Genomic DNA, 71,151 nt, shown 5'->3' with positions numbered 1-71,151 from the left:
GGTGAACATCAGGATATCACCGCAGGCGACAGGAAGCTGGAACGACACGTCTCAACAGCCTGGTTTAAATGGACAGATGGATGAGAGAGATAGAGGGAGAGACCAATAGAAAGAAAAGCAGCTCAGCTGGGATTCAGAAAAAAAAACAGGCTTTTCTGGGTTTTGCCAGTCTAAGGGACTTTCTCATTAATTTGACCAATTAAAACCAAGGAAAATACCAGGGCAGAGCTGCAATACAAACAAACTATTAGTGACATTCAGATGATCTGATGAAATCATTTGCTTTATATAAGTAACAATTAAAGGCATTGTGTCATTATTATTCATTATGTTGCTCAAAACCCATGTTTTTTGTTGTTGTTTGTTTTATTCTGTTGTTGTTTTTTATGCTTGCATCATTCAGATCACATTCATGGTTATTGCGTTTTTCTCCTTTTTGGAGCTTGACAGTCATGGTTGTGAACTATGAACCGTGGCTGTATGGAAAAGAGCTTAATAACAAAAATAACAGCATTTCTTCACATATGAGAAATAAAATATGTAAGTTACATAAATAATTTGACTGAAATATATATATATATCATCAGTAGGATAGGCAAAGCATAGAGTGTATGTGTGTGTTGTTGAGTAAGCCTGTAGGAAAACAGCTGTTCTGGTTGGACGTGATCCTAAATACCCCTCGGTCTGTTTGGGGTGAGGCTGTGCAGGCTTGTGATGTTCATTCTTTGCAGGACAAGAGCTTAGAGCAGATGTTGTGATTCGTCACGCTTTTGTTATACTACATAGTCTGAATGTTTGTAGAGACTGTCTTCATTACAGGGTAGAACAGCGCCAAGCTGTGCTGATAACAGGGAATAGCAGGTCAAAGACATTGGGATTTTCTTCTGTTCTGCAGTTTCATGGCTGTTTTCACAAATGGAGTACTTGCATAACTCTTACCACACAGTTTTTGTTCTAATTTGTATATTGTTATTATAGAAATAATGGCTTCTATTTAAAAACAAAGTAAGTACACTTATTTCTACTACACAATTTCTTTGTAATTATATGTGATTTGTGTGTGATTTGTGTGTGTGTGTGTGTGTGTGAGAGAGAGAGTGTGTGGTCATCCGATGCCCATTTCCCACAAGTTGATATGATTCTTTAGGGTCTTAATGAAAAGTCTGTAACATAGTTTGGTTAAAATTTCTCAATAGTAGTGTAAAACAAGACCGTTTTTACCCTGTCAAAAACAGGTCTTTCTACAGCAAGCTGTTTTAATGCATGTTGCTTTAAATGCAAATGAGCTCTGCTCACCCCGCCCCTCTCTTCTGAGCCACTCTCTGTGAGACTGTAAACTTGCTAACTAGCACATTATTGGGAAAGGCAATTTGCAAAGATTCATTAAAAACCTTACGCTCACTTCTTCTGTAGGGGAAGCTGGATCATAAATGATTTGCACGAAGATAGACGCATTTAGGCAGATCAGGGATGCATTCCCTTCAGAAACAAATGTAATCCACTGCGTCTTCAGCAGCTCAGATTTTGGGAGTAAATGATGACTGCAATGTTCATTTTTACATCAACAACCTCAATTGCTTAGGAGCCATTCTTGTCTACATCTGTGCCAGCGGTGAAACAATGGCGGACTGAAGAAAGCTCACTGATGGTGGGTCTAAGATAAGACACCAGTCCAGTCTGTGCTGAAACGCTACTGTCAATCAACTATAGTGGGAGGGGCCAGAAAGGCATCTGAGATCAGCTCGATTTGAGAAAGGGGAAATGATTTAACAAGATTTAAAAAAAAAAAAAAAACACTGGGTGGATCTTTATCATTATAGGATGGTTGTGTACACACACTGCCAACACACATTCCAGTTAAAAACACATATCAGAACCAAAATGTAAAATAAATGAAAATAAATTGAAGTTATATATACGTAATAAAAATCATGAAATTAAAAAAAAAAATTATTTTCTTTTGCTAACAATTTTATTTTTTGCATTACATTCTTGTTGAATTCAGTAAATGGAATTATGTTACCATGTCAACAAAACAAAACAAAATAAAACAAACATCTGTTTTGCCGATCAAAAGATCAAGATCAAGTCAAGAAGAACATTTGATAAACTGTGATTGAAAATTTAAATACAAAAAAAAAATGAAATGGAAGGTCGAGTCAAGTTCATTGCATTGTGGGATATGAAATATTATGGAGAGTATTTGGGCAAAATTCTACCAAAAACCATATGTGCATTATGATAGCATAGCATGCAACTCTGATACATTCCGTGTCCAAGAAATAGAAAGGCACAGGTGCAGAAAACAGAATAATTAGGTATGAGAATAAAGAAACCGAACGCAACTGGTGCTGGACATTGGGGAACTGGAGAAAAAGAATGAATATTGGGAGAGAATATTCCGAGAAAGATAATGGAAGAAAAGAAAGAGCTAGACAGAAAGACACAATACTCATTAGTTTGTCTCTCAGTTCATTTGGGCCTGTCAGTTTGACAGTCATAACATGCTGTGTAATTATAACTGTCGGCTGCAGGACGCAATTAGAGCTGTGTCCACAGGTCTGAATTACACTCAGCACAGATAATAACCTGCACACTCTCTCTCTCTCTCTCTCTCTCACGCATACACACACACACACACACCAGTGTAAGTTTTGTAAAATAATAGAGGTAACAGTGACCAGCCTCTTTTCTAGAATTACTATTTTCCTGCTCAATTTCAAATATATATTTATAACGGTTATTAGGTTATTATGTTAACTAAGTCTAAACAATTAAAAAATACTTAAACTAATAATATTAAACCTAAAAAAGACAAAAAAGTCAACTTATTTTATTTCAGCTCTCAATTTTGTTTTTTGTGCATTAATAAAAATGACAAAACAAATAAATTACTAACTTTAAAATTAAATAAAACAGAAAATAGTATTAACAAAACCTATACTATTATGATTAAAATACTATATGATTAGTGATGCAAAATGTCACTGATTGTAATTTTATATAATATTGAAATATTATTTCTAAATTTATTTCACTTAATTAGAAATTTTTTAGAAATAATTATAAATCATTTAATGTTATATATTCTAAATACTTAAGAATATTTCATCTTATATAATGACATATTTTAATGACTATTCGTGCATTTTTTTGCGACATGCAGTTAAAAACAAATCACAGGACTATATTATCTGTCAACAACAAATTGCAGTAGCATGTTAAAGCAGGCATTAATGACAAGACGGGTGTGTTTGATTTGTCTTCTATAAGCATGCAATTTACAGGCCTTGCTGGCTCCAGGATACTCCAGAGCAGAGGGAGAATATAAAAATGTTTGGGTGTGATGTGTATGCATTTCAAACTGATGATAAATATACATCACACCCAGTCTCTGTCGTGTCTACACCTGTCACATACTTCACTCTGTGATGAGTGATAGCTAATACACCCCGTTACCATAGTTACACCACAATCCCCCCATCATGAGGCGGGAGTTAAGGTACCGTGACGGGATTGAACAAACTCATTGTTGTCATTTAGGGATTATGTTCAGTACAAAGCTATAGATTATGCCTGCTGCTAATATACAGGCAGCTGTTAACACGGCCATATGGCAGTACATCCCATCAGCCATCAGCAAACATGCAACTGCAATACAAAAATGAACTGACAATCAAGGAAAACATCAGAAAATAGAGGAAAGAGGGTGGCTTCTCTTTCTAATTTAATGTTTTTCACACGTTTTTATGTCTTTTTGAATTTCATATGCAATCTCTGAAAAAAAGGTACAAAAGCTATAACTGGGGAGGTATATTTTTTAAAAGGTACGAATATGCCCCATTTAGGTACTAATGTGTACCACGAAGGAAAATATCAGAAACAACCATGAAAAACATTAGAAAATAGAGGAAAGATATAGCCGACATGAGGGAGGCTACCTTTTCTAATTTTATATTTTTCACTAATTTTATGTCTTTTTGAATTTCATATGTACTCTGAGAAGAAAAAAAATGTACAAAAGCTGTCACCATGGAGATATACTTTATAAAGGTGCTAATATATGCACCATTTAGACACCAAAGTGTATTCTTTGTGTATTAATATGTACCTTTAAGGTACTAATATGCATCTTTTAAGGGTAAATAAGGTACAAAAGAGTACCATTTAAAACGGTACCGCCCCAGTGAAAGCTTTTGGACCTTTTTTTCTGAGAGTCTGAAGTAAAAATGTAGGCAAAATCTTTAAAAGAAAAATTATTTACTTACCCTCATGCCATTTAGAATGTGTAAGTGGTCTTTTTTGTCTGTGAAATGCAAAAGGAGTAATTTTTAAAGAATCATTATGCAGTTCTTTGAACAACTGTTTACAATGTATGACAAAACACACCATACGTGACAAAATAATAGATGTCATCAAATAAAAGTTGTGCACATGACTCATATACTATATTCTATGTCTTCTGGAGTCAGATGATAGCTTTACGCGAGGAACAAACGTCAATTCAAGTAAATTTAACCCTTAGATTTAGCATTACATTACTTGCTCACCATTGGATGCTCTGCAGTGAATGGGTGCCGTCAGAATGAGAGTCCAAACAGCTGATAGAAACATCACTATAATCCACAAGCAATCCACACGACTCTTCGGAAGCAAAAAAAAAAAATGAATTTTTGTAAGAAACAAATCCATCATTAACATTTTTTTTAACTTTAAACCATTGCTTCCAGTCCATAATTCATTATACTGCTTTCTGCAGTGGAAAAAGATTTGTTTCTTACAAACACGCAGCTTTTTATTTCACAAGACATTAATTAATGGACTGGAGTCATGTGGATCAGTTGTGGATCATTGTGATGTTTTCATCAGCTGTTTGGACTCTCATTCTGACGGCACCCATTCACTGCAGAGGATCCATTTGTGAGCAAGTGCTGTAATGCTAAATTTCTCCAAATCTGTTCTGAACTCATCTACAACTTGGATGGCCTTAATTATTAGTCCTATAAAGCATTTCCACCAAAAGAACATGTAACACTCAGAGTTAATGTAGTAAAACCACGTCTAAATGTTCATAAGCAGTGTTTTAACATTTTAGAAAGAACTGGAAAGGCCACTTTCATGTTACAACACAATAAACTTCCCATCTTCCCCTTATGTTCCACCCTTTTTGAAGTATTTACAGTAGGTCCAGGCCACAGTAAACTTTAAGTAAATGACAGATGTTTCTTGGCAACTGAAACATATTGTATGGTGTTGCACAAATACCTTTAGACTTCAGCACAAGTTACTATAGCAACTGCTGCTATTTCATTTGCAAGGTTTTGTGTTAGCATTCTCCTGTTGCTTTCAATATACTGAAGGTTAATTGTTTGATCCCAACAGGCTGTGTCGGTGCAAACGGATCAAACCAGCCCACTTTCCTCTGGTCCTCAGAACTGACACAGAATGCAAAACTAATATAAAATATGTCTGCAATGCACCACTGCCATCATACTTCTGGGAATATCTGGTGTGTTTGTGTTGATGCACTCGGGGCCTTTGCCGGGTGTGAAACTGTGTTTAATTAAATGTGACATTTGCATGGATCAGCATTTTCCATGGATCAGTTTTCCATCTAATTCTCAGTCATGGATGAGACAATATAACTAGGACCAAACCGACTTCATCAAGAGAATATGAAAATTAACGTGCAATACGTTTTTGAACCACTAAAAGGCGCTTTAGGACATCAATGAGTCAGTGGGGACTTGATGTAATTTCATCTTTCTGTGAAGTTTAGAAGCATATATGAATGGACAAATAATGCCATTAGTTACGAGAAAGTTTTGATCATATTAATTTATAAATGGATAGAGCAGTTCACATGAAACTTTTGAACAATATGACTAAAAACATACATATAGACCGACACACACACACACACACACACACACACACACACGTAATAATGAAATAATATATACATAACAGCAAAACACTATCATTTCATTTATTATTCTTATTACATCTTTTATTTATTTATTTATTTATTTATTATCTATTTAAATAAATACTCTATTACAGTAGTGGGAAAGAAACATCACTGAAAATATACTAAAATTAGATAAAAATGTTTGACATAAAAATGTCCAGAAAATATAATATATAATATAATATAATATATCTTATTTAAATATAGGGTTTACTTTTCTTAGTTCAAAGTATTAGACTAGTGAGAAAGAATAATCATTGAAAATATATTATAATTGGGTAAAAAAGTTTGTATAAAAATAATGTATAATATAATATAATACAACGTTTGACCTAAAAATGTCCAGAAAATATAATATAAATAATTTAAGATATTACAATATAATATAATATAATACATCTTATTTAAATAAAAGTTTCATTTTTGTTGTGCAAAGTATTAATATGTTTTATTAAAATAATACAAATAATTTATTTCTTATGATTTTGGGGCTAAATATGATATATAATTATATTTTCCTTAAACAAAATGAGGTCTATTTCAGGACCATTGAGACTTTTTTTTACCAGTTAAATATATTTTATTTAAAATAGCATAAATTAAAGGCAGTACAATAAATATTTTGATGATGTATTTATGTGTATGTATTTTTAGTTTTTAATATGTTGTCTCTTAGGCCCCAAACAGGACATGGACTAGCTGGAAAAACAGACTGCAATGATGTCAGATCAATGTAACATAACTGGCGGCACATTTATAGTTTGAATGAGCATCTGTACAGTAAAGAGCAACTGTACAACATTTAATGTTGCCATTCTTTATCACTCTTTCTGCTTTAATTAATCTCTGTATTGCTTCATCATCACGACTCCTTGCTCTTTCTCACTGTCTTTTCACACTCCCAGGCGAAACATCTGTGCTGTGAAAAATATTCTTTAATAACTTACAAAGCCAGCTTACATAACATTTAAAGATGTCCTGGCAAGAGCACACTTGAGAAGTGATAATTCATTTGGATGGCACCTCACAGCGTTATATGCATGTGTTATATGGCACTTGAATGGGCTGCAAGTGATGCACTGTAACTGAAAAGAGGCAAAAAACAAGATAGAACGATAGACAAAAACAACATAGACAAAAAGCAGATAATGACAAATTTGAAACCGTTTTAAACGGAGAACCAAAATATTGTACAAGCAGTACACATAATACTGCAGAAACAAGAAATTCAGTCTGAGAAGAGAGAGAAAAACAGGAAGAAAGAGAACAGCTGCAAATCAAGTGTTTCTCAAGCCCACTGGCTCCAGCTTTAGTGTCTGGAATCAACACAAGCATCGTATTCCATCTGAAGTTCCTTTATTATCCAATATGAGTATGATTAAACGATGAGAAACAATTGTAATCAACTTGCAGTGTCTCTAAAATAAACCGTGTTGCGTGTGAGCATGTTCTGCAGTGTAAAACATGGCACATGTTCCTGTGGACTGACTAGTTTGGATCAGTAAACAGACGGCAGGGTGGGATTACATCTGCTTTAGGACTGGATACAACACTCAGCTAAACCTCATCTTAAACCTGACTAAGCTGTGTTGCATTTCTCAATGTGGCGGTGTATAAAAAAAGCTTTAAAAAATTGTTACGGCCATTCAAATGTATATATATATATATATATATATATGTATTAAAATCTGTTACAAAACAATGTGTTCATGTTTTAAGTGTTTGTGAAGTCTGCTAATGATTATCTGTCAATACAAAAGCCTATAATAAACATTAACTACAGGGGACGCTACAGCCTTGCTCCATCTGACACTTTATCCTGTATAGAAATCCCTTATAGAAATGTATTAGTAGCAATCATATAGCTTCAGCCAAAATTACGTGATGTTAAATAACGATAAAATGATTTTTAAAATGTCTCTCTAATTGAAGGAGATCCCATTTATCATTATTTGACAGTAGTAACAAATACAGTCTAATATAGTGTCAATATAAGTCATATAGAAGCTCAGCGTTGTGATATGCTGCATGTAAATGTGATAACAGACTGGGGTGCTGATGATAATCCATGAGCAAACACACCTCATGTGCTCAGAGATTAGAGGGGTAAACGATCGCAGGACGGGGGGCTAGTGTTAGTACAGTGTCCTGCTGATGTGCTCACGGGTGGGGGATTCATCTAATACTGATCTGATCTGACAAAGGTTTTTAGGGCCTGTAAAGGAGCTACCAGTAATAATACTAGAACAGAAGATTTGGTTGTGTTGGGAAATGCATACTAGCATACTGCTCTTCCTTCCTTCCTTTTTTTTTTTTTTTGTATTAGGGCGATTAATTGACACAAAAAATTAAATAAAAAAGAAATAAAGACAAAAACACAACAAAATAACTCAAACTTTAACTAAAATTGAAACGAAAATGGAAAAATATAAAAATAAAACCTAATTCAAACTATTAATAAAAACTATCATAGTATCTCAAATAACACTGGTATGTGTGCAGAATGCAAATTTAATATGCATATATCTGGATTACCTGCTATATTTTCCAAATGTGCGCGCTGTGCAGAATACTATCACAAAATGCAATGCACTCAACTCAGCCTTCCATTTCCAGTCCCAATAAAGTTTACTATCCAATACTATACTGTATACTGGAAAAGCATGAGAAAAGGTACTCATTATGCAATTATTTCAAACTGTATATGCCACATTTTTGTCACATGATCTCAATACATGGCATATTTAAATTAGTAATGGTAATGTCTATTCCACATAAAAGTGCTATATATATAAATATATATATATATATATATATATATATATATATATATATATATATATGTATATACACACACATTAGGCAATTCGGTATACATACTATAGGATGTATAGAATGTATGTAAGCCTATGTAATATGTTGCATGCTATAGGAGTAATAAGAATAGTATGCTGGTATGTTATTCCAAACATAGTCTGAGTGTGTGTGTGTGTGTGTGTGTGTGTGTTTGCGCACTAGGGAATCCCAGTCACAGCGCATTAGTCTCACAGGTGCAGCTCATTAAATGTTCATTAACACACACACACACACATTTACAATTCAGATGGATGAAGATGGATGTGGATGTAGGTTTAAAGCAATAAATACGCAGCTTTGGTTCTTGAGTGTATTTGTATGTTAGTGTGTGTGAGAGTGAAAAAAGAAAGCCTTTGTGACAAAGCCCTAAAAATAGATGAGTAAGACTGCAGGAACTAAATAAATCCACTCCAACATCCATCCATACTGTTCCACATACATCCGTACTAAACACACACTCTGTCCTTCATGCTCTCTCTCTCAATAGTTCATTTAAAAGAATCGCTCGTCCCACTGGATTGAACTATTGATCTGATGAGAAGTTTGCAGCTCGAACACAATTTGAGAAGATTAACAGCTTAACGTACTTCAGCTACGGAACAAAGAAAGAAACAGAAAAGAACTAGGGACAAATGTTGGATTGATAAAGACTTACCTGCCAAGAGTTTTAAAACAATCTGATATTTAAAGAGATGAAAGCCTTGCTATGTAGTTGCTAGGTAGTTATACATTTACACACACACACACACACACACACACACACACACACACACACACACACACACATAAATATAAAAAGGACCTCACCTACAGACAGAGAGAAATTTGGTGGATGCAGGTTGAAAACATGAAAACAAAGCTTGTACAATAACAGTATGTTGTCAAGTCAACATAACAAATGGGTCTACTTGTTCATCCCTCGTATATGAAAAACAAGCTAGAATCTACAGAACTTCTCATCCTGATTACAGCCCAGAATGAATGCGGTGATCTATCAGACCAGCCAATTACCATCATTATCCTCAAGCTCTTCTTCAGTCGCACACTAAACATCGACCACTGCATCGATCAGAAGGACATTCTCGTTTGGAAAACGACTCTGAAAGATTTAGACTCCCTGCTCTGAGAATCTTAAACAAAAGAATATGAAGAGAAAGACCAAATCTAGTCGAATTTAATGTGAACCTCATGTCATGCATGAACAAAGTTGAGAAGTTATGAATGGAAGATAGATAGATAGATAGATAGATAGATAGATAGACAGACAGACAGACAGACAGACAGACAGACAGACAGACAGACAGACAGACAGACAGACAGACAGACAGACAGACAGATAGATAGATAGATAGATAGATAGATAGATAGATAGATAGATAGATAGATAGATAGATAGATAGATAGATAGATAGATAGATTTAACTGTAGCAGAGAGTTGAGGGCATCTCCTCCAGTCCATCAGTCCATCCGGGCGGATGAGGGTTAGGCAGGTGCATCAGACACAGTGCCTCTGTTGTGAGGTCTCTCACTGATCTGTCTATCCTCTCCTCTCAGTCACTATCTATCCTCTCCTCCGTCTTTCCTTCAGTCTCTTTAAACAGGTGCGTACAAATCCTCTCCCTGGCAGCCAAAACACACCGTGTGCCAAACATCCCAGACACTCAGACCAAAAAGAAAAGGAAAAAAAAACAAGAAATATCACATTTTCCAGTTCTTTCCCAAACTGCTGTTCAGATGTTTCTCAGCACACACACATTGCTGGAAACAATGTAGTAAACATCTATCTATCTATCTATCTATCTATCTATCTATCTATCTATCTATCTATCTATCTATCTATCTATCTATCTATCTATCTATCTATCTATCTATCTATCTATCTATCTATCTATCTATCTATCTATCTATCTATCCCTGACTGCAATGAGCCACTGCTTACTGCTTTTCTAATATTGTTCTCAACCACTGAAACAAGCTCCCATATTGAACAGTGTCACATAATAGACCTGTCATTTATTGACAGGAGGTCATCTTAACCAATCCCATTTCATCCCTCCTGTCACCTGACTCCAAGACTAACGATCACCCTGGAAGGAAGAAGCCATTGCCATGGCGTCTTCAGAGGTAATGCGTTTTGACTGCGGCAGTACGGCTCTATTAGAGAGTAATCAAACTGCCATTTTGAATGGGCATTGATGAATAGCTCATACTCCAGCATCTAATCAATCATTCCACACCACAGCGCCGTCTGAAGACTGCAGACAAATTGGATTATGTGCCTTAGCCTCAAAACTATTAATGAATTTCACAGCATTTCTTTGTTTTTTTATTTCTCATCAAGGCAGCTTCAGAGTCTCATCTTTTTCCTGCTCTGATCTTCACAGCGTCTTTGTTGTTGTGATGGGTCATTGTTGGCTGTGGTATTGACAAAGACACTACAAAAATCAAACAACTTTCTCATCTGCTCAGATAAATGAGACGACATACTGCCCTGCATGTTTATTAGGAGACTCTCTGACGTTAATGTTTTAAAGCGGTGAAAAATCCATACGCACAAATTCACCGCCTTCATGTTTTCACTGGTTTATAATGCAATGAAGTCAGAGCTCGTGTAAACAGAATACTGTGATTATGTTAATGCAATCATGCTTATAATCAGAATATCCTGAAAACAGTACTGCGGTATAACCATAGCAACGGAGGTCTTTTGTGAGTGCCTCTCCTTTTCTCCTGGGAAATGACAGAAAGGTCAAATCATTTTTCTCACCCTTCAATCAACTGAAAATACTCGGCAAGTGACAATATCACAAATACACAGTGGGATTCTCCACTGTCACAGTTTAATTTTAGTTTATAGCATATAGACAACACACTTACAGGCTATGTTCCAACACTTAGTGAGCAGTCTACAAAGGCAGCATTTTAGGGCGCACACCTAAATCAAAGTGTGAACATTTAGGCATTTAATTATGTTCCCTTCTCACACACTCTTTAAAGTAAAGGTTCCAAAAGCAATGCCATAGAAGAACCATTTTTGTTTCCGCAAAGAATCTTTCTTTTTCTTAATGTAAAGATCATTTTAATTTAAAGAGACTTTATTCACTATAAAGTTCAAGTTCAAGTTTATTTGTATAGCGCTTTTTACGATACAAATCGTTGCAAAGCAGCTCTACAGGAAATTAAGTTTCCACTATATATTGCAGAACCTTAATATATTTAATTTATGGCAAAATTTGGTAATTCTGTATGTTGTCTGAGCATTGGCATCCTCTGAGGTCCTCTGAGGGGTTGGCATCATCTTTTCTCAGGTGTTCGGTCATCTCAGATCATTTAAGGGTTGGATACAGACTGAAGCTTCTGTAATTCCTAGTTACCAGAAACAGAGAAACAAATAGAGACATAATTAGCGTAGCTGCTGTTCCATCTAAGCAAAAATAATTTGTTCAACCCAAGCTAAAGAATAATAATAATAATGTACATTTGATCAGATATAACTACAGTACAAGATTATAAGATGCATTATGTATTAGGGAAGTTGTGGCCTAATGGTTAGAGAGTCGGACTCGTAATCCAAAGGTTGCGGGTTCGAGTCTCGGGCCGGCAGGGATTGTAGGTGGGGGGAGTGAATGTACAGCGCTCTCTCCACCCTCAATACCACGACTGAGGTGCCCTTGAGCAAGGCACCGAACCCCCAACTGCTCCCCGGGCGCCGCAGCATAAATGGCTGCCCACTGCTCCGGGTGTGTGTTCACGGTGTGTGTGTGTGCATTTGTTCACTACTCACTGCTGTGTGTGTGCACTTGGATGGGTTAAACGCAGAGCACCAATTTCGAGAAGGCCAAAGGCACATTTGTTAGATAAAGGGCAAAATGGTTAGAATTTGGAGAAAGGAATTCGACATTTTTATTTAGAAAAAAAGAGGTGAATTAAAAAGAATTTCAGCCCTTGACATTAATGGTATTCTCACTTCTGATGAAGCCAAAATTTCATTGTAGCTGACTTTTATCAGCAACTGTATACTTCTTCTTTTCATTCTGAGTCATCTAATTAATTTTTCTTTGAGGTGGAACAATTTATTCCAAATATAAGTGAAGACAATTATGCTGTTTGTGAGAGTGAGGTAACTGTGGAAGAGATAGACAGTTTAATCACAATTTTATCAATCATATAAAAATTCTTATTTTAGTGGTGAATTATCTGAATCGATGAAGCAAGGCCTAATAACTTTAATACCTAAATCAAATAAAGATAAAAAGTTTTTAGATAATTGACGCCCTATAGCTCAAGTTTTTTTGTAAATAACTTAATGTTTTATGATTCACTGACTTTAATAACTAGAAACAAGAAATGTATAAAAACATCTCTCATGCTAAAACATGTTATCTGTAAAATTGAATGCTTTACCTTATATGATGTATATATATATTTTTTTTGTGTGTGAGCTGTTTGAAGTTAAGTATTTCTGTATAATTGATTTTGAAAGAGAAATAAATAAAAAAATAAAAATACTTGCCATGCGTTTCCCTGGAAATAGCATTCAACAGCCCCATAGTATATTTTAATAATCATTCAAATCAAAATTCTATGAAAACAGTCGTAACGATAACGACACAGAGGAACGATTTCGTTGGAATAACTTATAGATTGTTTTGTTTTTACTGAGGACAATGATAAAAACATTGCCAGCCAATCAGAATCCATATTTAAAGAGCTAGAGACTTTTAAAGCAGCAGAAACATGAAGAAACCCGAGGACCACTAGCTGTTTTGTGCTGCAGACAGATATGAACAGAATTGGCAAAAATATGTGATGTAGCACTGAGCTGTGCTGAAACCACATACAGAATATGTCCATGCTAAGAACGACCGTATCTTACTTGCAGGGATATTTCAGAGAACTTAGTGGAGCAACCTCATCTCAGGATGGAGGACATAAAATTGAACTTCTTCCTGACATTCAAACTCAACCACATATGAGCAATGAAAAATGAAGTCTAAAGCTGCAGCATCATTGAAGAAACTCAACCTAAATAAGTTACTATGGTAACAGGCCAGTTCAGTATTCTCAGCTGAGGTCGATAAAAACAATATTTGGCTTTCTGGCGTGCAGAGATGATTTGGCATTCATATTGAAATTCAGCCTGCTCGATCTCTGAAGAATGTTTTTTTACAGCAAAACAGAGTAAGAGATGGAAAACGGAAAACGCAGCAACAGCATGCAGCAATATTATGTTTTCTTCACAAGATGAAAATCAATCTCCTACTGCTTTCATTCTGGACATTCAATAAGAGGACTCAGTTTCTCTTGCTCCAAGGCCACATATAGTGATCATTTCAAATGCAATTCACAAACCCATTTTTGACACATTTCTGACATAAACAGGATGTTCAATGAGAAACTGTAGAATGAGACTGGATTTGATCAATTAGGAGCTGATATGGGAAAAAAATAAAAGGGGGAGTTGGCCTCTATATAGTGTAAATTATCTTTGATTTCATGTTAACTTCACCCGCCACCAAAGATAGAGGCAAAGGGAAACTGAAAATGGAATTGCTTTCAAGCATGTTGTCATGGAGGAAAGTTTATTGTCGATGTATGTTTCAGTTTGTTAAGCACACATCCTTGCACCGTGATCCGGTCTTGTGACATGCGTGTTGTGAAGTTGTGTAACCTGGGAATTTCCGAGATCTTTAAACGTGCAAACACTGGAAGCATCAGTTTGAGGTCCTGCATCCATCTGAGAACATTACAGATTTAATCAGTTCAATCATCATGATGTTATTCCACACAATTGCTACAAAACAAACTTGTTTTCCCCCTGACATCTTTGGCTATTGGCAATAATTATTTTTTTATGAATAGATTTCTGTGGCACACTCAATTTCTTGTTTTAATTTATTTGTCAGTAAAAACAGATGCCAATGCTGTCATTAGACCTTAGGTTGTATTTAATCCAGAATATTCCCTTTAAAGCTGTCATGCGAGACTTTTTTGATTTTGCTGGGGCTTTTTTAAGTCATTAACATTCATGGGGCTCAATATTAGAAGCTGTCATACTTGTCAAACGGCTTCTGTTACGGAGTCATTTCCTTTGGAAAGTCATTTAGAGTATTAAGTCAACAGAAAAAACATTTGCAAACAATTGACAGGCCTAATATCTACATGACACGAGTGACATCCTATTACTCAGAAATACGGCTCATTTTAAACCCTATTCAACTGAAGATTTTTAAGAAATCTGCCACATTTCTAACACCAAATTAGATAAAAACACCAAAAAAACAAAACACTGAAATGAATACACCTGTATATCAACGATAAATAATTGTGAGCCTGGACCACAAAACCTGAGGTATATTTGTAGCAATAGCCAAAAATTGTCTCAAAACTGATTTTTCTTTTATGCCAAAAATCATTAGGACATAACGTAAAGATCATGTCCCATGAAGATATTTTGTAAATTTCCTATTGTAAATATCTCTATTTTTTTATTAGTAATATGCATTGCTCAGAACTTAATTTGGACAACTTTAAAGGGTATTTTCTCAATATTTTTTGCACCCTCAGATTTTCCTATCATAACAAACCATACATCAATGTCAAGCTTATTTGTTCAGCTTTCAGAAGACGTAGAAATCTCAATTTAAAAACAAATGACCCTTAGGACTAGGGGTGTGCTCAAAATATCGATTCTTAGATACATACCGATATAATAAAAAAAGATACAGTATCGATATTCTAGCCCTTAGTATCGATACTCCGCCCAGCCATTAGGGGGCGCAGCGGCGCCCGCGAGTTTCAAAAAACTCATGGAAAATGTTAAAGCAAGATGTAGCATTTAAGTGATTTCATAGTGAAATATGTTATGGCAGTACATGGTGTCACAAAAAAGAATTATAAGATTTAATAAGAAGTTAAGAATAATAAGAAGAAGATTTTGTGCTTGTGTGAGCTCAGACTGTACCCTTGGAAAGTTAAATGTTGACTTGTGGTAATTTCCAAATTAATACAATTTGTGTACAATTAATCAGAGCACTTAAAGTTGCAAATATTTAAGCAAAATGCACTTTGTTATAATGCACTTTTGTCTTCAATAAATTGAAGAAAAATGCAGAGTTCTGTTTGTTGAGTAAATGTGTTCAGCATTAACTAATTGGCTCTGGCGCATGTATTTTTATTGAATCGTATCGAATCGTGTCACATTGTATCAAATCGTATCGAGACAGCTCTGTATCGAGGTACATATCGAATCGTGACCTGTGTATCGAGGTATGTATCGTATCGCCAGGTTCTCCAAGGTATACAGCCCTACTTAGGACTGATTTTGTTGTACAGGGTCACAAAGTTCAGATTAATTAGGATTTGAGACGTCTCTTATGCTCACACAGGCTTGCATTTATTTCATAAATACAGTAAAAATAGTAATATTGTGAAATATTTGTTTTAAAATGGAATTTAGTTATTTAACGCAAAGCAAATTTTCAGCCTCATTACTCCGTCTTCAGTGTCACATGATCCTTCAGAAATCATTCTATGCTTTATTACTTTTTTAATTTTAGATTTGGCATTTCTGTGAAATTAAAATCTTCTGTAGCATTATAAGTGTCTTTGATGCTGAATACACCCCTGCTAAATAAAAGTATTAATTTCTAATAAATTCAGTCACTTGTTAACAATAAAAACAACTCATTAGTTCACATATAATAACCTGGGCTTTATTGTCTGATTCACGTTTGAATTGTCACATCTTTTTTCACTTATTCAATATTTTTTTTCTTTTTTGCCTCCATCCAGATCAGACTAGAAAACCCCTGGAGGAGGATGATTCAGTTCAGCCAGTGGACTGGGCATCAGAGATCCCAGCTCCAGACAAGTGTGTACCGCAGGACCGCGGTCTTGAGCCGGAGCATCCTCTTCACAGAAGAGACTGAGCAGGACATTCCCAAAGGAAGGCACAACCTTTAACTTGTGTTTTTTTTCAGGCCTTGAAGTAGTCCAGAGTCTGCTGGATTAATGCGTTTAGAGAAGAAGGCCAAGGAGATGACGTTCATTTGGCATCCACTTGTTTTCTTCTCCTTGGTATTGAATGAAGTCATTAAACCGGAATGACGACTCAGATGGGCACTTATCGGCCGTTGCGCATGACGTTTAGCAACAAAGAATGAAGTCTTCCGTTAACGAAGCGCAAAAGACGCTTCACCACAAGAACAAAAAAAAAACTAAACGAACAGAACGATAGAAATGCAAAACAAAATACAAAAATAACTATCATATAAAATCAGGGACAAACCAAACAGTTTCCATCGTATGAAAAAGGAACTGAATTTATACAAAAAGCAGCAATATATCAACTAAAAAAAAATTAAACAATAGTGCTTAGTTGCCCGGAAGCATTGGAAGCTCCCAAAGTGAAGACTTCATCCCTTGCTTGTCTTATTTTTTGGGATGAAAAAAATAAATAAGGAAGATTCCAATAACCACCCCCTTAAATTTACCCTCCCATTAACCCCTGAACATAAAGGCCGTCGAACCCCGACACGTCCCATTCCTCCCAGAAGAGGAGGGGAAAATTAATTAAATAATAATAAAAAAAAAAACTAATTGCATGATACCATCAATGTTCAATCCAATTCACGGCATAAATCAGTCGAACTTGAAAACGGGGAAATTTAGGAGTCGGCAGCTACCAAAACAACACCACAGGAAACAACTGAGGGACACAGTGTACGAAATAAAAGAAAATAAACAAAAACTAATAATTGTAAACACAGCACAATAAATAGGTAGAACAGCAGGTTTCCTCACCATGCACATGACTATTCACACACTCAACGTTTACCTCACACACTCCCCCTCATTCACTTTTACTCTTTTTGATTCCCTAAGTGCAAAACATCAACTCAACAGTTCTGTATTCAAGTAGCGTATATACAAGGGTGATGATGGTGGTGGGCTTTTACAAATATGTAGTTTCTGTACATCAAATATTAGCCATATTCATAATATACACATCACTTTTCTTAACAGAAACAAAGCATATTTAAAAAAAAAAAAAAAAAAAAAAAAAGGGGCAAAAATAAAGATAAACAAGAGATGAAATTTTCTGTCACGTTCAGACAGTCGCTGTGGAAACCCGCTGTCCTTCTGCTTCCCCGAACCCAATTGGTGCACAGCACCAGAAGACTGGACGGCAGAAAAAAAAAGAAAGACGCCCAGGCAGCGGTCACTACGTCACCTCCATGGCCACTGTGTTCTCTGCTATACTATTGAGGGACTGCTTTTCCTGCTCGTGATTCTCCCTGTAAACAAACAAGTAACGGATCAATAACCCGATAAACAATCAGATTAAAAAAAAAGTGATTTATGTACTTGCGCAACTCATGCTACGTTTCCAACATTGAGAATTCACGTGCATGCAATGATGAGACCGCAGTAAAGCAACCACAGATTTATTAGCAGATTTCTTGCATTATTTGTCATTTATAGCCATTCAAATTTAAAGCCTTAAATGTGACACTGATGTGGAGTCTGAAGTCATTTTTCATGCTTTAAGTCTTTAAGACCTGGATAGTTATTGTAACTTAATATTTACAAAACCAGAAAACAACAAACTATACTGCTACTATTTGCCAAATATTAATTTACTGTTACTAAATATAGCTTACTTAATGTTACTGCTGCTAAATGTAGTTTAAAAACATTGCAAAAATGCTGGATTGTTAGTTATAATACAATTATTTAGAAACAATTTGCGAAAAAAAGTGCTCGATTGTCACTGCTTATCGTTTGATAAATATAGTAAAACTTGCAAAAACACTCGACTGTTACTGTTAAAATACAATTTCATTAAAAAAATATTTACCAAAATACAATGCTTGATTAAAACGGCTTACTAAATAGAAAAAATATGAAAATTTGATTGTCACTGTTAAGTATAGTAAAAGATTAGTAAACAAATGCTGTATTGTTACAACAAATATTTGCAAACAAAAATGATGCTCGGCTGTTATAAACTATTTATAACTAAATATGCAAAAAAAAAAAAACAACAACTGATTGTCACTGTTGGCTAAAAATAATAAAAATATTTCCAAACAAATGCTGGATTGATAGTGTTATAAAAACAAATATTTGCAAACAAAAACAATGAAATAAAAGATGCAGGATGAAGGGCTGGGCAATTTTTCCGATTTTATCGATTAATTCGAATTTAATGTTTTGCCATGATTTAATTTTTTAGTAAATTAAAAAGCGATTTTGAAAATAAATTTCCAAACGTTAGAATTAGACATTTTGAGAATATGCCGGTGATAACAGTAAAAAGAAAAGAACGATCCAACTGCATGTCGGCGCACAAGATTATTCATATCACTAGGTGCCATCCACACAGAATATGCTTTTTTGCTGACAAAGATGCGACGCGGGCAGTGGAATAGGAAAAACACGCATTAACTTTAAACATAAAACATTTTTAAAAAGAAAAAGGAAAAGAAACAACATGCATGAATGCAATTCTTTACCCAGCGTTGACTTTGGGGAGCTGACAGTTGCTGGCGGCGGCGAGCTTCAAGGCAGCGGGTGGCACATTGCTGAGACTTCTGGGAAGGTGACGGGCATTCAGACTGGCGATAGAGGGTGTGGTGACACTGAGTCGTAGGCTGTTGCCGATCAGGACCTGAGAGGTGGAGTTGGCTGTGTTGTTACCATGATTACCTATAGGGTTGTGAACAGTGTGGGTGGAGCTTGTGTTAGAGTTGCTAGTGGAGGACAGGAAGGTGGGCGGGGCAGCGGTCAATGTTGGTTGGCTAGTGAGGACCGAAACAGAGGATGTGGCAGAGATGCTCAATCCCTTATAAACTCCTGTAAAACAAACAATAATTGGTTGAACTCAATATTACTACAGGATGAGCAAATGCAAAAGATTTAGCTTGTCCAAAAGACAAACCTGAAGCTTGGACGACCCCGTTGACTCCACCTCCTGCACCGTCTTCTTTGACCTTTAGGGTCAAAAGCTGGTCAGAGGTCATGAGTGCAGAGGCGGCAAACTGGGCACTGACTGAGTCCAGCGTCTTGGACACAAGAGACTGAGGACACAGCAGGAAAATGTTACACAAGCCATCTAACTTCAAGACACGAGTGACACTTGTGTCTCAGTTACACACCTGACTTGAGCCGGTGTCATTGGCCTGTTGTTGTATCTGCTCCAGCTGCTGTTTCTGCATGAGGGCCAGCTGTTCTTGATGCTGCTGATACTGCTCAGCCGTGAACGCTGAAACACAAAACAGAAATATTATACATCTGACATACAGAGTCACAGAGTTTCTTGTTCAATGAAAGAGACTAGAAATCTTAAATTACACAAAAATACATTTGCAACAGTGTTGGGTGTTATGCATCAGATATATGCAGTGCTTTGACACAATTTGCATTGTAAAAAGCGCTATATAAATAAAGGTGACGACTAGATACACAGAAATGCCATTTCAATGTTGGTGCAAGTCACTATATTTTGCTGAAATATTACAAAAACATTTGTTTACAATAACGTGCACGAATGAATTGCATACAGGGTCAAAATCAGCCAACAGAGTCCATTTTAGAGTTCTTTCCATTCAAACTAGCTAAGAATAAACCAATCAAATCAATATATTCTCTCAATGTAATGCGGACCATTTTAGTTACTGAAGCGACAGGAATATAAAGGTTTCTCATCAAAAAGAGAACAACAGGTAGATGATATTAAAAACTGGAGCGATACACATGAAACAGGAGAATAGACTGCATCATTTGCAACCGCTGTGCTGAATGAGTTTCATTTAATGCTGGAAGCGTTTAATGAGATTTTATGAAAAGCTGCAGCTGTGCTTCTGATGAACATTTGCTCCTCCTGGTTTATTGCTTTCCTTTGTCAACGATGAGCCAAATGTCGCAATCTATTTGTCCACATTTTAATATTTTGCAATATGAAACCATTCACTAGTCAAGTGTTGGCAAACATTTAGACTCTTATGCGGAGTTGAGAAACTGAGAATCAGTCGCACTAAATAAAAACACTAAAATCAAGTGGTTTATGAAATGTTTGGTTTTGCAAACGGCTCAGTAATACTTCTGCATCCATGCAAACCAAACAGTCCCAAAATAGACAAAATTTTCTAAGCCAGAGATGCCCAAACTTTTTACTATGAAGAGCCAAAAAAAAACCAAAAAAAAAAAACCCAAACATGTTTAAAACTTATGGGCCAAAAATAAATGCATTATATAAAAATATTTTTGTTTTCAAAACATAAAAAAAAAAAAAAGAAATTGCCTGATTTAAGCTAAAGCAATATATGATAAAGGCTAACAATTTAACTATAGCAATTTAAATATAAAACTTGATAAACTAATTGTATTTTTTGTATTTATTTTTTTCACATGTAAAATATTTTATATATAAATAAAAAATAATATTAAATTTAATAATACATACTCATACATAGACATATATATACACACACACACACACACACACACATATCAGTGTTTCCCCTAGGTTTATGGCTTTGGGGGGGCGGGGGCAGGGTGTTCTGTTTTTTTTTTCTGGCATAAAAACATTTAATTGATCTTTTAATGAAAATTAAACAAATCTTATTTTTTTGGGAAAATAAAGGGGATTTAATATTACAATTAAAACATTGAAGACATTGATTATTCCTTAAAATTAAGGTTTTAATCATTTTAGTAGACTATTACGTACAGTTTCTGCCGCAATATCTACAATTGAAACCCAAACTTTTATTTTGACGGGTTGCCGTGAATACCTTCACATTTCTGTGTGTATATGATACCAGGATAGTTTTACTGAAAATGAAAGGGTCAAATGCTCATGAAGTGACTCTCAGAGCAGTTCTGGAGATGTTGTTCATGTTCTCATTTAGTGCAGCGGCAGACGTTAATATCACCGCAAACAAAACCGCGCATCTGCGCCCTACATTAACACAGAGACAGGCAGAAGTCATATTTAAATAGTCATTTTGCGGCTTAATATTTACAAATACTAGTGGGAGTGGGCTCACTTGTGTGTGTGTGTGTGTGTTTGTGTGTGTGCATTGGGGTGAAACTCTGCTGTGCGCATACAGAGCATGTGAATGTAATGTAGCGTTAGAGACAGAAATAACATGCCGTCGTGTAAATAAGAGCCCGTTTCAGAAAGGATTTTAAGTGAAAACCCTGAAATCAGGGAAATTCTGGGTTTTCAGTTTCAAAATGGGAGGTTTGTCAAACCCGGGAAAGCAGGGTAAGTCAAGCCCGTTTCTGAAAGATAGGTAAAGTTCTGAAAGGTAACTTATACTCAGGGTCAGTTACCGTGCTAACTTACTCTGTGAACCTAACCTGGTCGGGAGCAGGTTTTCTTGGGTAAACCCAGAGTTTTTTTCTTGGGTAAACCTCCCCCTTTTTAAAAAGTGTTAGCGATTTAATACCTCTTTCATTCATTCACGCTGCAAAATTGCTTTTCTTACCGAGTATAAGTGAAGTGACATACTGCCAAGTATGGTGACCCATACTCGGAATTCGTGCTCTGCATTTAACCCATCCAAAGTGCACACACACAGCAGTGAACACACACACCGTGAACACACACCCGGAGCAGTGGGCAGCTATTTATGCTGTGGCGCCCGGGGAGCAGTTGGGGGTTCGGTGCCTTGCTCAAGGGCACCTCAGTCGTGGTATTGAGGGTGGAGAGAGCACTGGACATTCACCCCCCCCCCCCCACCTACAATCCCTGCCGGCCCGAGACTCGAACCCGCAACCTTTGGATTACGAGTCCGACTCTCTAACCATTAGGCCACGTATTTTTGTGTTATTTCACATACAAATATCTAAAAATTCTTAATATGCATTTTATATATGAAAAATGGTCTAGATTTAGTCTTGTTTCCTGGTGGATTTTCTTTTTAAGTGCATTTTACATAAAACAAGTAAAATTGTCTGCCATAGGGTAAGAAAAATAATCTTAATGCAATCATTGGAAGATAATTTGCAAAATAAGAAAAATGCACTTTAAAACATCGGAGATGCAGAGCACATAAGTCCACTGTATGCAGATTTTAAGGAAAGTGTGCATCCCTCTCACACTCATTCTGAGAATTTTTTCCTGGGCACAAATCCGTCAAAGAGGGGTTTCAAAGGACTGTAGGTCAGTGTGGTAAAAATCGGTTTAAATGAGGCTAATCTGATAAATGACATTCACTTGATAACATCTTTCTGTGACGTATGGAAGTAACCAGATCAGAAAGAAATCAGAATTTCCACTGTGGTTGAATGCATTGATGACAAGTATATCCCCACCATCGCACCTTCTGAAAATTAAACTGATTACTTTATGAAATGGAAGGATGCCAGATGGAGGGGTAGTACAAGCCGTGACCACCACCCCAGCTGTTAAATAAATTATTCAAATTTTTTTTGGTCATCTTTATTTCCTAATACAAAAGCAAAAGTTATTCTTTTTATTCTTGGATTTTAGAAATCTTCCAGTACTTGACCATCTCCTCTTCATCTGTCAGTGGTGCTGGTGCAGGTTCTCCCTCTGCCTTCTTGCTGTCGAAAAGTCAGTAATTAATTTTATTACTCTAAGAAATGTAACCGGTTGGATTTGAGAATTTTTAATTAGCCTACGTGAAGAGTGTTTTAGACTATGTGGAAAAAACGACAGCGCATTGCAATAGATATTGAATGATATTTAATGTCAAATGTTTGACATTAAACCACGAACCTTTCATGTTTAAAGCTTTACCTTGATTGAATTGTGTTTTTATACTTTCCTTTTTAGCTGCTGCCACATTCTTTTTTGTGGCCATGGGATACCATTAAAATGAATATTAGTTCAATAATTTAGTTTTCACCTCTGATATTATAACGGTTAAGTTATTGACAGTTATTAAGAATTGAAGTTACGCATTGAAGGAAGTACGTGCGCTGATGTCTTTTTGGCGGGAGCTGTTGCCATGGTGAATCGTAATTTCGACGCTCCGCTAATCATGACTTTTCATAGTCATGGTGCACACGCTTAACTCAGAGTCAACCTACTCAGAGTTGAGTAAACTAACTCAGTTCAGCTGTTTTCCCATCTCAGATTAAGTCGACTCTGAGTTTAAACTTGAACTTATATATAAACTTGAAACACACACACACACACACACACACACACACACGTGTATATATAGCCACTACGTATATTACTCTTACTATACAAATCCAAACAGACATTTTTGGCCATAATGCTTCATCTCCATATTTCATCAATTTCACATTCCAAGCATGACTAGTTAAAAAGTTAAATTCTTAAACATCTCAACCCTTGCACTGCTCCACTGTGTAAAGCCGACACAATATTAAACCAGAGGAATTATACACTTCCTTAATCTTCCCCAAGTCATTTAAACGGCCTACCGAATAATTGTCCCTACAGAAAAGGGCACTAGCAATGAAGGGCAGAAAATATAATTCCCAAGCATCTCTGCAGAAAACACTGAGCTTTTTCAATTATAATAACCGTCAATCATTCCGTGTTTATTTCCAGACTTCATTGACGATGCCAAATTAAACATGAGCGAGCAAACAAACTGTTCCAGCACTTCTCATGCACACTAGTGTGCGAGTCTACTCACCTACTGCGGGTGGTCCCATGCCTGCTGTTCTGCCCAGTGTACTGCCACCTGGCCCTGCGCCGCCCCTCACGAACCCCCTAAACGGTCTCAATGACAGCACATCCCCTGCGCCTGATTGGCTGGTTAGTGTCCGTGGTTTAAAGTGCCTCCAGCGGCACGCTTTGATATTTCGGAGGATCTGCCTCAGGTCTGAATACGTGGTATGAGAGGAAGAAGAGGATGAAGACTGTGATGAAGAGGATGAGGTAAAGGTCTGGGAAGTGGTTTCCGGATGGAGAGGGGAAGCAGGGAAGGAGAAGTCCGACTCTGAATCAGAGTCTAGACTTTGGAATAATCCATTTAAATCCGAATAGGCTCGGTCCAGAAGAAACCTGAAGAACAGATTAAATATGATTAAATAAACACAAAGTGCAATTCAAGAAGTCAGTCAGAACGAGACTGACTTGACTCACCTGCCGCCCCGTCCCAACCGACGCCGTGCCAACCCAACACAGCGGCGGGGAATGGTGAGAGTGGTAAGGGAGTACCGAAACCGTGGGTCACATGACGCTCCTCCTGTTTCTCCAGACCAGGGCCAGTCGTTGCTCTGATCCAAACGGGGCTGCAGGAACACCACAAACCAAATGAGAATGTGACAGAAAATTGTAAATGAAACTAAAAGTACAGAAAAAAGACTAAATGAAACAGGAAGTGAAATACAGGGAATAACGGACTGTAACTTGGTGAAAGTACTGGATACTTATTTGTCAATCACAAATAATTTACAAAGACATCTTTGTAAATAATTAAAACTAGCCTCTCAGAGTTCTGAAACAGAGCTGTAGTGTCTACATGGCTGCAATGCACATCAGGAAACATTGAGGTTTAGAACAATAGTGGAGAGGAAAGAGGAATAATGAAAGAATGGTGTAATAGAGGAAGTGCAAGGTATGAGTTATGAGGTCAGTGCTCGACACCTACAGCGTGATAAACACATCCTCCTTTCCGCCTGAAGGCAAACGCTCCATCGGGCTCGTTCTCTTCCTCGGCCTCCGATGACCCAGAATGTATCTGCACAACAGGAACAGGAAGTCTTTTATACACTAATTGCATGAACAATGAAGTCTAAAGTTCACAAATTAACATTATAAAACCAAATTGATTTAAAAGTGAAGTGTGCAATTTCTGTGCACAACTATTTAAATGTTTGTGGTCCGTAATAATATTGTCTTCAAACAATGCTTTTATTCAGGGAAGATGCATTAAATTGATCAAAAGTGAATACATTTATGATGTTACAAAAGACCTCAATTTCAAAGATTTCAAATAAAGAAATGTCACAGTCAAATAAGTAATGGTGGTTAAAATTCAGCTTTGCTTCACAGGAATAAAAAACATAAAAATATCGAAAATTATTACTTTATAATATTGCGAAATGTTGATACATTTTTAGTTTACTGTATTTTGATCACGTAAACACAGCATTGGTAAGTATAAGAGACTGATATAGTAGCTATGGGATTCTCAAACTTTTGAATGATATTGTAGCTCTGCCCCCAAATTAAGCCATTGATTAAGCCAGTTTAGGTGTTATAATTAAAAACTTTGCCTTTAAACAGTGATTACATCCAGTCAAGCAAATGCCCTGCATGTGTACCTGTGAAAAGGGCTCGTCATCAGAGCTGGGGAAGTCGTACTGGTTGAGGTCTTTGGGGTTAAACAGGGAGGAGCCAGTATGCAATGGGGCGGAGAGTGGTGCGATTTTGGGCTTCTTCTCGTACTTCCTCTTTGTTCTGACCACCTCTGTCTTTTCAGGCTGAAAGAAAGAGATTCATGTTCTTATATGTACTGTATCTTCCAGAATAAAAGTCGTGTTTATCACCTGAAATATTACTAATTTTCAAAGCATTATATGATGTAATAAATGACTAGCATGCAAAACGTGTGCGACTTGTGATTTTTTGAATGAAATGCAATTTTGACTCAGTTTGATTTATTTTCCAGAAAACATGGAATATTCACAACCCACTTTACTGCCACAATGTGAAGGATTGATGAAAAAGAAAAACATGCAAATAAATTGTTCCCAATAAGATCAGGAACACACAGTAGTATTGTAAGCTGTGATTATTATATGATATGATGTACCCACCCTGGTCTTGTAGTCTTTGAAGTCTATGTGGTCCTGGTGGCGGTACTGACTGCTGCTGGAGAAGGGTATTATGGGAATCTTGTAAACCGGTTTTGCCATAGCAAGTGCTTCTGCCATCACCTCTGAACCAAAGTCCGGCATGGCGTTCCTGAAGCAAAAGAGTGGACATTTTTAAAAGCAGCAGTAACTGGTCTTCACAAATATTTTTATTTTAATCTCATTGAAAGGTATATTTATGTATACACACAAATTACCCAACATATCATAGAGAATAAAGATGACAAATTAATAATGGAGCTTGATCACGTGGCCTTTAGAACAAGGTGAACCATAATTGCTCATTTAGCCATATAAAACAAGCCCCTTAATTAGGGTATGCAATGATGCCTAAGCCAATTAAAAATACACGATCCGTTCTCAATATGCATGAACGCGCACACAGTAAAACACAATTACAGAAGCAATTAAGAAAATTCTGGAGTCAAGCAGGTTATGCAATATTGCAAAGCAAAATTAAGCTGGATAGTTTATATTCATTATAACAAACACATGCATTGACAAAAACTCTTTTGAAAGCGAGTCTACATACCTCTTCTCCACTACCTCCAGTGTGAGATGAAGCAGCTCTCTTTTGCTTTTTTCTCGTTTCTTGATCATCTCCAGGATAGTGACGGCTCGACTCAGGTCCCTTCTTAGTTTGAGCATCTTTTCATAGGACGCCTCGTCATTCTTACGGTTCTGGGGAACCATGAACGATACCATTAGTGAACTTCATTATTACTTAACCAACATTTAGCAGTCAGGATAAAAAGCCTTAATGACACAATATAAGAACAAAGGGAGACCAGAACTTTGTTTTTGATTTATAACACTAACTTGTATGTTGGACTGCAGTTGTAACAAAAAAAATTGCTGTTAGCATTTTTTTACTTTAATTTCAATCCACATCAAAATACGTTATTGTGCACATTAAAATGTGCATCATAAATTTCATATTTTTCAATTGAGAAAAACATGCATAATATTTTAAAGCAATTAATCTGGTAAACAGAAATAGGACGCGGTATAGACTCAAACGTTTATCTCTTTGTAAATACCATGGACCTTTGTTTTCATGATTATTCAAATGCTACTCTGGCACCCTTTTTTTAAAAGCATAAACTGAACAATGTTATTTGTAATTTAATGAAACTCCCTCCCTCCCCTTTTATCTTTCATGCCTGACAAACATTTTAAAATGAGCAAAGGAAAGATTCCTAATTATCCACCATAAGACTACCACAATTAGACCCTGACATTAATGAACTATGAAAACGTAATGAACGTTATTTTTCAGTTCAGTGATGCTCAAATCTAAAAGTCATTTAATAACACTACAGTTTGTTGGGCAGCAAAGACCACACAGAAGGACAATCATCAACTAAACAGCTGATTGTTTAAGTCAAACTCCTGCAAGTCATAATGAGACAAACTTCAAAACAAAGTTAAAGAGCTAAGCCTGGCAGAACTTTAGCTTGATGAACAAGAGGGTTTGTAAATGCATTGTTTTCATTGTCATTTAACTAGTTATTTCTAAGCTTGCAGTAAAACAAACCATCAAAACAATATTAATAGGCTGCCTGGAATTGTTTGTACTATGAAAACATACTCAGGCATACTCTAATAAATCCAATCCAATCAAAATATTGCTTATTAGTATGGTCTAGTTAGTAGATGCCATAATTACAAAATTGTGTGGACTTCAGGAGGGGAAGGAAGGGTTCAAAAGTGTTGAAAACAGACACTTTTAAGGCTGACAGATCGAGTTGCTTTCATCTATCCAGGCTGTTATAGGAAAACCACATCCATACGGCCATGGCTCTGACCAGAATTGCTCACCTTTCTCGTCTGCATCTTCTCGGTCCTGCGCCTGAAGGCCACATAGGAGTCATTGGTACTGGAACCATCCCGCTTTTCCTGCTTGATGGTTGGGATGAGGGATCCGTTTTTGCACAGTTTCCGCTTCCTGCTCCAGTATTCAAACACCTCCCTGATCAGATCATCGTCCTCCTTCAGTAAAAGCTTCGCTTCCTGTAGGGTCACCAGCTGTGGTACAGAAAGAAATGGTAAACAAACAACAAAGCGATTATTATTATTATTAATAATAATAATAATAGCAAAAATAAATATATAAAAATAGACCAATTAATATAAACTAGTTTAAAAAATTTTTTTTGAAAGTTTCTTATCCACACCAAGGATATTATTATTATTACACTTTAAAATAATTTTTCTATTTGAATATATTGCAAAATGCATTTTATTCCAGCAGTTACAGCTGAATTTTCAGCATCATTACTCCAGTCTTCAGTGTCACATGATCCTTCAGAAATAATTCTAATATGCTCATTTGCTGCGCAAGAAACATTTATTATTAACAACTGAAAACTGTATGAAGCAGCACTATGAAGTGCTGCTTCATATTTGTGCAAACCATGATGAATTTTTTTAGAATTATTAGATGAAGACAGAGCATGAAGAACAGCATTTATTTGAAATAGAAACCTTTTCTAACTTTATAAATCTCTCTACTGTCAAAGTAAAGATATACTATCAAGGTACTGTCAATGGTCCATCAGCATTGGCTGACAGCTGTTCATCTTTTAACTGCATCAGTCAATCACCAATTTAAACTTTATAACTCTAGGTTTGTGAGATTTAAGGATTCCACACAGTGACATCCTGAATTCGGAGAGAAAAGTTTAGCAGATTCACTTCAGCGTTCAATTTAAAGTTTGAGAGCATCACTGACTGAAATCCCAGGTTTTTTACTCTGCGGTTCACATTGCAAGCGGTGAATCTTTTTAATAACCTGCTGTCCGCTGCCTTTCTCCAATCTGTCAATCATCTCCTCGAACTGCAGGGCCTCCACCTCCAGCTTCTTTTTCAATTTATTCACAAAAGCCTCATCCTCCGAGTCCAGATCGTAGTCAGGCTGCTCCGTATCCAGACTGAAAGCTGTGGAAAGAAGCGGTGGAGGTTAAACACACTTGAAGAAAGCTTAGGACTCCTTTCAGATATTAGTTTTTCATTTAGAAGTTTGCAGCAAGACCCAGTATGTGACAGTTCAGAGAGTAGACCAGATCTGAAGCACAGACTGTAAAAAAGATGAACGACGCGTTTCCACTTCCTTCCACTACAGAAAAGTGAAATCAAAACATTCTTAGTATGGCTGCTGTCATATTGCAAAAATGGAGCCTCATTTGGAGCCCGAGTCTGCACAGTAGTGATTGTGAGGTGGAGCCGCTGAATCAAAGTCCCTTTTGTGTATGTGACGAATAAAAATCTTGAATCATCCGGGGACTTTTGACATACTCTTTTCAACATACTATGCTTTGGGACACACTTATTGTAATCTTACATACTATTTAGGATGATAGTATGAACATTGGGACGCAGGGTAGATCTGAAGTGCCAAAACTTTATGCAATGACGTCATAAATATGCAAATTAATGTGTGACGTCACCTGCCGCCACAAGTCTCACAAAATCCTGAGGGAAACACCGTAGTGCATGACACTCATCATTACTGGTCGACCGCAAAACTCCATACCGATAGTTTCCAGGTTGTAGCCATTGCTGGAGAGGCTGAGAAATATCGGTCAACCTCTACACAAAACTACATTTACCAGAACTACATTAAAAAATAAATAAAAATAAAATAAAAACATTAGCATTAAATATAAAAAAAAAGTTAGTCTTGAAGCAAAGCATCTGGCAAAAAAATAATAATTTCTAAATGATCTTCTGGTACAACCTTTCACAGACGCCATTCAATTTTCTAAATGGGCTGCCACTTTGTAGCATTATAGTCTATTATTATGGTAGCATCGATTTCAGATTTACCAGCTTCTAAAATGGCACAAAACTTATTTTTTGTCCAAAATAAACCCCATTTAGGAGACCTTTCAGACACAGTCTGGTGCATACTGGAGCTTAAGAACAATAAATCAATGAAAACTCACTTGAGTGAGTGATGTGAAAACACACATCTTGTCCATCATGTGTATTTCAGAGATCCCAAGAGATGTCTCTTAAACACTTCCCCATTTCAACAGTGTTCCCACTACAGTTTCCAGTGCCTCATTCTCACTTCCACCCTCCCCTTCCCCTCTCATCTGGGGGGTGTGTGTGAGTGTGAGAGAGAGCTTGTTCAGAGGCTCTTTGACAGCAGGACACCTCCTGCTCCTATTACAGACACCCCAGAGGCCGCCAGACTCACTTAAACTCAACCAGTCACTCTCTGGACCCCTACTACACACACACACACACACACAGACCAAGGAAACAGCCAAGAAATGACATGTCATGGCAGTTAAATATTAACTACCCCACACAGCGAACCTATACATTTCACAACACTGAACCAGACTAAGAGGTTTCTACAAACACAGTACACGTCAGAGTGTTTCCCACGGACTTTGTGGCGGCATTATACCACTATATATAATATATACAAATAGGGGTGGGCGATATGGGAAAAATATCATATCACGATTTTTTATAGAAATATCACGATTCACGATTTTTATCACGATTCTTTGTTAGTTTTACTATTTTGGTTTTACAAGTTGTCTGAGCATTACAGCCAAACTAGAAAGACAAAGATGCATGGCAGATATTTAGGCCAAAGTGGGCGAAGATAAAAAATCTTTGTCATTATTTTATTTTTCTTATTAAAAAATAAGAACAAAGATACACATTACAAATACACATAATATACAAATAAAACAAACAGTGCTTTATTTTCAGGTACAATAGGTGTATTTAGCAGAGCATTCAATGAAATTGAATGAACAAATATAAAAATAAAACACTAGATAGACTGATTCCTAAAGCAACTGTATTAAAGTTTTTCAGTCAAGAATAGTGAGTGATTTTTCTCTTTTGCGTTTTGTTGTTTTGTTAACGTTAAATGAATAGTTCCCCCACAAATTAATATTCTGTCATCTGTCTGTCAATTCTGTCATAACGTTGTATTTTTATATCATCATTTACTCAAAAGTCGTTTTAAACCTGAATGAGTTTCTTTCTTCTGCTGAACATAAATGCTATTTTGAAGAAGGTGGAAAACCAAACAGTTGCTGGTCCTCAGTGACTTCCATAGGATTTTTCTTTCCTACTATCAAAGTCAATGTGGACCAGCAACTGTTTGGTTTTCCACTGAGTAAATAATGACAGAAATTAAATTTTAGGGTGAACTATCCCTTTAATGACAGTCGACAACATGTTTAGTGTCCTGTCCCTTTAAGAGCTGCACGCATCTAATATACAGGCACGCATCCGTTTCTCTCTTAACTATTTACTTTCATTTTAGAGATAACCAACTTAGTCTGTATGTAAACCTTGTGTGTTTTGACAGTATTAGCGCAAAAGATAACTTAGTTGAGTAATCAGGCACTGTTAGACAGGCGTTTTAGTGCGCGTGCTTCAGGTGTATGCGCTCAGAACAAGCGCACGTCAGACCAGCGCGCGAATGAAACATTTAACCAGCAAGGCTTGTATGCAAATAATGTACTTTTGCGATCGCGAATAAGTGCAGTGTCCTGTCAGAGTAACTCTACTGCTGTATGTCGTGTTGTACAGTATATAGAGACGGAGGCGCCAGAACTGTATTTGACATAATGTGCGCGGTAGCGCGATACTACGATATTTCTTCAAAAGCAGATCGTGGAGACATTTTTATCGTCCACGATCAAAAATCGTCATATCGCACACCCCTATATACAAATATAAGTTTTGATTTTAAAAATGCATCAGTGTGCTGATTAACTGAGCAATACATCTGCTTATAGCGTTTGTTAATGTTAATTAACAAAAATACACCTGTTCATTGTTTTTTTCATGTCAGCTCAGGTTCATTAAATAATATTAGGAGGTAAAAGTTGATTTTCAAAATGTATTAGTACATGCTGAAATTAACATTAACTATGATTAATTAATGCTTTAGAAGAATTTTTCATTCTTCATTCACATTAACTAAATGTAGTTAACCAAGGTTAACAAAGTTCATTGCAAAATCATTTTATTTTATTAATTCGTTATTTTAATTAAATTTTATTATCTTATTTTTTAAAGAAATAAAACCATTACATAAATTAGAAAAAAAATAAATAAATAAATACAAAACAAAAATATAAAAGCAAAGAATTATTTGCTGGAATTTCAAAATTTCTCTGCCTATAAAAAAAAAAAAAAAAAAAAAAAAAAAAAAAAAAATCACAATAAAAACATATGCAAGTGAAACTCAAACAACAAACATTAAGCCAAATAAAAGTAAAAACCAATCAATTTATTGTGAACTACAATAAAAAAAAAAAAAAAAATACTAAATGAAATTAAGAATAGCAGCTTGACCATCACTGATTAAATTAATGTGCATGATTTAAATAAAGCACATTAAAAACACAACTTGAGTAACATGTACTAGAGGTCTTCACGGGTCCACTTGGATCCGAAAACCCGAGGTCTGACCCGAGACCCGAACGGGTTCAGGTCCAAAACTTCTACGAGTGCCTCGGACACAGATCAGGTTCGGTATTAGCAGCCTCGGGTCCCGGGTAATTAAAATAAATGTGCTTTTCCCAAATGGACCCGATTAGACCCGAATTCTTTTGAACTATCCCGGATGCGTAGCCTACTTGTGCGTTCATGTTAGGTCATTTTTGAGAAACGCACAAAAAAGGAACATATGTTTGTAACCTCAGAAATCCATCTTATAGATATGAGATCCATCAGGAAATCCACTCACTTCATTACGCTGCGTTTCAATGCAAGGCTTTTCTTTTCTTGTGCGCAGAAACCCTTCACCAGAGATGAGGTAAATAACATTGCAGTCAAAACTAGCAAAATCCATGATTAACCTATAGATTTAATTTGTATGAAACTAATCACGTTTATATTTCAAATCCACTGGTTACAATTGAAAGCCAAACTCAGAAATAACATGTATCCATCAGGCAGGCAAAAATATAAAGTAATAGGCTAATAAATAAGTAAATAAACTGAATGAAAGTAATGGAGCAGTGGCCAAATCAGTCAGCAGGACCCTGGGAATGTTTACGTTCGGGTCCAGTCGTGTGCGAAAATAAATGCGGTCGGGTCAGACTCTGGTCTAATTTCATCGGGTCTGTCTCAGGTCATCTTTTAAAAATATTATTTATGCACGTCAGGTAAGACGTGATTCGGGTTGGCTAAGGATTTTAGGACCTAACATGTACCTCAGTGGGGGAGGGAGGGAGAGAGAGCTAAACAGATTTATTTAGGCCATGGATACTCAAATCTGGCTCGTGAGATCCACTTTCCTGCAGAGTTTAGCTCTAACCCGAACCAAAAACAAACAGCCAGCAAGAAATATTTACGGCCTGTATTTTCACAAATCACCAGCAACTGGCAGATGATGCTCAAAAAGATGGACAGAATGGTCCATGCATTCAAATAAACATACTACATCTTTGAAGGAAAGGGGCGTTCTGGGGACATCTTCACAACCAGATGAAGTCAAAGCACCCAAATGTATAGGACGTGGCAGATGGCGCAGCCCGCAATCCACAAACACTCACGAAGAACAAAAAAAACAACAAGACACCTGCTGTTCAGGAACTGGTGGACAGATGTCGGTAATAAAGGCTTCAATCACTTTAATTCAAACACTCCAATACCTGTCCTCCATAACAACCCTACCTAAAAACACTGCTTCATTAAAGGAAAAACTCCCTCGTTAAGATTTGTGTACTTACGCTGTATGTGAATAAGCTGCTTTGGCATCTTGAAGTCTCCGGGGTAGAGCGAGTCATAGTAGGTGATGTTGCTCTTGGCCTCTGGGACGGGAATCACCATGTTATCCCTCTTCTCTCCATACACCTGCTGGGCGGAAATCGCCCTCTGGAGATGGTGTTCCTATTGCAGCCATAAAGAAAGTGACATATGCTTCAGTAAACATATCCATACACAAAATTTGAATCATGCTGTACCAAAAAGCAGAGTCTTACAGGGATAGTTCACCCAAAAATTATGAGTTTCTTTCTTCCGTTGAACACAAAAGATGAGATTTTGAAGAATGTTGGGAAACAAACAGCTGCCAACTCTGACTTCCAATGGAATGGGAAAAAATACTATACAAATCAATGGCTACCAGCAAATGTTTGGTTACCAACATTCTTCAAAATATCTTGTGTGTCCAATAGGCTTGCTGCGATAGACTGTGTTGGCGGTGATAAGCCGCAACACCGGTTACGTCACTTGCACCGTCGTTTTGATTTTTTTATAGTAATAAAAATAATTTAGTTCAGTTAGAGGACACTACAATTAAAACTGAACGTGCAGCGCACCAAACGAACGACAGTCACGCATCACAGATCAGATTTAATTTATCACACGTCGAGTCGAGCTGACTGACAAGAAGAGTGAGGTGAAAAAGACAATGGCGGAAGAGTTTCAAAACGAAATGTAAAAGCGCCCGTTTTAAAAATATTTTGGATTGGACTGCTGACTTGTCATTAATCTACGTAATAATGGAAGTTTTTTTAAACATTCGTTTCTCATTTATTTGGTTCCACAGTATTTACTGATTTTTATTTTATTTAAACTATTTTTTTGTCATTATTTTGCATCAAGGTGTATGCCGTCCGTGCCTCCAAGCTTTATTTGTTTTGCTAATAAACGTTCTACGTTTCATAATTATTCGTTCCTCATTCTTTACTGATTTTGTATACCTATTTAAACTTTGTGCAAGTTATTTGTTATTTTATATTATGCATAGCATGGTGCATTTTTACTCGTTTTGTTAAAAAGTTCTGTTCTACGTTGTATTTTGCTGTTGGTTGAATTAAATTCGAGCAATTGATGTGAAAGTAAAATGCACGGTGCTTTTATAAGCTATTTAAGCAAAGGAAAGTGCGGTAAAGAGAGAAAACTCAAACTAAAAACAAACAACCGCTTGATACGCAAGCAAATTTAAAAGTGAAAGTAAAACGCTCACGGTGCTTTTTCAAACTACGCTATTTAAAAGAGAAGGAAAGTGAGGGAAAGTGGGAACATTTCCTCACCGTCACAACCCTAGTGTCCAACGGAAGAAACTCATACAGGTTTGGAGGGGGGAGTAAATAATTTTTCATTCTGGAGTGAACCATCCATTTAAAATAAGGTACAAGTGACTATTTTGTTGCATTGTGTATATTAGCATTACTATATTAGCCAATTAATTTGGAATTTTGTAATACAACAAACTGAAAAAGAAAATGAACAATATTTAGATCAAAATTTTGCAATATTCTCAACTGTTGTTTATAAACACTTTGCAAATTGTATCAATCCATCCATATTCTAAACTGCTTTATCCTCAATTGCATCCAATAAATCGTTAAGATTCAAATCAAAAGAAATCGCTTGCGAATAGAACGTCAAGAATAACAGAACAACTGATGTTCAGGCCATTTGTCAAGATATTTACAAAACACTTGACAACGTGCAGAAGCCGCTTAGGATAGAATTCAAAATATCAATGTTTTGATTGTCATTACGACTGTTGCTTGATTGCAAACAATGGATGGCATCATATTTTCCACAAATGCTGCAAGCCTTGGCTAATTTTCTCCCAGAAGCCCAATTTCTGCAATAACCAGTGCTGAAGAGGCAATGCGAGAGTCCCTCCACAAAGCCAATTTTTTCTTTGAGTCACCTCACACCTGATTATTACGACAAAAACCGCACTGCATTTACAATTACACAACACTTTTGTGCTTTTCTTAACCTGCCCTGTGAATCTGTAATATAGACCAGACCACAAAACAGAGGAGCTGTGGTTTCAGAGAGAACACAGAAACCATTTTAATGACCTGAAACTGTTTTCAAAAACCTCCTCAAATAAGTAGGCTCCATAAACAGGCTGTTTAAAACAAAACCAACCAACTCTAAAAGACATAAAAGAGAGCACAGCATCCAAAAATACACCATGATGGGAAATGAAAAGCCTGAAATCAGCATAAAGCGTAATTAAACTCGAAAACGCCAGTTCGGCTGACGTCATGCACCCTAGGAGCTCATCTGAAATGATTACACTTGGCATAAGGAAATAATAATAAAAAAAAACATTACTCATGATAGCCTGAAAGCATTTCACCAGAGGAGCTCAAACAAACTCGGGAGATAAAGTCTGTGATGTAATAGCAATAAGAAAGCCAAAAAACATTTATTTACTTAAATATATTAAGATTGTCTTGCCAGCCATCGTTAAAAACTAACTTTCAATATAGTTCATTAGAGTCCAAACTCTCTCTCTGAAACACACACACACACACACACACCTCGTCTTGAATGACTCAGCTGCGAGCCCTCACTCAAAGGTCTTACGCAAGGAGGCAATTATCAGCAGACAAAAGCCAGACTTCCTTTGGCACGGTCCTTTGAATAACCTTCGGATTGCAAATGCTCCCCCCACCGAGGGTGACCCCATCAATGACCTCAGAGGATCATAAATACAAACAGATGAGGGGAGAGAGAACAAAATCACAAAAAAAGCTTTGAAAGTAAAAAACGACCTCCAAGTATCTCCAACCAAGATCTCTTGTGACCAAATCCTGAATTAGGAATTTAAATGATCATATTTTGTATTCTTCAAACTACATGTTTTTAAATAAAATCACACCCTTTTTTGTGTCTTGGCATCATTGTCAATAATCGCAGGATGCACAGCTCAATATAACATGTTAGCGTGAAAACGTGACCAACATATCAGATCAAGATAAACAGTGATATAAATATTTTTTAATAGAAATTCAAGCTTTTTTTTTTTAACTATGTAGAAATGTGCATTTGATACTCTAGCAAAGGCGAAAAAAAACTGTGCATTGATCAAAAGTGAATAATTAACTGTAAAACAATAAAACTTGCTAAAAATTTTAATTGTATTTATTTACGGTCACGTCAAGTGACTACTACACAGAGAACTGAGCACACAAGAACGTTAAATTACTAAATATTAACTTGAAAATTCAGGGGGTAGCTTACTTCAAATAAATATTTTAGGTCACAAGGAGTTCGGCTGACAATAAGATTTGGGAATATGACTAATCTTATTTGATCTGTTTTGAAAGATTGAAGTTGACATCTGAGCATTACGTAACATTTTAATAATGCATTATAAATGACATGTTTGAAGGCGTTTGCGATGGTTTCATGACATTTCAGTTAAATTGCAACAAGGCGATAGAAACTACAAATCCCAGTCTGCAAAACAATACACTTTCTAATAATATTATGATATAATCCATAGAGCAGAATCTCTCTACTAACACATTTCTACCACTGCCTAACACCATTACTTCTACAGAAACAACTCAGCATGAAACTCAAATCCACAAACCCTGGATTATCAAATCACTGTACATATATGAGCGCCTGTTGGTCTGGCTGATCCAGGATCAACTGAACTAACTAACTACTAATGTGTCATTTAATACATGCATTTTTCCAAAGCAACTTGCTGAACACTTTAGCAACTCGAGGTGAAAGTCAACATGTTTCAGCATTCACAGCCCATTTTACTTCCATGATGTAATGCATTTCAGAAGGTAACAATATATCCAAAAAGAAAAATAAATGGGCTCGAGCACAAGGTTGTGTGTTGTCTTTGGATGTTGTCTAAAAGAAGAAAAAAAAAAAAACTAAATTTGCTCTTAATGAAACATTCACATATAATCAAGGACATAAGATAGTTAAACATTGTAATAAGCATGCTTTGGAAACCTTTGGAAAAATAAAAAACAAACAGCCTATACATTACAGAGCAGGGACTTTTTCATGCATGATAATAGGGCTGTGCATTGCCAACAAAGTCATGATATGATACATATCACTATATGGGACTACACTGAATTTCACCTTAGAATTGAGTAAAACAGCCGTTTATTAAACACTGAATACTAGGACCATTGCTAACTATTGACAGAACAGGTAGTTGACCTCTGCATTATGAAGGGCCTCCATAACTGTAACAGTACAATGTAATGGTGTACGTTTCGTGTTAACATTGGGCAGGTAAAATATTCTGATTGTTTGCATTTAATTTTCAAGCCCATAAATAATAATGCACTAGTTCTAATAAATATATAGTGTAATTTACACAAATATATTATTAAAATCATCTTTACATTGCTGGTAGGCTATCATTGTACAAATTAACACACGGTTTAAAAAAAACTAAAAATTAGAAGCAGTCTCTTCTAAACTAATGCGCCGTCTTCACTGTAGCTCACGCACACACATTCAGCCAAACTTCTCAGCGTTGCCCCGTTTTAGCAATAATCTCAACAAGGAATTGGTAACATCGTTTATGAAGCAATTAAAGCCACCGCTTCACTGTTAATAGAGAAACGAGGCAAAAACGGAGGTAATTCATTCATAGTCTCTCTCTCTCGTAAATGAACACTTGATAACTTTTCTGAGAATAGATTATTAAAGTACAGATGGCTAAACTGCAAGTTTACCAGTGTTTTCAGAAAGCCAGTGCTTTTATCCACAGTGGAGAGAGAGCGTGTGCACATGGCTGCCAGGTTGACAAAAATAAGTAACACACTTGGCAGATATTTCCGTTTTGCACAAGTGTGAAGCTCTGATTGGGGATTAGATCTTATATCAGGCAACCCCAGTTCGGTTCCTCTGCGGCTCGATTAAACCTAGTTATTGCCTGTATATTATACTCTATTAATTTTTCTTTTTTAGAAACCTTGCACTTTTTCGATGACTGCGTTTTAAACACGATACTCATATCGTCAAATACCTATGATACATCGTCATATTGATGTATCGAACACAGCCCTACCTGATAATATCTAGAGTGTAGGAAGCTGAAATAACGTAAAGACACCATGCACATGCATTGTGTCATGCATAATACAATTTACAGGAGGCGCGCATGCATGTGTACATATATATACATACATATATATACACATGCATATATATATATACACACACACACACAAATGCAGAAAGCATTAATATTAATCAAAAGTGACAGTGAAGACATTTATTAGTAGAACTTTTTTTTATGTTTTAACTTTTTTAAATGCATCTCCGTTTCGACAGTAATATTAAGCAGCACTTACTGCTTAACACTGATAAGAAATGTTTCTTGAGCAGCAAATCAGCATATTAGAATGATTTCTGAAGGATCATGTGACACTGAAGACTGGAGTAATGATGCTGAAAATTTGGTGAGCATAAGAGACTTCACAAGCAACAAAAAAAGAATCTTCCTGACAAAATTTTAATAAAATGCTGAGATGAAAACAAGTATTCACACAGTGCTTCATTCATAAACACATTCACAAACGAACTGACTATTACCAGTTAAGGAATTAAAACTGTTGCTCAGCCAACCACACCTGATAATCTCAAATCAGCCAATATATCGTTACAGACTAGAGGAGGCTTTACTGATCTTCATTTCAAGATCCTGATCTAATTTAAATAATAATTTAAAATTAATGATCCAATCAAAAGAAATAAAGTAATAGTCTGTTGTCCTTCCAAGAAAGATCCCCTCAGGCCAGAGCTCAAAGCTTCATTTACACACAGCATTAAAAACTGTATCATTTATCACCCTCACATCAAACTGCATTAGAAACATTCTCTTTCCTTATCAGCAAATATTCCCACTGCTGTTTGAAGCAATGCTGATCCGACAGAACATCCCGAGTCATTCACACAGTCCTCAGGGGTGGGGGGGTGGGGTGCAGGTCAAATTTGTCTGGAATGCTGCCATGACCACTAACCTAGACTACACTCTGGAATGCCGTTGGAAGGAAACTCATGTCTCGGAGGACCATCTTGCTGGATTTACTGCATTTGCCAACAACCCTGCAACCGTCTAAACAATAACTACAGATCACAGAAAATGATGCATCATGCTTGGCAACCATGACGAATTAATAAATGTGAATAAAAAGAAATTTATCACGATTAAACAGGCTTTTTTCCAATTCCATTTGTTGCTATTAGAGGCACTTGAGTTACGCAAAAAAAGTTACTTAAAATATTTCTTAAAGGGATAGTTCACCCAAAAAAATATTCTGCCATTTATTCGCACTCAAACATATAAATACAAAAATATACATACAAGGGCTGTCAAAATTCATTTTAACGGCACTAATTTTATGAACTCGATTAACAGTGCCCATTTTCTGTTTGACTCGTGGCCTAGCCCGTAGTTGAAGAAATGGATGGAGACGCTGACAGTGTTGCCAACTTAGCAACTTTGTTTTTTTAAAGGGCAAAGCGACCAATCTTTAGAGTTTGCCCAAACCTTATTTAGTTTGAGACTCGATGGTACTGCCGCACGAGGTCTCTCTTTCCCGCTGTGCACACACCTCTCTCTCCAGCGAGCGGCTGAAAGTAACAGCACTTTCAGTTAAAACACATGTTGCTTCTCTAATTTTACATGCAAGTATAGCCGAAATCACAGCACAGCTTTTGTCTTCATCTTATGTGTAGCATATTTGATTTTATCAGACGACGGCTCGATTATAAATCAGGATTTTTGTGCACATTAACATCTTGGAAGGGAGCACTATGTAGTCTTAATGGGTCGTGTTTCAGAACACAGTATTTGGGCACAGAGAGGCAAACAAATGTAATAATGCTATGACGTTTCAAGCTAATTCGTGTATGTTTTGCACGATGACATGATTCAGTGACCTTAGAGCTGATCTGCGCATCACTGCACATCTGCGGAGCTGATCGTGGCCGCTCTATGAACATTTATTTATAAAACAAAATATCTTCTTTGGCCATATTAGTCTACTCAATAGCATTAAAAGAGGCTTTACTCCTTTTAAACTATCTGCAACTTCCCGATCCGGCAGAACACACACAGACATACACACAAATGAAATCGTCTGCCTAATGAAAAAATGCATTTAATAAAAAACAAAAATGTGGTTATCGCCGCATCATTTATGATTTATTTTATCCGCCCGCAAATAATCAGAATGCATTTTTTTATTACCCGACCCGTGGATTATCCGCAACGCCAGTGGATATAACCGTGATCAAACTACTCCCTTTTGTTCTTTCAGTAGTTTAAATGTCTCATAGTCTTATACTGGACGGTATTAAACCTAATGAGTTACACCAGACTTCTCCATATTGGAGTTTAAATGCTTTATTTGTTTGGTCCTCTCTCTAACATTGGACAATCAAAACGTTCTCATCTTGAGCAGAAAAGATAACAGTTTCAAAGTTTAAATTCCAGCCCAGCCATCTAACAACAATTATATATGTTCTTAGCCTACAGATTAATAATGCTAAATGTAGATAAGAAACGTCTTATCTATCGGTTATAGATAGATAAATAGTAAGAAAAATAACTATTTGCAGCATTGTTTTTTCTGCTGTATTTTAGTGAAAGTAATCTATAATTTTGTTGTTAAAATAATAACGGCTGAACTTGGCGCTGGAGAGTGAAAACGCACGGAACTGAAAGGGCTTGAATAAAGCGCATTTAGCTTTAGATAAACATACGAGGATATAGCGCTGAAAGATAGTTTACCATAAACGACCCCGAGCGCTTGTTATGTGATCCGCTTCGCTGTTTTGATGTGCTGCTCACTTAAAGCGGTGCTGTCGTTACGGCTCGTCTTCAGAACACAATTTAAGATATTTTGGATGAAAACTGGGAGGCTTGTGACGGTCCCATTGACTGCCAAGTAATTAACACTGTCAAGGCCCAGAAAAGTAGAAAAAGCATCGCCAGGACAGTCCATCTGCCATAAGTGGTTCAATCTGAATTTTATGAAACGATGAGAATACTTTGTACGCAAAGAAAATAAAAACTTTTTTCCAACAATTCGTATCCTCTCTCGTCTCTCCGCGTCACCGTTAAGGGTGGAACGGTTCAACTTTTTCACGGTTCGGTTTGTATCGCGGTTTTGGTATGGTTCGGTATGTTTAGGGAAAAACTATACTGTCAAATAAAAATAATCTAACTACAAGCAACAGCACAAATAAATACAATAGAGTAAAGATACAAATATTTTTTTTTTAGGTAGGTCTAGCATTAGTTTTTAGGTACAGAAATTGAATAATTAAATGTAAAACAGCATTGAATATTTGACTGTATAAATTAAAGATTAATCTTTATTAAAGTTACACAAGCGATTTATTTGTTGTTGCTGCTTGATTAATATTAAGAAAGTGCTGTCACTTTAACTGATCCAGTGCACTGATATTGTACATTCAGCCAGCTATGTCTGCTATAGGATACTTACCAAGACGGGCATAATTTTGACATTTTCTGTGAATTTGTCCATTCAAACACAATACTTCAGAGAGAGCTTAATATTTGCGCACTTCTGATGAGCGCACGCACAAATCTTCAAGCTCGCGTCCTCTGGCTCTTAAATGTTTAAACTAGCAAAGCTTACATGAGTTTAGTTTAAACACACATCAACATGTGCTGCTCAGGTCTCACCTGTGCGTTATCAGCGGGTGATGATGGAATAAATGCTCATATTCCAGCATACGGCACTCGCCATGAACAAGAGTGAATGGTTTGTCCATTCTTAAATAGTTTTCCGAAGAGGAACGAAGCTTTTACGGGTTTGGAACGACATGGGGGTAAGTGATTAATAACACAATTTTCATTTTGGGGTGGAGCAACCCTTTAACATTTTAACAAATTGTTGCCTAATATTTCACAATGTTACCGTTTAAATTTTTTTTTTTTTTATCAAATAGCCTAAATGCAGCCTTAGTGACCATAAGAAAATGTTCGACCCTTACTTAAAACTTGAGCAGAATTTATTTTTATTTCCATAATTTAAAATGTCAAATCCACATTGTGCCGTTTAAGCAAATGTGTGCATTACAACATTCGTGTACAGTAAATTTGCAGAACTTTGGAGATCAATATTTGCCCTATACATGAAGTATAACCTCTAAAATTGGAATCAGTGCTCATAAATCTTCTCACAATCTAACCCTATATCAGTTAAATAAAACACTAACGCAACTGGAATTTACAAACAGCCAATATAAATTAATTTCCCATGCTCATTTTAAAGCTATTTTGCACAATGTTTTTAGAAGATTCAAAGGAACTCAACCATTTACTTGGTAACCTTTGAAAATGCAGCATATCAGTACACTTGCTAATAAAAGCATAATTATAGGTATTTGTGGGCACAGAGAGTTCTCACGCTGTTCAGAGAGGACGTCTTGCACTTAATTTCACCTCTCAGTACCCAGTTTTCTTCTCTTAAGAGAATTCATGACAAGCAAAGACAACAGGGCAGATACAAAAATAGCCACAAAAGACATATGCAACATATCCAAATAGAGCTTGAGTCAGTGCTTGAAAAAGATCAATGGGGAGCTAAAACTTTTGACCCTTGAATTAAACCAGCCATTACAGATGACAAAACGCTTAACCACCGGGAGAAAACCTCTCCCAAACAAACTACCCACAACCTAGTCGTTTTCTGTCAGAGAAATTTGACTCAACATTTGAACAAATTCAATCTTAAACTGAAAGAAAACATGGCCGGCAGCCATCAAATACAACACAAATGACACCAAAACGACTTGGTTTCCCATTTTTTTCTCTCTCCAAGAATCACTGGGGCCTGTTAAAAATAGAGCCGGAGGTCATAGGTTTACGGAGCCATTTGGTGGTAAAAGTAGTAACTGATATTTATAAGATGGTCACACTTAAACGAGGCTTCTCTCCGACAAGAGGACACGAGTGAAGACTCCACACCCTTAAAATTCACCTCAAGCATGCATGCTTCATCCTTCTCAGGCTCACCTTGAATTTCTATTAATAAATCTTGCATAAATTTAATTCAAAAGTCCAAACACTTCATCCATTTTTAATAATATAACGGGCTCAAACAGTAAACAAGCACCACTCATGAACCTCCACAAGAGACACTTGACATGCTGCTGTCATTGACCATGTTTACGCACATTTTCTAAAGTTCTGGTAAAACTAATAAAGATACATCAAATCTATAAAGAGCAATCTCTTCTGGAATTATTTACATTTATGCATTTAGCAGACGCTTTTATCCAAAGCGACTTACATTGCATTTATTTTATCAGCTCTTGCTTTCCCTGGGAATCGAACCCATGACATTGGTGTTGCTAGCACCATGCTCTACTTATTAAAGATGTTCACTCATTAACATCCTTTAGCGCAGTGGTTCCCAATCCTGGAGAACCCCCACACTGCACGTTTTTGACGTCTCTCTTATCTAACAGACACATTTGAGGTATTGGAGTTTTTACTAATTAGCTGATGAGTTCAATCAGGTGTGTTTGATTACGGAGACATGCAAAATATGCAGTGTTGGGGGTCCTCCAGGACCAGGATTGGGAACCACTGCTTTAGAGTAATGCAATGAATTGAAAACGTAGTCCATTTCTTATAATGTTTGTAAAATGGAAGGTGTTAAAATTCCAATTAAAACATGCATGCGTGTCTTATTTTGATTCATAAAACAAGATTGTTGGATTATTCTGATTGAGGCAATAAAGTTTACGTGACACTTACATAACTGAAATGAGTAAATTCTGAATAAAATGTACATATTTCGGTGTATGGGAAAGCAGTCATTGATGCTAGCAGCCCAAGGGCCCTAATAAGAGTTCAGACGGCAGCATGTCATTAAGGGGTCTTCAGCTCAGCCTCCTGCTCCTTCAGACCAATGCATGTCCCATTCAAGGATTTTTTACAAAACTGTAAACTCTACATTCACAAAAAAAAAACGTATAGGTGAGAAAACATTTCCATAAGCATCACTATGTGGGATCTCTACATAGAAATGCCCATGAATTTCCAGATGTGGGGTAATAAAAATATATATTAAAGGAATAATTCACTCAACATATGAAATTCTGTCATTATCCACCTTCAAACCCTGTATGATTCAGTTTCTTGAGAAGAGCACAGGACATGACAGATATGAAAACTGCATGGAAGTGAATGGCGACCAAGAAGAAGAGAATCAGGCATATAGGACTGGATCAACATGAAGGTGAGCAAACAACAGAATTCCCATTCTATTCCTCTCAAATATTATCTGATATTTCCAAGTTTCCCATGACAGCCCTCTGGTTGCAGTTTGCAGCCACTGCAGGACAAAATACAACAAAATGTCGGAGCCTCCGCGGTCACATGACTGCTTTGTGTTTTGCTGCACGATTCGGGTCCGAAGGGACTGACAAAACCCGACTTTCACACCCCAAACAGCCATTAAATAAATCCAACTGTATAAACCAGACTTCAAATTCGGTGCACACTGCAAAACGGCTCCAAAATACCGTGTAAACGCTTCACGCACAGTCGGCCATTTTGTTGCATCCAAAGCTGCGCAGATTGACAGAAAAAAACAAATCTGTATCGCATAAAATCGGCGGTTGCATGGTAAAATTCGTACCGCTTCCTCGTCCTTCTCCATGCCGGTGGGCATCTGCGGCACGGTGCGGTTGATGGACGCGTACTCGTGCAGGTCTGGCAGATCCTCGCAGCGGAAAACGGGCAGCGGTTTGAGAGCGTCCAGCGCCCGCGCCCTGAACGACAGTTTACTCATTTTACTCTAGAAATCTATCCGATCCCCTCACAATCACCCATAAAACCGCCACAGATCTCATGGAGGAGGGTGGATGGAGTTGGAGAATGAGAAAAAATAATAGAATAGAAGAGCTCCAGCGAGGAGAAGCAGAGGCGGGTGTGTGTGTTTTCTCTCTCTGCCTCAGTGCGCCATTCACAACATGGCGGACATTACAAACTCCTCAGAAGATCGCGCTCTTCCCTCCTCCCTCACACACTCACGTGAACGCGCTCCTCGGACATTCCAGCGCGGTCACGAAACATGCGCGCGCACGTGTGTATATATATAAGCCTACATAATCATTTCATTAATGATCACTTTTTTTTGCCGTCCGTTTATGTCGCTTTAAAACCTAAATAAATTGTTATATCTTGCCTGCTAAGTATATCTTAATGTAAATAACTATAAATAACAAATTGTACATTTTAAATGTGCTAATCAGAGACTGAGTGTGGGATTCAACGCTAATTGATTTTTATTTTTGCTCCACCAAAATCATTATTTACACATTCAACAACTTCTGAGATAATGTTATGCAAAAATCTGACAGCTACAGGCCAATGTCTGAAAAATAGACTAATCACAACACAGTGAAATGTTACATGAAAAAAATACACATTTTGCCACACCTTAGGTATGAATAGGCCTACTTTTATTGTTACTGCAGTACATCATTTAAATATATAGAGGTTTTACTGCCAAGGGGTTTAGAACAACTTTGATGAAAGGTTTTGATCCACTTCAAATGTTGACTGGTGTATATCAACCATTGCATTTATATGACTCTTGGAATAACTAACTTATTTTCTGGTAGCTTGAAGCTTTATTAGCCTATCTGTTAATGTAACAAAACTACTATTAGCTAATTTCGTCCATTACTAATCAGAACAAACAGTTCCACTCAGACTCTTGTGTTTGGAGACGGCGACCTCTTTTGGTCAAATCCAGATGCACCAATAAAATGAATGTCTTCACCTTTTTGAGTGAGTATGTACATCACAGTATGATGTCTGCACATCCTTATACAACAACACTAGAATTTATTCTCACAATAGTTATGCCATCCTGATGACTAAAGTTCTTAAATGGTAGTCATTAACCTGTATGTATGTGTGTATGCATGTGTGTGTGTATTTGTGTGTATGCATGTGTGTGTGTGTGTGTGTGTATTTGTGTGTATGCATGTGTATGTATGCATGTGTGTGTGTGTGTGTGTGTGTGGGTGTGTGTGCATGTTTATGTGGTTTATGAGGACACAAATTTGTATAATGACATGGGTATGACAGAGGTATTACAATATGAAGGTGGTTTATGAGGACACTGCCTATGTCCCCGTAATTCAAAAGGCTTAAAAAACATACTAAATGGTGTTTTTTTGAAAATCTAAAAATGCACAAAGTCTCCTGTGAGGGCTAAGTTTAGGTGTAGGGTTGGTGTAGGGCAATAGCACACACAGTTTGTTCAGTATAAAAACCATTACGCCTATGGAGAGTCCCCATAAACCACAAAAACCAACGTGTGTGTGTATATGCATGTGTGCATGTATGCATATATATATATATATATACACACACACACATACAGGTTAATGACTACCATTTAAGAACTTTAGTCATCAGGATGGCATCAAGTAGGTTCATTTTTTTACTTGTATGAATATATATATGTATATATAGACCAGTTGCTTGTTAGTAGGCCTACACAGATGTCAGAAAGTGAGGAAAAAGTTAACTAATAAACTTGCTCATCTGCTGTTACCTTATAAAAACACAAATGCATTTTGAGATATATATAACATTATATATAACCATTATTATTTGAATTACAATAAATAAAAATAAAATGATTAAAAAAAAGAAATGAAGCATGCCACTTAGTTGCAAGAATGCCACTTTTTGGTTTATATTTACACTATATCATAACCTATATAACAGTGTGCTGCAGTGGCTTTAAATACAACAGTCATAAACTATGGGATACTGTCACACGCTGCACCCCACAAAACATTTGCTTGTTGAACTATGACATTATTAAAATAAACTGCTTCGGAGCAGGAAGACGACCTGAAACTGAGACACAGTTTGAAAAGCAGGTCACTCGAAAGGCCAAACTGTTTTTTTCACTATAGGTTTGAGAAACATCACATAAAAAAAACAAAAAACGATATGCTTATGGTCCTTCAAGCAATCCCACCCTGTCATTTAAACTATAATAGCACAATAAAAGCTAATATAAAAACCACCCTCCAAGGCAAACTTTATAGTTTAAGGGTTTGGCTACAAACTAAAGTCGGCAGTTTTAAAATCACAAGACACGTTTAAAAAGAGAGTGTGACCTTCAGCAGGGCAGCAGCTCCATGGGGGATCGTCAATGAAGTTCAAGTATTTTAAAAGTCACTTTGGATAAAAATCATGTGCTAAAGGATTAGTTAGAAAAAGCATGGTCAGGACTATTTGATGACCACATAGGGTACAAGCAAAATTATGGTGTAGCCGTAATATCAGGGCAAATTTGAACATAAATTGACAGGAAAATAAATAAATATATACATATACAAGTAAGCTGGCATAATTGATCCTTCATAAAAATAAAATTAATGAAATAAATTCTAATCTATACAAATACATCGCAAAAAAATGCAGTAAAACAGCTAAAAGGATGATTCGTCAGTTAAGGCGGAGAGATGATACTCAAGGCCTCAACTACAACCTAGTCCATATGTCTAATAAACATTGATATATTGTGAAAAATAATACATGCACCTCCAAACAATGCACAATTAAAGCATGCAACACAACAATCTTTTTTTATGAAACACAGAAATACCTCTATTCCAGCTAAAAACAATCTTAAACTGGTTTAGGTTACTAGTTTCAACTGGTCTCTCAGTTTGGCCTGCCTGGTTGGTTATCAGCTGGTTTAGCTGGGTGGCTAGCTGGTCTGACCAGATTAAAAATATAGCTAAACCTCCTTTAAAACCAGTCAAGAGCAGCACAAGACCAATAAAACGTTTTGGCTGGTTTAAGCAGTAATACATTTATAAAACATTGTCACTTCTGATGCATATATGAAGACTGAAAAAAAGTACAATCTCCATTTGTGTTCAACTCCAGAGGTCCCAACAGGGGAAAAAAACTGGCACCAACTCAAGAACAACCCTTATTTAAAGAGGTCCATCTTTTCAAGAGCAATGCAATCATTTTAATAAAGTCAAGTTGTGTTCAGTCTTACTGAACGTTTTCATGTTCAGTTGTTATACAGATTGAATATTTAATACGGCAGAAGAGACACTGCAGGCCACTAGATCTGCCAGGTTATTTACATCTCAACAGCTCTTGGCCAAACCGGGAACAGCATAATCTGAAGCTAAACTCTCCTAAAGCTTCAATCTAATCATTAAAAAAGTTGTCTATAAAAACACAGTCGGAAAAGAGTAACTCACCCGTTTTTCCACCACCAGGGTGGATGGTGACAATTCATCTTAAACATGTCAAGACCAGATTCCCAAAGCCATTCGAGAAGGAGTTGTGGGGGGGAAAGAGGACATACAGCAAACGCATGTCCAACTCTATAATCATCTTCTTTGGAATGGGATCTGGATCATTAATGCCGCAGAAAATCCGTCTCAACAAACCCGATGATCATATGATAATCTGCGCGTAAAAATCACCGACGGCCGCACCGTGCGCGCATCCGCTGCGCTTTCACTCTGAATTAAACTTCAATCGACACTGCTGGCAAAAGTAGCGACCAAACGTTTGTTTTACGATGAAGTCCAGCTCAATACCCAGTCTCTGGAAAGATCTGGTTGGACCACTAAAGGGTTAATAGGTTTTGCGTCTGCATTGGTTGGAAAGAGACACCGATCACCTGTGGAGAGCAGCGGGGTTGGCCGAGCGCTGAAAGAGGGCAGGAAGAGAGGCTGCTTTATAACTTTAAACAGACAGAGAGAGAGAGAGAGAGAGAGTCAAGACTTCATTTATAACCTAATGATACTGTATGTAATACAAAATTCTTTCTTTCTTTCTTTCTTTCTTTCTTTCTTTCTTTCTTTCTTTTTAATGTTGAATTCAACATTATACATTATTAGCTAAAATCAAAAGTTTGTATTTTTTCAGAATTTGTTAACAGTATTGTGTTATTTTATTATATTATATTATTTGTTAACATTAGTTATGTCCTTTGAACTAACATGAATTTTTTTTTATTAAATAACATTAACAAAGGTAGTAAATGCTGTAAAAATATATTGTTCATTGTTAGTTAATGCATTATACACTCTCAGAAATAAAGGTACTAAACCTGTTATTGGGGCGGTGCATTTTCGAAAGGTACACTTTTGTACCTATTAGGGTCAAATATGTACACTTTAAGTACTAATATGTGACCCTGGACCACAAAACCAGTCTTAAGTCACTGGGGTATATTTGTAGCAATAGCCAAAATAGATTTTTCTTTTATGCCAAAAATCATTAGGACATTAAGTAAAGATCATGTTCCATGAAGATATTTTGTAAATTTCCCACTGGACATATATGAAAACTTCATTTTTGATTAGTAATATGCATTGCTAAGAACTTAATTTGAACAACTTTAAAGGTGATTTTCTCAATATTTAGATTTTTTTGCACCCTCAGATTCCAGATTTTAAAATAGTTGTATCTCGACCAAATATCGTCCCATCATAACAAAGGAATACGTCAATGGAAAGTTTATTTATTCAGCTTTCAGATGATGTATAAGTTTCAATTTAAATAAAACATTTTACCCTTATGACTGGTTTTGTGGTCCAGGGTATGTACCTTTAAGGTACCACAATGCACCCTTTAGGTACAAACATGTACCTTCTGAAAAGGTACCGCCCCAGTGACAGCTTTTGTACCTTTATTTCTGAGAGTGTGCCTAACTAATGTTAATGGTATCTTATTGTAAAGTTTTATCAAAATATTGACTCTATACCCCTGAAATTTCAAATTAATATTTCAGAAACATTTCAGAAATCGTATGCAAAGCTTAACAGAGCTACTCATTCTCACAGTCTTAGAAGAAGCATGAGTGAACTGCAATATGAGCCCATCAAGGACTTGTCTCAACATGTAGTCAAAACAGTTTATGACTTTTCACACCCACTGCTGGCAGGAAATTATCTCTAATTCACCACTCTTCAATCCAATTCATAGTTGTCTCAGTGTTCATGGTGGAGAATTATAATGTTTTAGGCATGTGTTTGGTGCATCTTAACATGGTGTTTTCACAGAATCAGCAAGAGAAGTGAGAGTAATTCACCCCGAGGTGCAGCATTCACTGATAAATACAATTAGTTTTGATTTCACATCGAGGCCCAAGATTGTCTTCAGTTTTGTCCAAGAAATAGTGCAGAACCTTACATATTTATTTAATTTCATGTCACATTTCTTACATGTAAGCATATTTGCACTACTTTTCTTATTAGGAATATTTTATTGTGCATGATATTCTGAAACAGCTTTTCTTTTCTGGTGTGTGCTGATGTCATTTTGAAATATGAGACATTAAAGTAAACTAGGTTGTGAAATGCCGATTCATGTGCTTTTTAAGGGTTGCAATTTAAATGATTGACATTTAAGCTCTTTTTGGGGCCTAAACATGTGTAACTGCATACTTAAGCCTCCAGCCAGCAGTATATATATATATATATATATATGTATATATATGCATGTAGATGGCAGAGCAGTGTTGTAGCAGTGTCCATGTTTGTCTGACTCTCTTGTACATAGTGAGAGGGGAAAAGTGGAAAAGTATTATACAATATATTTTGACTATGTCATGTGCTGTCACACGTTTTATGCATAAATAACCTAATAAGCTTTAGGTGAAGATTCATTTTACTGGACCTATTTTTTTTTATATATATGAAGTCCAGTAGGTTGTCACTCCTTGTTGTGATGCAGAATAGCACTGGTCACGTGATTGTAAGAGGTTGATCATCTTACGCCCTCTAGTGGTCATAGATAGACATGCACAGTGTTTCCACTTCCTCATGAGTTTCACCTGGATGCATGAATGACATGTTCATTTCAATTCACATTTTAATACAGTTTTAAGAAACAGTTTACCAGAAATAATAATAATAATAATAAAAATCTGTCATTATTTACTCGCCCTGATGTTGCTTCAGATTGATTGCATTTCTTATTGCTGCATGGTGTTTCACTTTCAAATAATAAAGCGAATGAGCACAAGAACTGCCCAAACATGACGAAACAGCACTAAACTATTTATTTGTTGTGGGAGCCGCCATATGGTGGAGTGAAAGTAACACATGGTCTTTCACAGCGAGCGAAGGTCAAAGAGCAGAAGTGTTGACTTCTCTAATCTTCTGTTACATTTAACTTTACATTTGCATTTATTCATTTAGCAGATGCTTTTATCAAATCCAACAACATAAGCAATTCATTTAGTTCATTCCTAAGTGACCGTTGACCTTGAAACTGTGGCTCTCAACCGGAGGGCTGGGTCTGTTGAATGAATAAATAAATAATGGACACAGATAAGATACTCCATTTGGTTAGATATAATTTATCATTTCTATATAATTTATATCCCAGTAGGCCATATATTTTAGTAGGCAGTGTTATTTTAGTATAATTGTTGTGTGTCATTATTTTTTATTATTTAAATATCCATACAGTTTATTCATATTTATGGTTTAAATTAAACTAGCTGAAAGAGAACTAGCTGAAATTCAATAATTATTTTATTTAATTTCAAGTAATGATTTCCTGGTTTTAGTATAAGTTTACTATAATAATAACCCATAGGAGCCAAGTAAAAAAAATTAAAAGGCTGAAAACTGCAAGCTGAGCAGCTCGTTTCAAGTGCTATAAGTACCAAGAAAATAGTTTTATAAAGGTTAAATTACTTGTTTAACCCCACATTTCCTAACAGACTTCCACTTAAATTGAATTCCTGTGCTTTCATACATATAAGCATGGGAATTCAGAAGCAGCCAAAGGTGTTTGTGCTTATTTTATAGCTAATTCTGTTTCATGTACAGAATTTTTTAGTAAAGTCATCATCCCACATCATTAACACATATTGAGCTGAGAGCAGAACGGCCCAATGCACAAAACAGCTTTATATGAAGCTGTATATTGAAGATCTTTAAATATTTCCTACCTCTAGTCTAAACGAAAACAGTTGCAAAATGAATTATAATCCACATTTATGAGTAGAAGAAAACAAATGTAATGAGGATTATATCTAATATGGTGGGACAATTAAAATGTGTCTGTTTATTTCTCTGTATATAATATGCATAGGCACATTTTCCGAATTTTATCACATATCAGAATTATGGCAAAATGATATATGCATATAAAGAAAAAACATAAGATAGTTCTGTTCTATAATGGATAAATTTTTTTTTAAAAAATCCATGCTGAATAATTGTCCAACAGAGGGCAGCCACTCCCTATATTTTAATTTACTTTATACATCAGCAGTGATAAAGGAAATATAATATTACAAATTTCATAGTTTCAAAGCTGTAAAAGAGTGCCTTTATCGCACCAGTGATGACTGTGGCAAGAAAAAAACTCCCTAACATGTCAAAGATCAAGTCAAAATGTATCCAGCCTATGTCCATATAATGCTTTTGTCTTGTTTCAAGACAGAATTAAGAATAAACACAAATTATAAACCCAAACTCTGACTTGAAACTGATTCTTGAAGCTCAGAATAAAGACACATCACAAACTATTGAAAGTTTAACCTGAACTGTATCTCTTGATCTCTATTGAACACTTATTGATGTCAGATAAGAGCTAGTGTTGAGTTTTCGTGGAAAGTTTTCTGCTGAATGGACATTTTTGACATTGACCCACATTATTTCCACTGACTGCTGCTGTCAGGATGTTCTGTGCATCACTTAAAACACGTGTCGCCTTCATAACAGAGAGAGAAAAGCCCTTGAACAGAAGTGAAAACTTCATTTATTGATTTCAGTTTGAAGGGTTTGGCAGATTCCACATCGCACCGTCGTCAGCATTTCAATTTTGCTGAATTTAATGCATCCTTGCTGAACTGAAGTATTAATTCATTCTCACAATCAATTTACAGAGGCTCATCCTAATGTAAAAACATTCATATAAGAAGAAGCAGGACAGAAAATCTACAGATCAGACCATTTGAGATTATACTCCCTGCCCATTTGCATTTTAGACTTATGTGTGATTATTCAGGGCTGAAAAATGTATATTTTAAAATAGAATGTAGAGTTTATATAATCAGCTCATATTCATCTGATTAATGAAGGACTGAATGTGGGAGAATAGAGCAGAGGTGCTGATCTGTGCTTTTCTTTTTATAGTGGAGACTTTAAACTCCTTCGCTGTTCATCATGAGTAGGAGATCGCAAATAATATGCTGAAAATCCTGAAAAATGAATATAGCACCAACATATTAGTATGGATGGAAAATCTGCATTTCGAAATTCACGTTTATCTAAAGGATTTAAAGGATCTTGTGCATTTTTCATCTTTGAATTTTTTTCCTTGACATCCACTTATGATGAAATTCATTCACTGATCAGTTCTCTCTGATCTCTAGAATTAAACAGGCTGTTGATAGCACAGATGAGTGATAGTGTAGCGCTTTGGGATTAAATAATGGAGCCATGCTAACCAGCCAAACCTTGAGCTTGCTAAGCAGCGATCTTCAGGCATTGTGGTCTGTCTCTGACCCTTAACTGTGGCCCAGAACCCGGCCGTGATCCAGACCTCATCGAGACCCGAGACCCAGGAGTAGAGCCTGAGCTGGGGCCTCGAGAGGAGGCCCGTGACGCCCGCCGCTGGAGGTTTCGGGAAATTGAGCGGTGTAGATTCTTGTTGGAGGAACAGGCTGCCATGCTGACCAGCCAAGGATGCTTAAGAGTTTCCTCAGCAGTCATCCGGCGCTCGGGCTCAAGGGTCAGGAGACAATCGATGAAGCTTTTAGCCAATGTAGATACTGATTTCCATGGCTGAAAGACAGATTGGGAGAGAAAAAGTTTGCCAGTATAATTAAAGTCCATTTATATCTCCCCTACACCACAAACTTTCAGACTGTGAAAGGTATAAAACAAAACGAAATAAAACTCTGAAATTTCAAACACTGAAAATGTGCCACACAGTAATAGGTAAGGCCAAAATAAATAAATAAATAAATAAAATAAATCAACAGTGAAATGTGCCATACAAAAACAATTATGTTCAAAAATAAAATTAAATACAACCAAATGTGCCATACATTAATAGGTAAGGTCAAAAATAAAATAAATTAAAATAAATAAAATAAAATAAAAATAATCAACAGTGAAATGTGCCACAAACTAAATAATTATGTTCAAAAGTAAAATAAATAAAATAAATCAACAGTGAAATACAGCAAATAGTTCTATACAGTAAATAGTTACGTTCAAAAACAAAATAAAATTAAATGTGTGTGTGTATAAGTGCTGTCAAATGATTAATCGCATCCAAAATAAAAATTGTGTATATTTATTATGTATATATAAATACATATAGTTACATACCGTATATATTGAAAATATTTATATGTCTATATTTATATTCATGTCATTTATATTATAAATAAATATATTTAATATATTAAAATATTTTTTTTTCTGAAATGTATACATGCATGTGTGTATTTATATGTACATAATAAATATACACAATATACATATATTAATGCAAACAAAAACTTTTAATTTGGATGCGATTAATCATTTGACAGCACTAGTATTTATATAAATGTTTACATACACGTAAACCTTTTTTAATCTAGATTTATTTTATTTTTTGATCGTTTCTTGTGTTTAAGTTTGTATGGCAGTCCAGCAAACACTTCTGCTCACATTTTTCCTGCATGAAATCGATTCATTGCTGGTTTTGCATTCAGTCTGTGTTTAGAACAGCACCAACTCATTACCGGTCTAAGAGCCAACACAGCACAACTACGGCTGTAAATGTCACTGCGTACACAGACACGGATTCTGCTGGGATGGAGGCCGGACCGCCGTCTTCTGACCACCAATGACCTGTGCCACCGACGCTTCTGCCTCTTAAGCGGCATTAGATATACACCATGGCATTTTCGCCTCGTCGCCGTCTGAATGTGAGGACATTAGTCAATAAATGTCAGTGGTTCTCAATAGATATGTGACTCATCGCTAATTTGAAGTTAATAACTATCTCTGGCATAAGAGAAGCACTCAGAGGATTTTATTATATGGTAAAACAGGATGAAAAACAGGAAAAAATGCAAGAGTAAACCCTGTGTAATTGCAAAAAGTTTATAAAATAGGTGATTATGATTATAAATTGGATGAGCAATGGACAGGAAGATGGCACATTGTAAACACCCTACATTTAGAATAATACACAAAAGTACCTGGAATAATTATTTGGAATGAACATTTTTCTTTCTTAAATAAAATAAAATAATAAAAAATAAATATTAATTGACTAATAAAAAAATAATAATTTTGCAAAACTAATAACTAAATTATATGGTAAATATTAAAACCAATAATTACAATTAAATAACAATAAATAAATAAATAAATATTGATTGACTAATAAAAAATAATTTTGAAAACCTAATGAATAGTTAATAATTATTTTGTAAATATTATGACCAATAATTACAATTAAATAACAATAAATAAATAAATAAATAAATATTGATTGACTAATAAAAAATAATTTTGAAAACCTAATGAATAGTTAATAATTATTTTGTAAATATTATGACCAATAATTACAATTAAATAATAAATAAATAAATAAATATTGATTAACTTTTAAAAAATAATTTTGAAAACCTAATGAATAGTTAAATTATTTTGTAAATATTATGACCAATAATTACAATTAAATAACAATAAATAAATAAATAAATATTGATTGAGTAATAAAAAATTATTTTTAAAACCTAATAAATAGTTAATAATTTTGTAAATATTATGACCAATAATTACAATTAGATAACAAAGAAACAAATAAATAAATAAACATGAATAAACAAACAAGCAAACAAACAAATAAATAAAATAAATAGTAAAAGAAAATCCTTGCTGAAATGTGATGTAATTGAAGTGGCTAAACTAATAAAGCAGAAATGCAATCCATGTTTTTGTTAAGAAAATAAACTTCGTCCATTAATTTCTAATATTGGGATTCTTCAAAAGGTTATACAAAGCAACAGGACAATAAGAACAATAAATATTAATGTGAAAAAATGTTAGAAAAAGTGTAAAATATTATAAAATTTTTATTTTTTATTTTATTGAACATTGGTATAAAACATTGAAATTACTGTAGAAGTAATATCAGCTGTGATTTTAACATCTTTCCCTTACATATTATTTGCATGGACTGCAAAAGTTGATGATAACTGGGTGCTAAACTCTGAAGTCAACATGAGGTCACATGACAATATAGCATTATGATGCACATTAAACCGTCTCAATGTAAGTAAACTAGTATTCCATTCTGAACACAGCTTCTCTCACTCCCACACATTCAGGAAGGACAATTAATCAGCCTTGAAATTGACAATTGCAAGTCTGCTGCTGACGAATGGATTTTAAAGAGCAGGTTTCATTCAAACACACACAGAAACACTTACAAAAAAAAAAAAGTGTGTGAGTTTTACAAGAAAACATTCAAGTACATTAGTCTCGCTGTGGTCTGTGTCAGCCAGGGTAAAGAATCCAGCAAGAAAAAGAGAAATCTGACATCAATAAAACATAGCGAGAGCCAAACGACTATCTCTGGTGTTCTGCAGTCCAATCTATCATTCTGTCCTGCCGAGTGATTGTGTATTCATGTGGTTAAATATATACTGTATACGTATATATCTGTGCAGGAGTGTGGGTCCATGCTCTGCGTGCGTGCATGTGTTTATCCTATAAAGGACAGTCGACTAGTTTCCAATTACACACCATAGAACATCATTTGAATTCACAGCGAGATGCAGATAAAAAATGAATCCTGAAATTAGGCTTTAATGAAAAAAAGGTTCAGTCCTTATTTGAAGTTGTTTTTAAACTTGGTTGTTTTTGGGTTCTCCAGAGTCTTTAATAAGTGTGTGAGTATCATCTGTGTAGTATTTAATGAGAGAGATCATCAGGTCAAACGAGTGAGATGAAACACATTTGCGCTGAATTATCTCAGGTGTGTTCGGCGCACAGCGTGTCGCCACTGCAAGATGTTGTGATTAACTTGAACATAAACGTACATGAGATAGAAGTAGGTGAAGAACTTAAAAATGGAATGCAAATTAAAAATCCATGGAAACACTAATCAGATATCAAGCAGGACATCAACAAATAAGGAAAAAAAAAATGCATGTACTAAGTTTTTTTGTAGTTTCAAAAATCTAATTTTTAAGTAAAAATTAAATTAGCATTACAAAAACTAAATGCAAATCTGCAAAGCGCAAATGTTAAAAATATTTTTGGAAATTCTGGAGTTAGTGTTTTTTGGAGAAAATACTATTTCAGTCTTTCTACTTCAAATTTTTATGTTTAACTTACACTGTAAAAAAATAAAAAGTTCAGTTTCAAAAAGTTCTTTCAACTTAAAATAATTTGTTACCCCGGTGACTTAAATTTTTTAGTTTAGTCAACTTGAAATTTTAAGTTACTCAATGTTAATTTAAGGGACAACTGGAATATATTAGAGTTGACTAAATAAAAAATTTTAAGGCAGTGGGGTAACAAATTATTTATCTTTTTTTTTTTTTTTTTTTTACAGTGTACCTGCCATTTCTTTGTGCATTTTATTTTATTTTTTTTGTGAAATTTACTAGCAATTTCACCAATTTTTTTTAGACATTATAGTATTTTTTATACATTTTTTTTATGTGTGTTACCACTTCTTTGTTTATTAAATTATATAATAAATGTATATAATATAGTAAAGTTTTACGGTCTTTTTAAATTTTAGCAATGTAATCCTTTGTCATGCTTCTGAAAAAAATGGTTTATCTTTCCTTTGAAATTCTTTTTAATTTGGGAACTTCAAACATGTTAATTAAAGAGTGATTATTTGTGAAACCTAGAAATTCTGAAGTAAAAACGGTTTTAAAGTAAATCCTACTTCTTTTTTTTTATTCTACAAGAACACGGGACAGCTTCAAACAGATGCATGGTAAAGCTGCACAAAAAATAAATGAAAACTATAAATACTCAATGAAATTACCCAAATGGGTCAAATGGCCAGACTTTAAGTCCATTAAGAGTCACCGCAGGTGCAGTCCTGTGGCTTTATAACTTGTGTATCTATGCAAAGGAATGACATGGTGGATATTAACCCACTTATTACGGTCTTGCTCTACAGCTACCAATTATATTGTGACTCAGTAGTCCCAAACCAAAAAAAATAAAAATATAATAATTCCCACATGTATCTGATTACTGTCTGTGAGCAGCAGGATTACAAATAGCTTTATAGTTAATGTTCTTTCTAACAGCAATTAGTGTTGTACAATTGCACCTATAATTTCACAGCTCTAGGGGCTGGAAGTGATAAAGAAATGTCTGTGTCTGTGTGTGTTTGCAGTTTAAAGGTGATAAAAGCCCTGTGGTGAATCTCCTCTCCCCTCTGATTACCACCTCTCACCTCACACACACACACACACACACACTCTCACACACCCTTGAGATGAGGCGAGTGGACGTGGTGTGGGTGGGCGACGCATCAGTCAGGTAGCTGGTGGCTGTTTACACAGGTGACCGGATTTCACCTTCCCACACACACAAACTCTGTTTGCCCTTTAATTCACACTCGGCTGGATATTTAATCGCTCTGCTGGGTCATTCCAGGCATCTCCGTGCTGGTGGTCTGGTTAGGCCATCATAAGCTCCATTATGAAGAGGGTATTCAATATAAAAATTTACATACTATCATTACAGTAGCCCCAAATATTTGCATACTTAAGGCCCAGTTAAAAATGTATGAATGCCATTATGGCATTAGATTAAATATATATTTTGGTTCAAATGTTTGGGGACGGTATATTTTGAAACAAAACACTTATGTTCATCTAGGCTGCATTTATTTGATTAGAAATAGCCTACCATAAAAACAGGAACACCTATTTTAATAATAATTTTTTTTTTTATATATGTAAAAAAGGAATTTATTCTGTTTGATGTAAAGCTGAATTTTTAGCATCATTACTGAAACTTCAGTGTCACATGATCCTTCAGAAATCATTTTACTATGCTGATTTGCTGCTCAAGAAACATTTGCTATTAATATTTTTGTAGAAACTGAGAAACATTTTTTTCAGGATTGTCTGATGAAGATTATAGTCTAAAGAAAAAGAGCTATTTTATTAAAAACATGCAAAATATCCCTGATAGCGCAGGGATTAGGTTTTTGTGAAAGGTGTGATTTTACTTTTCAGAAAATGTGCTGAAAATGTGCTTACCCTGAGGGCATCCAAGATGTAGATGAGTTTGTTTCTTTATCAGAACAGATTTGGAGAAATGTAGCATCGCGTCACTTGCTCACCAGTGGATGCTCTGCAGTGAATGGGTGCCGTCAGAATGAGAGTCCAAACAGCTGATAAAAACACCACAATAATCCACAAGTAATTGACATAGCACATTTTTAAGAAACAAATCCATCATTAAGATGTTCTTAACTTCAAACCGTTACTTCTGAAGTCTATCCATAATATTGCTTTCTCCAGATTTTTCACTGGAAGATGTATTATTATGGATTATGGTCTTAATTGTTGGCTTAAAGTTAAAATGTCTTAAAGATGGATTTTCACTTCAAGATTGGACCAGAGTCATGTTGATTACATGTGGATTGCTGTGATGTTTTTATCAGCTGTTTGGACTCTCATTCTGACGGCACCCATTCACTGCAGATCATTCATTGGCTAGCAAGTGATAAAATGCAATTTTTTTCCAAATCTGATAAAGAAACAAACTCATCTACATCTTGGATGGCCTGAGGGTAAATTTCATTTGGACTGACCTGCTCCTTTAAAACACACAAATAAAAGCACATATTGTGTGAGGAAAAGAATTGTGACACTCACATCTCCATGGAAACTGTAGCTGCCCCTGAGAATGGCCCTGAAGAGTCGCGGTCGGCTGCTCTGGTCGAAGGGCAGCGAGCCGCTCAGCAGTATGTAAGTGATGACTCCCAGCGCCCACATATCCACAGCGCTGCTACAGGGTCTCTGCGCCAGCATCTCAGGGGCCAGGTACTCCGGCGTGCCGCAGAGTGTCCTCACAGCCCAATCTTTAGCCTGACTGCTCTTCTCAGCAGCTACAGAGTCAAAATTTGCATCCTGAGTTGTAACAGCTGTATCTTCTCTGCTTTGAAATGACACTGCCGTCTTGTTCTCCCAACAAGCGAGTCCAAAGTCTGTTATGATCAGTCGCGATTCCTGTCCCGGATGGTAGTACAGCAGGTTTTCGGGTTTGAGGTCTCTGTGGATGACGCCCAGCGTGTGTAGATAGCGAAGCCCGCTGGACACCATCATCAAGGCCTTGGTGGCGTCTCGTTCTCTGAAGGTTCCTCGGGCGACCACGCGCTCCAGGAGCTCTCCTCCCGTGGCCAGCTCCAGAACCAGATAGACGCGATGCTGCGTCTCGAACACCTCGGCCAGGCGGATGACGTTGCTGTGGTTCACCCGTCGCAGGACCCCGAGCTCTGCCTTACAGGCCTCCTGACCCTCCAGATCTTTGACCTCCAGAAGTTTGATGGCGAAGGGTTGGCGTGTGCGTCTGTGCTCAGCACGAACCACACGGCTGAAGCTGCCGCGGCCAATCAGAGCCTTGATGTCATACCTAAAACAGATATGAACACCTGTGAGATACTATTACTGTTTTTAGTCATATTTTGAATTATTATATTGTTTTATTTTTATATTTTGCATTTTCATTTTCATTTCGTTTTAATAATTTGGTTGTGTGTTTTTGTCATTTTTACATTTTATATAACCAGTCTATAATTTAAATTATTTTTTTAGTATTATATCTTACAATTTGTTTTTAATCTGAGTTTGTTTATAATTTTGTTGTGCATTTTTGTCACTTTTATTATTTCTTTGTTAACACTTTATTTTAAAGTATCCTTGTTACACATTACACGTACTTACTATTATAATAACAATAAATTATGCATAATTACATGCAAGTAGCCCTAAGACAAACCCTAATACTAACTCTTACCATATAGTAAGTACATGTAGATAATTAATATTATTTAGTACTTAAATGTATAATTATACTGTAAAAAGGACATCTTAAAATAGAGTGTAACCATTTTTTTATTTTTATTTAAATATGTTGATATAGTTTTTATTACTTTATATTTTAGTTTTGGTTATTTTAGTACATTAAGTTACAAGGTTATTCATAGTATTAGTTTTATTAATATTTGAAATTAGTTTTTATTTTCATATTTTCTGTTTTATTTTAGGTAATTTTTTGTGTGCTTTTTATTTATGTATTCATTTAATGTTTATTAAATTTAGTTATTTTTACATCTAGCTAAACTAATACAATTGAGAATGTTGCCTTGGCAGATATCTGATATAAAATATATTGTTTTGTATTTTGTTTTATTTTAATTCCAATTAAAGTAACATGTTTTATGTTGTAGTTAACTATAATAACCATGCATATTAAACTAAATGAAAATGAGACATGTTTCCGTGGCAACTAATATGCTTAAAATAAGGTTTTAATAATAAAAAATATTTTTTAAGATTTATTTTTAATTTAAGTTATTGTCCATTTTATTTCAAGTAACAAATCAGATTTTTAATGGTTTTATTTGAGTTAACTTTAATAACTCAATGCACAGAAGCAAGAGACTATTGTGTTGCTGTAATTGGATGCATCAAATTAAATTACATCACATTATTTCATAAATGAGATTTCATTATTACTTTTAGGCTGGTATTAAATGCTGTGAGTGGCACTGGTGGACTAATAAATATAATAAAGCATTTAATTATAGCAGGGCTCTGTAATTGACACGTCGTGTTTGATATCTTAATTCTTCCATCCAGTCTAAAATAAAGTTTATGGCATTGTGAAGAATTCTTCATAAAGGTTATGTTAGGAATGAAATACTAGCTTTGTGCTTACTGCATACTTTTGAAAGACATCAATGCTTTTAAACAGAAAGGACACATTAAAATTGATCAAAAGTGACAGGAAAGACATTTATAATGTTACAAAATATTTTATAATCTTGAAATAAAATACTGGATAAACTGTAATAATATTTAACATCAATGCAGTTTTTACTGTATTTTTAATCAAATAAATGCAGACTTGGCGAGACTTCAAAAACATAAAAAAAAAAATCTTGCCGCCTCCAGATATATGAATGCTAGCGTAAAAAAACACATTTTGGCTTAACTTGCAAATGCATACAGAAAATTCACATACTGTGCACAACATAGCGTACATTCTGCATACTACTTGTACTATTTTTGCAGTACGGCAGATGCTATTCTGTAAAGACAACATCAGTACCTCGCTGTGACGCGTGGATCAAACTTTGCACGAAACTTCGCATTAGGATTCGTCATCCGCTCCTCCAGATGAATCGATTCTTTGACTCCTTCTGATATTCCTCTTCGGGAAGCTCTTCTGTCACTTCTCCTCCTCCAAAGCCAAGCTTGTTGTTTCTCTTTACACTTTTCCCTGTCAGTCTCTTGTTTCTTGAAGTTCACAACAGAGTTGATAAGGCAAAAATATCCATTTTTAGAAGGCTCAGGTAACACTTTGCCAGAACTACTTCCCATTATGAACACCTTACAGGGTGAGATGCGTGGAAACCATCCATCCAGAAGTGAATAAACCTTCACAGATCCTCCTGTTGGATGCATGACTTTAGGCTGGTTTGAAGAGCAGCTTTTGCGCACCTGCACACGACTGCTGCATTTTCAGCACAAGTGCAACAACTCACACCTGAGTGACAGCTGTTTGATCCACGGCTAGTTCAGGGGCCTTTTAACAACACCATCATTGAGTTGTAACTAAATAAAGAAAGCTTGATCACCTGTGGAGATAAATCCATATATCTCTTGTATTTTTAAACACCTGTCACAGTAACAGTTTGAAACTGATACAGTTCTATTTATATAGCTATGAAAAAGGCAGGGTTTTATCATTAAATAAATAAGACACTTGCTTGTAACTTGTATTTTGTCTTGTGAATCCCTGAATTAAAACGAAATACAACACAATAAAATAAGATGCAATAAAATAAAATAAGCACACATTTAAAAATATAATAATGTTGCTCTTTTTAAAATTTCTACTTGCAAACACTAAACAAGTCAAATCTATAAAGGCAAATGACTAAGTTTAGAAAAACGTTAATTATCAGTAAAAAGAGCACCATTTCCTGAAAATGACCCATGATCCTTCATGTAGGCTTATTAAGACAAGAAGGGAAATATATGGAACATTAATATTAATGGAATATATTCATAGACAAATATCCACCCAATATAGACCATGTTAATTTTAATGGCATTTTTTTCCAATAATCATTCAAATTTAAATGACAGTCCGCCGAAGACTGGACAGTTCCCATGTCATAGGAAGGTAAAATTTCACAAAAGATGTCACTCATAAACTGTGAGATACTATAGTTTTAATTCATATTTTGAATGTTTTTATTTTTTCCATTTTCATTTTAATTTCAGTAACATTTCTAATATTTTTGTTGCATTTTTTGTCAGTGTAATTGTTTTGTTATTTAAAAAAAATGTTTATAGATTTTTTTTAAATATATATATATATAAATAAAATAAATAAATAAATATAAATAAACTAATAAAAAAAAACCTGTTGCCTTGGCAGCTATCTGATATAAAATATGTTTAAGTTTGTATTTTTTTTTAATTTCAGAGAAGTAGATTACATTTAAAAAAATGGAAATTACATTTGAAAAATTTGTTTTTATCAAATTTATTTCAATATGAACTATTGAATATTTCTCTTCAAATTCTTCCAAAACCAAACCATCAAAGCTAAATCTAAGGAATTTCAACAAAAGCTTCAAAAACAAAGTTGATATTTAAATACAACAACTGCAAACTTCATTAAGACTCATGCATTATAAAAGAGCAACAAGCGAGTAATAAAATCCCAATTACAAATCAGTCTAACACAGTAAAAATCACACTGTATATAAGACACAAAGACTCATGAGAACAAGCCTCACAATTCTGCAAGATTCTGACTAAAATGGTGAAGGAGTGGGCAATTCTTTCCTGAAGTTTCATTTCTGAAGTTCACGACTCCTGTGAGCTGTAATATATCTGCATAATCCGGCTAACAGCTGATCTTTAATCACAAAAAGCACAAAGCCATCTCCCATCACATTTAAGTGTGCTGTAAATCAAGCTTAATAGAATGAGCTCATTTAAAAGAATCTTTCAGTGCAGTCTGATAATAATACAGCGGTGCATTGAGCGTCTGGATCCTCACTGTTGGATATAATGAAAACACATCTGCTGGCATTATACTTTAAAATAATATTAATATACTGAATGCACCTTCAAACGGCCACAAGCATGATTGATAAAGTTGATGTTTAAACACTCTGCCTCTGTCATTTTCAATGCCTCCACTAGAGCGCAATATTGAGTTTTCTATGTTCATGAAAGTTGATTGAAATAAACGGATGAAGAGCGTAATTAACTTGTTTTGACTGCTGCGATCATCCATCGTAATCCCCAGATAATCCAAACCTAATCCATTGCCTAATCTGAAACCTTAATTGCCATGGAAATGACACAATACCGAGGAGCCCAGAAATTATGGGCAGATTTACACTCATATGAAGTGCCTGTTGTGTTTTGCTTATGATGTCACTTATCAGGCAGCATGATAAATGCAGTCGACGCACATGACAAAGTGAATAATCAGACTCATTTATAATCGTTCAGATGGAGTTGGCAAGAGAAACTTGAATTACTAACCTTTGTCTGGTACAAGAACTTATCATTGATAAACAGGAAATGAGCAGGAGGGGGATGTCACCATCCTGTTTTATGAAATGCATTGCTATATTACGCTCCCAACTGCAAGTATAAAATCGATACGAGTGCTCAAACAGTCTTGAGACTGAACCATCCAGATAAATGCACTGATATGCTCAAACTGAAACAATTTAAAGCAATTTTGTCAAGAAAAATAACAGATGAGTCTGGAAGTAAACCTGGCTTACTATTCACTGAATACAGCATGGTATTCGCTGCATACCTTACTCTAATTAAAAAAACAAATATGAAGTAAAACAGTACGATTTATTCTGTGATGAATTAACCCTCTGATGTATGATGTCCACAAAAGTGGACATATCATTTTTAAACATTTATGGTGGGATGTTACTTCCAAACCACCATGCGTGATAACCTTTGACCCTTTCTTTTAATTATATATGTCACACATTAAATGCTTGGTGACAGATATGCAACTCATTCAAAATCTGAAATATAGGTTTTGTTAAATATGAAATAAATTAATAAATAAACAGGCAAATGAATAAGGGGTGGGGGAGGGAAGTGGTGTGTGGCCAAGTAAAGTGATACTCAGAATTTGTTCTCTGCATTTAACCCATCCAAGTGCACACACACCATGAACATACACCCAGAGCAGTGGGCAGTCACTGCTGCGGCGCCCGGGGAGCAGCTGGGGGTTCGGTGCCTTGCTCAAGGGTCTCACCTCAGTCGTGGTATTGAGGGTGGAGAGAGTGTTGGTTATTCCCTCCCCCCACCTACAATCCCTGCCAGAGCTGAGACTCGAACCCACAACCTTCGGGTTACAAGTCTAACTTTCTATCCACTAGGCCTCGACTGAGGTGAGTTCCTTTGTCATTTATTAATTAATGCATCAGATGGTTAAATAGAAGCTACTGGATACTGGATACATGCTGTAATGACTAGGGCTGTGTATTGGCAAGAATCTGGCGATACGATACATATCACGATACACGGGTTGCGATACGATACGATACATTGCGATACTGTAAGCAAGGCGATATATTGGGATATTTCTTATTTTAGGAATAGGATATATATTTTTTAGGAAAGCTGTCATTTAGAACACGCCACCATATGCAAACCTTAGCAAAAAATAAATAAAAATAGTTTAACCAGAACACACTGGGATCTGTGTTTGCAATAATCAGTCCCTGTAACATTCAACATTATTGAACCACTTTTTGTGCAGTACGAGGAAAGGGGAAATATTCAAGTGCTTGCATGATTCTTTAGTTAAATGTATGTATAAAATGTATTTTATAAAAATATATATATTTATAGACTCTACTTTAAAGTTTCACAGTTTAAGTTTACAATTGTGACATACAATGTCATAACATTTGATCTGAACAAAAAATGACATCTGCTTAATATCAATGAAAAATAAAGTGCTTGCAGGATTCCTAAAGAAAACAAAACAATTGTAAAACAATCAAATAAATACAGATGTTAAGCATTCTCAGAACTTTTCAACTTGGATTTCACAGGTTTTTCAGTTTGTGTTTATGTTCCGCGTGGAATCGCCGAGACCGCAACGCGAGCACCGCCCCAACACCCCCGACACTCCCGACACCCCCGACACTCCCGACACCCCCGACACGCCCGCCACCCCCGCCACCCCCGACACCCCCGACACTCCCGACACCCCCGACACGCCCGACACTCCCGACACCCCCGACACTCCCGACACGCCCGACACGCCCGACACGCCCGACATGAGAACTGGAACAATTCTTTCATGCTCCATTACTGGCAGCGAACTATATTAAAGCTAACATTAGTGGCGTGCCCTGATGCTAGTATTTCCTGTCACTGTTTAAGTTCAGAGATGAAGACTGGTTTCTAGCGGTCGGGATAAGGGGTCGTTCACATATCGTGCCTAAAAACGCATGGAAAACGCTAGGCGCGCCGCTTTCTCCTTTTTTCCAAAGCGCACGGGCGGTTGCGCTCCGGAGGCATCTGTCGTTGCTAAGCAACCATCAGCTGCGCTCTCCGTTACAACAAGGACATTTCAGCAATGGATTTCCACCACCGAAAAACCCTTGGTGTAACTCTGTTACAAGATTTATTTACTAAGAAAAGTAAAAAAACGCTGCAGTGTTTGGGTGCACACCATACGTCAAAAAAGCTGCTGAGGTTTCAAAGTAACGGAAAAGGTGAGGAAGCTGATTGGTTGGTTCTTGTCACATGACCTGCGGTGCGCTTGCGGCGTTCTGAAAAGTTGATCTCGATGCGGCGCGGACGCGCCTGGAAAAAGCGAGCCCCTAGAAATGACTTATTCTGGATAATAACACTGTACAATCAAGTTGAACGCATTGTGGGATACAGACTATTATAGTTGAACTGAAGCAAAAAAAAAAAATGAAATAAATGTTACCCCTAAAAACTCTCACAAATACTTACCCATAAGGAATATACATATATATATATATTAGAATATATATTAATATACATATTAATATATATCAGTCCTCTGTCTTGTGTCATGTGTTCCTGCCTCTTGTGTCCATATTTGGTTTGTTTCCTGTCCTTGTTTAGTGTGATTATTTATTCTGTTCAGCTGTGCTTTTGTAATTAGCTTGTGTATTTATAGTCCTGTCTGTTCAGTTTGATTTCGTCTGGTCTACTTGTTACTCCCCGATGTTCCTGTCAGTGTCAGCCTTGCCTTGTTTGGATTTATTAAAGACTGTTATCTTGAGTTTACTCCTCGTCTGCATGTTCCTGTGTCCTCCCCGTCGTGTGCACCGTGACAATATACATATTTATATAACTTTTTTACACTTTAATTCTTATTTTGAATGCACGCTCATTCATATTCTTACACATATTTCTTATTTGTTATGCCCATTGTGTATGAAATTTGCTTGGTTGGGTGGGTTTTTGGAGAGATGCGGTGTATGTTGGAGATTAGCAAAATGGCTTAAATGACTTAGAGCACCTTTAATACTGACACACACAGACACTGAATCCAAATTCTGCTGAAAATAAAGTTAAATCGCTGTTCAGATGTTGCTCTCGCGCTAGCCGTTTTGCGCTATTGAACTGATTATTGCAGTTACTCCTGCCATTGCAAATAATCCATACTTATAGTGTGTATGCGAGTGTTCATTGCCTCCACCATTAAAGTTTGCACTCCTCCAGAGCAGCAACACAAAATGTGATCACAGCTGCTGGAGTACTGCTGTACTTATGCGTAGAAATGGAATGTAATGGAACATTTCTCTGTGATTACCAATAACAATCCCAGTTTTATTAAAACCAAAATCCGAGTCTTACAGTCTTGACAGTGAGATGATGAGGTTGCAGGAGGACGTGCAGCGTGCAGCATGGCAGACGGGTAATGAGGACTAATTCAGCCAAAACTGAAAAATCTGTCATCATTTATTCGCCCTCATGTTGGTCCAAACCCGTTTGGTGTTATTTTTCTCTGCGGGACACAAAAGGGAAATTTGGAAGAATCTTGCATTAGTTGTTTTCCAGCCAACAATGATTCTGAATATTGAATCTGAATATGACTGCGACAGACCTTCGCTCTTAAAGGTTGATTAAAAATACCCTAATATTGTTTAATATTATTACAATTTAAGATAACTGTTTTCTATTTTAATATATTTTAAAATGCAATGTATTCCTGTAATAATAAAGCAGTATTTTCAATAGAAATATGAAATATGAATATGATTTGAAAAATAAATATTTTGTAGCATTATAAATATCATATGATAAATTTAATATGCCCTTGCTGTAAAGTATTAATTAAAAAACATGAAAAAATAATAAAAAAATTACTGACTGCATATATCTTTAAAAGAAACCAAAATATTGATATCTGAAGGAACATTTTGACATTTTTCATTTAAGACATTTTCTATGCTTGCATTTTATGGACTCAAAAGTGCTTTTAGAGAGAAATAAATAAATAAAACCAGTAATACTGGCTGAAGGTGCAGTTGTTAAACAGTATCCATTCATCCTTTGCCTTTAATGAACACTTCAAACTATATGATGTGCTCTGAGTCTTACATATTAGCGAGACTTGTAATTGAAAAATTGATTGCAGGCACTGCAGTTCATTAGACATCAGTGGGGAAAAGGACTTATTTACCTTTCAGGTCTTTGCAAACTGGATGAAATCAATCACTCTTTCCACCCACTCACCTGTTCTTTGCATCCATTTGCCTAGTTTTCGTTCTTTCCACAAGGATCCAGTGAAGCTTGTGTTCTTTCTGGTCATCCTGCTGAGCTGCTTCTGCAATAAGGAGCTGGGATGTGGCCCTGCGGCGTGAAAACTAAACTAATCAGCGTGAGTGGGACTGGCTGCAGCAGAGACTCCTTCGTTACAGCAATGTCCTGTTTCTCTCGGGAGAGCCTGATGCATACTCTCATTTTCCAGCGGACAGTCTGTCGGAGGAACAGGAGCAGAGAGAGGTGGGGCCGGAAGAGGTCAGCGGACAAATAGCCCGTGACGCCTTGATTGAGCGAATCATGAACGTCGCACCAGTCAGTAAAAACTTGATTAAAGTGACGGATTGCGCTGCCTGCGTCCCTCGCTTTATGAAGCCGAGGAGATGCGTAGCTCTCCAATGCGCAATTAATGGACGTGTCTGCTAATTGGTTTCTGCTGGTGTTGGCCTCGGGCAGAGCAGCAGGAGGGGTGGAGAGGAGTAGGACTATCAGATGAGGAGCACCAACAACAGGCAGATAACCAGCACGCGGCATCCATCCGTTTATCAATCATGTTGCGCTGCGGCGGTTCTGGATTGTATTTCAGGATCGAGATTTTGGACAAGAAGTGAGCCAACAGTTTATCAAACAAAAGTA

The 71,151-nt window shown here is 36.1% G+C and overlaps 2 protein-coding genes across 2 annotated transcripts; both read right to left on the bottom strand.

Moving 5' to 3' along the window:
• Positions 1-16,522: 16,522 nt before the first annotated feature.
• Positions 16,523-46,494, bottom strand: LOC306852538 (enhancer of polycomb homolog 1-like). The gene is made up of 14 exons (XM_079389443.1): positions 46,087-46,494; positions 34,387-34,546; positions 29,460-29,605; positions 28,487-28,693; positions 27,198-27,346; positions 26,609-26,756; positions 26,114-26,272; positions 25,438-25,527; positions 24,930-25,078; positions 24,478-24,848; positions 19,990-20,096; positions 19,773-19,911; positions 19,348-19,687; positions 16,523-18,126 (listed from the first exon to the last, which is right to left on the bottom strand). The coding sequence occupies exons 1-14, from the start codon at positions 46,237-46,239 to the stop codon at positions 18,054-18,056; spliced, it is 2,391 nt and encodes a 796-aa protein (XP_079245569.1). The 5' UTR covers positions 46,240-46,494; the 3' UTR covers positions 16,523-18,053.
• An 8,449-nt stretch (positions 46,495-54,943) lies between these two features.
• On the bottom strand, positions 54,944-68,047 carry LOC306852738 (serine/threonine-protein kinase H1; the record flags this gene model as incomplete). The annotated part of the gene is made up of 4 exons (XM_079389798.1): positions 54,944-55,261; positions 61,348-62,104; positions 63,806-64,210; positions 67,875-68,047. The coding sequence occupies 4 exons, from the start codon at positions 68,045-68,047 to the stop codon at positions 54,944-54,946; spliced, it is 1,653 nt and encodes a 550-aa protein (XP_079245924.1).
• Positions 68,048-71,151: the final 3,104 nt, after the last annotated feature.

The sequence above is a fragment of the Barbus barbus genome (genome assembly GCF_936440315.1).
Source record: "Barbus barbus genome assembly, chromosome: 32".
NCBI classification, from domain to species: domain Eukaryota; kingdom Metazoa; phylum Chordata; class Actinopteri; order Cypriniformes; family Cyprinidae; genus Barbus; species Barbus barbus.
The sequence above is the reverse complement of the archived record's forward strand: the minus strand, read 5'-3'. Positions and strand labels throughout refer to the sequence as shown.

Bases quoted from the DNA above. Each gene is read 5' to 3' on its own strand.
- LOC306852538 (XM_079389443.1), bottom strand. From the start codon at position 46,239: ATGAGTAAACTGTCGTTCAGGGCGCGGGCGCTGGACGCTCTCAAACCG. The intron at 26,273-26,608 runs GTGGGTACATCA...TCTTTCTTTCAG, and splicing joins TCAAAGACTACAAGACCAGG to CCTGAAAAGACAGAGGTGGT. The intron at 19,688-19,772 runs GTTTGTCTTTTG...TTTGTTTTACAG, and splicing joins CGGGGTCGTCCAAGCTTCAG to GAGTTTATAAGGGATTGAGC.